We start from the raw sequence: 58785 nt of genomic DNA, 5'->3' as shown, positions 1-58785 counted from the left end.
ACTAATCTGAGTATTCTGTATTCTGAATACTTGGATTACTTCCACATTGAATTGCATTTTATGAGTGGAGCGTGCATACATGCAACTAAAACCATGTGGAAGCATTTCAACATATAAAAGCTTCCACAGTAGTGTTACTAACAAGTACCTGAACTCGCAGATACAATTTTGTGCTTGCAGTCCCGAACTGCATACTACAAAAAATCTAACCGCAGTTTAAGCGAACAGGAGCTCATTTTAGCTAACGTTAGCTAGCATGTCAAACTGGGCTAATCAGAGTCTTTTAACCTCCGGGGCTAGTAAATCAGCACATAGGAGAATGTAAAGTCGCTGATCAGGCTGATACAACTATAAAATATAAAGGTGACCAGTTAAACTACAGCAGATTTACTTTAAGATGCTTCTTTAGGTTGGAGGTGGAGTTTTTGGACGCTGAAAGGAGGTTGGTTGCTGGCAAGCAGAGGTTGCACTGCACAGTTATATTACGTCCTCCCTTCTCTTTCTTTAACGTGAAATAGAAAAGCATTCCTGCCCTGGCTGTTGTGCCGGCTCTGGCACCTGCTCCTCTTCCGACTCCATTGGCAGCTACTGATCATGACGCAAATAGCTAATTTTCATTCGTTTTCATGTTTGGCTTCTGGGAAATGCATGAAGTTGTCTTGACTCGTGAAACAGAGAAGTACCGTCATGTAATCCATTGATTTCAACAATGTAACTGTATTCTGAATACCATCTATTTAAATTGTAACTGTAACGGAATACAGTTACTCATAATTTGTATTCTAAATACGTAACGCTGGTACATGTATTCCGTTACTCCCCAACACTGCGTATGTGTAATGGCTAACTTCTTAATTTTCTTATTTTTATTTGTGGCCATATAAGAAAATGTTTTTCTCATCATTATTGCATTAACATATGAACAAACATTGAAAAGAAAGTTTTTTAACACTTGATTTATCTTCTGAAAGTACATTAAAGAACCACTGAAAGCCACATAAGCACTGGACTAAATGCCACTACATGCACTTTGTTATAATCTTACTATTTAAAGATTCAATGGAAACGTTCAGTACAAAGTAGGCCTATACTGGCCACTATTGCTTAGAGTAAGTGTACGGCAGTGCGGTGGCGGTGGGTGCAATTGGCAGAGGGTTTCTACGGGTAGACCGGGTGGAGAGATTACAGCAGCGTCCTATAGCGAAGATAGTCTGGATTAGGAGAAAAAGAAAAAGAACAGAGTGAGTGGGTAGAGTTTGGCTGTCCATATGCGTAGTTGAGGAGTAGTGGGGGTGAGGAGCAATGTTTCCACTTCCATCAGCAATTGGAACATGCTACAAGGGAGAGAGAACATTTTTGTTAGTAGACATTTATTTCAGAAACAGATAAGGAGATACCTTTGGGTAGTAGATTTACAGTAGGCAATATGGCCATTTTATCAGTATTATTATAAGCATTAGCAATGTGATATGAGAGGAGAGGGAGGGAGAGGGAGAGGGAGAGGGGCTGCCTGGCTAGGTGTAAGGGAATATTATTTAATATATTATTTAGGTTTAAGAATGGAGGCCAACTAACTAAGATAAAATTTAAGAATTAAGGGCAAACAGAGAATGAGAGCCTTGCAAACTCTGGATTGCCTCTCTCCTGTGCACATAAACCTGCTTCCTGATTGAACATCTTCTCCGTGACTGATCCTCCTGCTTGCACTTTGGGTATTCTCAATACCATCAACAACCAGCCAATTCATAGCATAAAAAAAAAATGAATGTTTTAGTATCTCTCTCTCATATGTATATATATATATATATAAAATATTGGAGTCATGGCCTGGAATGAATGCAACACATTCATTTTCTTGGCAAAGCAAATGCTACAAGATCGTGTGTATAACTACCTTAGTGAGACCCTTAGCCAAAATGTAAACAGAACAAATAAGGAGTCACGATTTCTGCCATCTGTGCTGATTTATGCTTTGAATGCTTTTCAAATCACACATCCATTTATTTTTTCATCTCAAGCATTTGTACACAATAACACATCAGCGAGTTCATATTTTCTCAAAACATACATCTTGTCATTGATTAGTACAGTGTGATACGCAGTGTAATCAGGTAATTTCTCTAAATCTATTAACTCTGTTGCCAGTGCAGCATTTGGCACAGCAATTTCATATGACAGCAAATCTCTGTTAAATTCCAATGTATCATAGGCTTGATACTCACAACAAAAAAGAGATGAATCAACAACAAAAATTGTATTTATCAGTCCAAAAACTGGCAGCCCATCATATGAGCTTGTGACTATGAAAGTCTTCTTACTTATGTATTTATTACCATAGAGTGAAATCCAATTTGTAGTGATGATATGGTTGAAATTGTCAATATTTAAGAAATCTCTTATCTTTGAACTAACATATTCTAAATGTGATACTTCTGATAGAGAACCCAATTCTTTCTCATGAGTAAACATATAATTTGTTTCATTTTGAGTACTTTCTATAACTTTACTGTGGTCTACAAGAGATTTACAAATATTCTTGTAGTTTAATTTTGAAGCCCATTTTTTGAAAAACCTGTGTTTAGACTCGAATCTCATACACATGTGCCTTGTTAGGGGGCCCAGAGCCGCAATTTGTGAAGAGAAATGGACCATATAATGTTGCTTTTGTTTTACATTGTTGTCAGGGAAAAGCTGCCTGAATTGTTTAAGGTGATTCTCTATCATTTCTTCAAGTTTGTTTAAAGTTTCCCTAAATAGAATAGGAGCAAAAAGGATATGAGATATCTCAATTAAATCCCTGATGAACTGAACATATACATTGTCCTTGATAGCATTGAGAATATAAGGAAATATCTTCATAAGTATCAGCATCTGTCCAGAAGACTGTTTAAAGTTTTTTGTCATTAGAAGCCAATGTATTGACACTGATTGGGCATGGTTTGTCTTGTATTTCAGCGGGTGAATATGGAAAACCTTGTATACCTGAATTTATACAATCCAGATTAATATCTCCTGACAAAATGATGTGCTTCAAAACATATTTCATTTCCAGGGGCACAACGCCCTCAAGCATGACATGCATTATGACTTGAGGGGTCTGTTGAATTAGGTCATATCCTGGAAAATCTATAAGTCCACTTCTCCTGTTGATGCCATAAGTGGTCATAAGGGCATTTTTAAGATAATCTGTGCTGGCCCTTTTCATTTCTTTACACTGTCTAATGTGCCTTTTTAACGACCTGATGGTAAAACGTTTCTCATTGAAATGAGTCTGCATGCTATCGAAATGACATTCGCAATGTCTACATTTGCTAAACGCAAAACCAACTCCAGATTTGAACCCAGCCAGGTCGTGTTGGGCAAGTGTATCTCCACATATGGAGATCACTGCACCATACAGCATACTAACATCACTTCCCATTTTAATTTCCACTCCCTCGTAAAGCTCCTTCAAATCTTTTTCAATATGTTTTAAAATCACATCAACCTTAAATTCTTATATATATATATATAAAAAGAACACGTCTCGATATCATCACCATCACTTTCGAGTTTATGAGTTCGTCTGCCAATGAAATGAAAGGAGCACAACTCTCCCGCTCTCAAAATAACATTATTAGCCAATCAGAAGTAGATTGGGGCGGGTCTTGGGAAAATGTGCTTCAAACACCGACTTTTCAATATCGCTCTGCCTAGCGTAGATGCCCGAGTAGAGAGACAGCACACCAAAGGAGAGTAGGATGGAAAGTAAGTTCATGAAAATAAATGGCGCTGGGCATGGATAGAAGAGATGGGAAGGGAAGGACAGTAAGCCTTTTGGTAGCTGGTGTAAGAAGTTAAGAGAAGCAGGTGCTTGCTTCTGCACTTTGTGCTCGAGAAAGCTAATCTATGCAACTAGCTCTCCAACACACAACGCCTTTACTGGGAGCAACATCCACAGCTGATGTACCGGCATCAATAACTGACCGTGTGTGTGACTTGTGTTTGACTAAACTGTCAATATCCAATCAGCATGCCGCTATTTTAACACACACGGCATAACACCAGAGTTTAAAAGACGTATTTCGGGAAAGCAAAAAAAAAAAAACGGCATGTTTTCCTTAAATGTCGACGAAGCCACCAACAAGTACATGGACAAAGTCCTTTTTTGTATTTATTTCCCAACATTAAAGTTACCGGTTCTTGTAACATTTGAATGTTTTGTTTGTTATTTATTTTATTGCTATATTTTCTATTAATTTCCTAGTATTCATTTCTAAATGTTTGTTTGTTTGTTTGTTTTTTTGACCCTGCGAATGTGTCCATGCCACGGGACGACACTCCCCCTCCCACACACAAAAAAAAGTTCAGGCTCAGGATTTTTTTTTGCTTTAACCCCTGGGATCAGGAAAGGTGTCAAATGATGCCATTGCCTCATTCCGGAGATGCTCAAAGTTACCTGAAGAGTCATGCCTGTCAAAGACGTCTCTTACTCTTTCCCTCAGTGTTTCGACAATAGTCTTTTGAAACTGTTGTACCTCTGCCACAATGTTGTTGACATTCCTCTGTAAAGGAAAGAGAGGGCCAATCATCAAATTAAAGCAATTACTCAAGACAACAAAACTGTAAAATAACTTGATGAAGAAGCCAAGGGAACTGCAGTCTCCTCAGAATTACTCTGACAAGAGTGTCTGCTAAATGCAATAAACCTACCCGAGAAAGACAGCATCTTTCACGAACATCCACAGTGAAGGCAGCAGCACGTCTGGAGAATTCCTGTTAGAGTTAAAAAAAAATTCAGCTGATTAATAACTGTGGTTGTATATAAAAATAGGTTATACATTTCTGATAACTACAGACATGATACAGATACTGCAGTTCATAAATATAAATTCTAGTTAATTCAGTTTCAATTAATCTCAGTTAGGCTACGGTCTCTCTTTCCATTGTTAGATGGTGGACAACTCACTCACACAATCTTAAAAAATCACAAGTAAATAGGCTGGGTATTTTTCTATACTTTGTGTGGGATATTTTTTATGTTAATGTGAATATGGAATGGACTGGTTCTCAGCGCAAGGTACAGTACAGGAATAGATAGGGACACTTGTGCCAGATAAGGACATGTTTACAGTAAGGAACTCTTAGAATAGCAAAAAGTGCCAAGTGTACAGTAGACAAGAAGTCTGGCTCTCTTCAGAGACAGTTGTCAGGTCAAAGGTGGCCTCAGAAAATAGACCCCCTGGGGGTAGTCGATACAAGACCAAAAACAGATGATTAGGGTAATTAATATGGGACAACGCCCCACAAGAACGAGGCTTAAATAGTACCAAGAAACCAGTACATGCGCTGAGATCGAGCTTGACCATGGACGTCTCCTTATTGTGACATTAACGATTACAATAAATACTATCAGATTTTCTTTACAATCAGTCTCAGAAAATACATTGATAACAAAAAGAAATGGAATGATCAGCCACGACATTTGTTAAACAGTATTTACCTTTTCTTTGATGAGTGATGGAGCATGGATGTGGCCTTGGTCTTGGTTGGACATTCCTGCATTCTCATTATGGCAATGGTCATCTTGCATTAAGGTCACCTCAGGCTCAAAGCAATTTGAATCTTGCATGATGGTGGCTTCACTGGAATCCTCGATGTCATGGCTGGTGGGTGTCATACCGTTTGAAAAAATCGGTATGTCGAACCTCTCACCTCCACAACAGCCTGACCTAAATGCCATGCTTTCCCTGGGCGGACGGCCATTGGCCAAGTACGTTGCGTGCCTCCGTTTGATGTGATAGTAGAACGAATTGTACACTCTATACAGGGACGTGCAGTCATATGAGGCAGGTGAGGCAGAGCCTGTCATCTTGAAAAGTAAAACAAATAAAAAATTATTTTATAAAAGAAATTATAAAATAAAATAAATATTCATATTTCTCTACTAATCTGTGGTATAGGTGTAATTTCTGCATGATTCCAATCATTTCGAGCATTTTTATAATCAAAATCGCTGAATTTGCGCATGTCCTATTCAAATAGACGGGAGAAAACAAGGGACGTGCGGTCAGGTTAGGCACCATGTATTGTCTATGGGAGCTAGTGAGGCAGTGCCTCACCTAGGATTGCGCAATCGCTCCAAACTGGGTTTTGCGCATGCGTAGAACCTTTGAGCTGAGCTCAAAACGCATTGAAAAATCATGTAGGTGAGGCACACAGTACCTCTGCCTCAATGAAGGGGGCGTGCGAGAGCGCACCTGTCGGGGTTATGCTGGGGAACGTTGCTCTTCTTCTACACTTCTGTGGAATGGAAGATTTTATTGCTAAGCTGAAGCAGTTCTCAAAACTGGACTTTCAGTCCAAACGTGAAATGATTACTAATGGAAGACCCATGCCGGAGCTAAAAGGTATGCTTCAAGCGACGGGAAAGAAGATAACTCGATCGACTTCTCACATTCAAAGCCAAATTCTTTTGAACATGTTTGGAACCTCAAGAATAAATTTGGTTTTGAACTTACAGCGGCAGCTCCGTTGATTTCCCATTATTTCTCTTGGGATTGTTTTATGTCTATGTGAAGCCATTTAACATCACACAAGTGGTTGTGATCACTTTGAACCCAAGACTGCTTTTTATTGGTGAGCTAATTTTGGAAATTAAACTTAAATTGTAGGTAAATTGTGTTTCCTGGTTGCAATGGTTATCCTGTTGCTACGTTAGCTAATTAGCTAGCTAAGGACACTTAATAACCTCACAAGTTAATCGGAAGAGTTCAATTTGCATGAAATGATAGCTGGTTATCTAGCTGATGTTATAGTCTCCTCGATTTAACTATTCAAATCATAATGGGAAAAGGTAGAAACCCTCAGGGTGCTTGTGCAACTTCGTAAGAAAGAGTTCATATTCATGAGTGCATAATATTTACACATGAGTTCATCACAAGCTAGCAGCTGCCTACAGTATGCACCTTACCTATGTGTGTGTAAAGAATGCTGATATGAAAAACAACCAGTAGTCAATGTGAAAGCTGCCAATTGAATGGTGATCTTAGATACTCTATTGGGTTTATGTATTAGTAAATTTGACTCTGAAAGAATCAGTGCCTCACCAGCCACGAACCTCACCGCACGTCATTGACTCTATACGAAAATTCACCTTACGTCCATGTGTCGTGTTAATATGGCTTAAGAGTACTTTCAGAGTATATGCAATAAATACAGAGCAAATAACACAGCGCCACCCAGCCATTTTTTCGCAATGTCAAATCTTTACTAATGGGTTGTGTGTGTGTGACGTTTCAGTAGGTGCTGTTTCGCGCGTTACAAATTGATTTCCCTGCAAGGTATTTAACTGAAACAAATACTTAACTACGGTCATTTAAGTTAATATTTATCATTATCCACTTAGGACACCCCAATATCCGCCCCCCCCCCCGTTAGTTGTAAGGCTTATTACAATTATTTGATGCACTCTCGATTCAGACCTACTTGGATTCCCCCACTGGCAACCTTATTGTTCGAAAAGCCTTGTTGGTTCTTTTGATGGTGAAGTGGCAGAGAAGAACATTGAAAGACCATATGGAGTAGAACAATATATTCAGGTAAGGTACAAAACATGTGACAAGACATTATTTCCTTAGTTCTTAAAGTTTTAGACGATTATTTCCATTGGTCTTAAAGGTTTAGAATGAACCACCGTTTTTGTTAGTCCAAGTATGTTTAAAGATGAACATGGCTTAGTCAGTTTTACCTTAGCCACTGTTAGTTTATGCTAACTGCTAGTGCCAGCTCGTGCAATATTTTCTTGGTAATACCCTTGCCCCCAGAAAGCATACAAGTAGATACAGTAAAATGCGTTTTAGGATTATATTACGAAGATTGCTTGTATAGAAAAATAGGTATATGGTGAAGGACATGCAAGTATACTTTCACACTCTTGCAAGCCTTTCATTCTAACTAGAAAACCTGTGTGCACACAAGATGTGCGTGTGACGGGTATTAGGGCAACATGTAAAGGAACACGTAACCGTTTCCCTATGTAGACAAGGTAACATGAGTAGTTACAAAAGTAAGTATGATGACTCAAAATAAACCGTGCCGATTTTCTAAGCAGATCAAAATGATAACTATAATGTATGGCGGAAGAACTGTTCACAGCACTTTTACCTCAACAGTAATACTGCTGGAACCAGAGAGCCCGTCTTACCAGAGGGGGAGGGGGAGTTTTCAGAAGTGATGGTATTACTTACTGCGCCGAGGTTCAAGTGCTGCAAAGTGTTCCTCCGCCATACATTAGTTACCATTTTGATCCACAAAGAAATCGCCATGCTTTATTGTGTCACCATACTTACTTGTGTAACTACTCATGTAACCACTCATGTAACCCTCTTCAAATAGGGAATCCTATTTCCGCTGTATCCTTAACACCTCTTTGTTTAGGTATAAGAGCATAGTTGCCACAGTTACTTTGAAAAAGTAATCTGATTACTGATTACTCCTTTAAAAAGTAACTTAGTTACTTTACAAATTACTTGATTTTAAAAGTAACTAAGTTAGATTACAAGTTACTTTATGAGTTACATTCAGCAGCTGCCGACAACACCCCCGCCGCCTCAACATAAAAATGAGTGACAACCGGTTTTGCCAACACTCACTTTATTAGAAGTGCATTTTTTTTACAGTAATGTACACAACAACAATGTACAATGTATCTCCTGACATTTTAAATTGAACTTAAAAACTATTTCCTGAAAAAAATACATGTTTATATAAAAATAAAATAAATAAATAAATACATTTTTATACTTTTTTTTTTTGGTTTTACAAAACAAAACAAGTGTATTACACCACATAAATTGAACTTAAAAACTATTTCCTGAAAAAAATACATGTTTATATAAAAATAAAATAAATACATTTTTATACTTTTTTTTTTTTTTTTGGTTTTACAAAACAAAACAAGTGTATTACACCACATACATTTAATTTATTTAATTTACATTTGTAACATCTTATTTTGTAATCGCATGTTATGACTTATGAGTGAAACAGTGGAGTGGGGCGAGTAAACCAGTGGTTGTACCTCATTAACAGAAGCTTCTCAAACCTCTTGTCAGAAAGTCTATTCCTTCTAGGAGTGAGCACCAAACCTCCCAGACTGAAAAGCCGCTCCACAGGAGCACTTGATGGGGTTGGAGTGTTATACTTCAAGAACATTTTCTTCATGTTCGAAAACTGATTCAGAATCTGAAGGTCATAGGCTGACCTCAGGTAGTCCATAACTTCATTTTCTGCAGAGTAGGTCTGGCTCTGCCTCAAAAGTGAAAAAGTCCATCTCACCTTGGCTGTCAGATGTGGTGGGCACACTGGCAGGGCTCTGTGCTGCAGGAGCAGTTGTGCGGCGGCACTCTGCTGTCAGAAGCTCTTTTACTCGCTCCCTCCTACCTGCATCTCTCAGCCATCGGAGTTTGAATTTTGGACAACTGGCAGCAGCGAGAAGAGCATCTTTGTCGTCCAGCACACCGGCAAAACGAGTCTGGATAGCCTGGAAAATATAATTCATAGTATGTTTATGCCTACAAGGCCTACAATTTATTATGTCATTGAATTACTTGCAAGCCACGGCTAATGTGGGATCAATATTATGGATTTTGTTTTAGGTTACTTACTGAGACATTTGTATTTGTTTTATTCTTCTTTTGCGATGATAATGAATATTATGTTCCATGTTCATATAAATAGTGTGATGCAAGAAATTTTAACTTGATTCAAAGATGGAGTGTACCTGCACTATGGCATCTGGAAGGCCTGCAGTCATCCTGGAGAGGGCATCTTTCATAGCCAGGGTCTTCTGCATCAGAACTTCAAGTGTGGGTAGTAAAGTCCCATAAGGACAGTCGCCTTGCAAAATGTCCAGTGCTGCAGTCAGAGGCTTCATGGCGGTGCAGTACTCATGCAGGAACTGGTACTCTTTGTCTATGAAGCACTTAACTCCCAGCTTGATGCACAGAGTATTCAGCTCACTCATGGGGATATCTGCAATTCTCTTTACAGCATCAAAAAAGGAATTCCACCTTGTGGATGTTGGTACCAAGAGCTTTCTTTTGCTGACTTCCTCCACTGTTTCTGATGCAAGGGTAGACCTACTTGATTTTGTCCAAAGAGCTGTGCATTTTGCTGTGCTGCTCCTATACACAGCCTTGCTCTCTGCATTAGAAGTTAAATATGTATCCACATCATTCGTAGAAATGAGGTTGATGGTGTGTGAAGCACACCTGTGGTGCGGGGGAAGAGAGACAGCTGGCCATCACTTTCATCCTCAGCTGAGAGGATTTCTGAGACATCTAAAAACGTGACATCATCATTATCTGTGGGGGTCTCTCCCTCCTCGTCATCGGACTCTGTGACAGGCTGATACACTTTAAACGCCTTTACAAAGTTAGATCCATTATCAGTCACTGTTGCAACTACTTTGTTGAGTAGTCCATATGACGCGTGAATGTTTTGGATTTCTGCACCAATCACATCGTAGGTGTGTCTACCGCGAATTCTCCTACATGCTAATGCAGCCTTCTGGCGCTCTAACGTGGATCTACTGATCCAGTGGAGCGTTACTCCCATATAACTTTTATTATTAGCAGTCCAAATATCCGCGGTTGTTGACACAAACTCGACCTCATTCAGTACGGCCTTTAGGTTTATCTCCATCTCTGCATACTCCATCTCTATGTAAGAGGAAAAGGCTGTTCTGTGAGGCAGCCCGCCATTGACAGTAGTAGGAATCTTATTGATAATGGCACGAAACGAGAGCGAGTCAACAGTGTTTAAGGGCAGCATTTCATCTACAACATACTGCCCGACCAACTTTTTCAACTCTCCCCCACTTACTGGTTTTGCACCGAAGTCCAGCTTTTGTTGTTTGGGTGGCGGGGGACCTCCTGCTCTCTGATTCTTACCACCTTGTGGGATTTGCTCTCTAAGTTTTATTGTGCAGTGCTGCGACTCCAGATGTTTCTTTAAATTGGACGTTGTGTTTTTGTAACTTGATAGCACTTTGTCGCCACCAGCACAGAGTGTACAACGAACCTTAATATTTCCATCTTTGATTGACAAATACTCAAAATACTGATTGTATTTCCAACTGGAAAATGCACATCTCTCTCTCTCCTCCTCCATTGTTGATTGTGTTGCTGAGTAGGTCTATCACTTGAACTTGTTGCTCATTCCACTTTATTCAGTGTCTGAATGAATGAATGAATGAATGAATGAACACAATCAGCTTAGTCAACTAAACAGTTTTAGTTAATGGTTTAATAGTTAACAGTTTTCAGCATAGTTCATGGACAGGCAAAAAAAAAAAAATCTGTGACCAATGTTGTTTCAAGTATCCTACATAGATAGTCAGCTAACGCTAAATTAAATGTGAAATGGGTTCGCGAGGACAAACGTATTCACTTTGAGCTGGTTGCTATGGTTGTTGTTTATAGCTGGGTGCTATGGTTACCTAGTTATCGTAACGACACATATTAACGCCCTTTACCTATCAACAGCCTCACGCGGGTAGGTGTTACTTAATATATTGATTTCTGTGTCAACCAGGATAACGGATTTTAAACATATGCTGGTAAAGGTAAACATGTTTCAGTTGAAATCCAAACAAGTTACCAGTCGTAATCTAGACACCCACCGCTACTGAAATATGTAAAATTGATTGATTAAAGATTTTTCTATCTATAAAGGTTTATAACTGTTTGTCACTTTTTTTATAGCTGGGGCGTTAATAGCTGTCGTTACGATATGCTAGCTAACTAGCTAGCTAAGGAAACTTGTAATAATCTTAAACGATTTAAATGGAATAGTTATATTTACATAAAATGATAGCTAGTTATCTAGCTGATGTTATAGTCTACTCGATTTAACTTAAATTATAATGGGAAAAGGTAGAAACCCTCAGGGTGCCTGCCTGTGCAACTTTGTATTAAAGAGTTCATATTCATGAGTTCATATTGACACATATTAACACGAAAAGTTCAACGCATGTATTACCTTTCCTATGTGTGTGTAAATAATGCTGATATGAAATATGAAAACAACCAGTAGAAACGTCTTTGTGTATAATGTTGTTCAAAAACTTACCCTGCATGTAAATGCTGCAGAATGCAGTCCAGAAGTAAAATTTGACACTAAACACAAAGAATTTAAACCAAGACGTTCACACGCGCAAGTCGCGGGAGATTGTTTACAAACTGTCAATTCATAGTTTTCAGTCGCGTGAAAACTATGAATTAGTTATACCTTGCAAAGTGGACGCTAGTAGGGAGACCGCGCTACTACAAAACAGCACCATATTCACGAGAGAATCAGTAGATATATCTGTCAGTGATTCTTTTTGGAGTAATATCTCCGCGATATCCTCTAAATCAAGGTAAAAGGGACTGCAAAATACATTGGAAGGATGTATCCAAAATATTAAGATCAACAACGAAGGGGACACAACAATAATCGAAGCAAAAGCATACAAGTCTCAATCAAAAAATGAAAAACCCCACGACCTCTTCATTAAATGCAACTAGCACAACATTGTCACTAGTCATGTTCTTTCACCACTGGTTGAGATCTGTATATAATAGTTGAGGCTAGCTAATAACCTACAAAGATTCTTTATTCCTATTTTTTATTCCGTCTCTGGCGAGAGACTGTGGAGAGGTATCTAGCTAGCTAGCTAGGAAGGTGACAATCTAGATAACAGTACAGTAACGTAGCAATGTGGAGCAAGATAGCTGCTATCCCAGTAACGTTATTGTTCAAGGGATGTGTGTACATGTTGCGGAAAGTATTTCACAGTCACTGTAGCGATAACTTGCTTGTAAAATGATGATCCTGATGTAATGCTATGGCTTTGTATCAAATCGCCAGGTTTTGTTCAACATTGATACAGTATGTTAAGCTCCTGGTAAATAGCTAGCGTTTGCTATCGCTAGCTAGCGTGCAATTTTACAGACGGTAACATTAACATGTTGACTGTAACATTAGCACATTTGTAATAATACTAGTTGTCATGAGCCATAACTGTTTGGGATGTTCTCTCAACTAGATAGTACCTAGTGGTAGCTTAGTTCGCTAGTTAGATAGCTATCAGGCTTGACTTCAGCAGTGACCTCTGCTATGTATATACGCATGACGTGATCCTCATGCCGAAAACGTGACTTGATTGTCGCATAGGCTACATGACTTCACTCCCAGAGACGCAAAAAGAAATCAAATATATATTTTACTATTAATGATGACAAAATAGTAACGCACAGTAACTTGGACATGTAACTTTAATCTGATTACCGGTTTGGAAATATTAACGCGTTAGATTACTCGTTACTGAAAAAAGTGGCCAGATAGAGTAACGCGTTACTAAGTAGCGCGTTACCGGCATCACTGTATAAGAGTATGAATGCTACATGATTCACCCTATGCCATGCATGTATGACCTACTTTACTTAAATATTTTGATTGATTTATCAATTGCAATTATACTTATGATTATTTATTTTTTAAATCAAATATTAATATATTCAACAGAACCATGAATGCCATTGAGAAGCTAGACGATGTGGCTGTCAGCATTTTAACAGGTAAGAGTGATGACCCTGAGATGACTGTTGGGCTCTTAGTGACCACTCTATTACCTTTTAATAGAGTTACTAGGGTATAGTCACCGTATAATTTTTTGGTTTATTTCTGGTCAAATCTGTTCACTCCGCATCGCACATAGCATCTGTGCCCAGCATCTATGCATTTTATCACTGATATCTGTCAGGTCTGTGCTGTTTTTGTCCGTGCTTTTACTTTGTTTCTCTTTCAGTCTTTTATGTTACTTCCTGTCTGCCATTGTTTCCTTCCTGTGTCTAGTCCTTGTGCTTCCTCAGTGAGTAGAGATTTGTGATTAGCGCTTTCCCTTTATTGTTTAAGTTACTTGTGTTTCTGACCTTGGACTGTACATCGACACCTGCCTATGCCCTGTTTGGATTTGTTTGCTTGCTTTTGGACTGCCTACCCGTGTACCGAACCCTGCTTAGTAAAACGTTCTACTGCTTGTTCTGAGTCGTGCATTTGAGTTCTGCACATCACCACCAAGTTGTAACAATATCTTGATCTCAATTCTGCTTAAATTGGTTCTTGCTTGTTCCTGTTTTTTTCCTAGCGGCAAATGTTAATGAAGAGGCTCTTAAGTCACTGTCAAAAGAAGATCTGCGGGACCTTTTCCCAGGGCCCGAACATTTTCTCAGGAGAAAATCTATTTGGGAGGTGGTCCACCCTGTGGTAAGACAAACTCTTACTGTGCGTGTGTGTGTTTGTGTGTGTGTATATATGAGGTTTTCCAGTAAGGTAATTTTCGTGGATGCAGGAGCAGGCCTCACCTGCTTCGTCTGGCCCATCCAGTTCCATGGAAGAGGAAACCGGTCCAGCCAAAACATTTACACTACCAAGCATCCAATACATAATTTACACAGACAGTGAATTGGAGCTTTGTAGAAAGCACTATTTCGAGTTGAAAAAAGTTGGGAGAGGAGGAGAGTGTGAGCTCTCCAAAGAGCTGTCCTGTAAACTTGTAAGAAATACCATCACAAACATGCTGTCGATAGTCAGAGCCTCAGACGTAGAAGACTTCATCAGATACCAAACCAAAGAAGACCTGCAGACCATGGCGCGTCGGCTTGTGTCGTACTATCCAATGTTAGCCGACAAGCTCGGCATTGCTCGTCCATGGGTATGCATTTTTACAGCAATATTAGGACAGAGTTGATGTTGCTGTGTGTATGCATGTCTTCTGAAATGGTTTTTCCTCTTTGGTTTGTGTTATTAATTCCTCTTTGATTCTTATGCTCATGGTCATCCCATTTCTGTTTTTAGTTTGAACTCTTCAAGCGATTACACAAAAGATTGCAGAACATCAGGACCCCAAAGAAACCCCAAGGGCCTAAACCAAAAGGGGGGAAAAAGAGACACCTTCATTTTGAAGAAAGCGATGAAGATGATTTTGCCTCCAGCTCATCCACCGTTATTATGTCGCCAAGTTCCAGCAGCCACATCAGCAGCTCCCCAGAAAGGGAAGGGGTTCACCAACCCATAAGCAGCACACCAATGAAGCAGGCGGATGTTGGTAAATATATTATGGTGTATATAAAATGTATTGATGGAATGTTGCTGTTCATGTATGATAATTATTAGCCCTCTTTAGTTATATTGCACAAAGCTACACTTATTATTTCTACCAAATGGCCAAATCCACTAGATACCAGGCAATTAAAGAAGTTTCTTGGTGACTATTGTCTTTTTAACTTCACCTGTCAGTTGAAGGCCAGCAGGATGGCAGGATACTTCAGGCACGACACTACAAGACTCTTCAACAGTTATGTCAAAAACCCAGACAGAATAAGGATGCCATGAAACAGATCCTTGACCTCGAGTTTGAGGGAAGAAGGGCATTTATTGATTCAGATACGCTGAAGGAATGTGACCGGCCGGCAAAAATGTCGACGTTTACCCATGCTTCAAAGAAATCGACCATGTAAGTGCCCTCACATTTCTACATAGTGTATGAAGTTGAACAGTGAGAGATGAAAGGAGGGATGCAACAACATTGACCCATACTGTGATATTGTATCAAACCAGTCACACAGTCATATTTGAAATATAAGTTACTACTTTAAGGTCTGTTCTTTGTGTTTGTGCGTGCGTGAATGTTTTCTTTTTTTTTTTTAAGGTCCTAGAGGAACTTAAACGAATTTTGGACAACAGCAACCCAAACTATGTGGCAGAGATGCGACAGCGGTTGCTTGAATTTAAAACTAAAGCAACTTTTTATGGGGTGTTCAGGAAAGTCATGAAACCGCCAATGAAACTTTCTGCCGGAAAGGCCTGCAGTTCAGAATATATATTCAATTCAATTTATTGTTTAAAGTGTAGTATCACCATGAACTTGGTCTCAGAATACTGATTCACAATTGAATAAATGAAATAAGATTATAGTTACATAGGCAAATCATTAATCATCACTAGGTGGCGGGCCAAAGTCTGGGTTACTGCATATTAAGACGCTGCAATAGGTGCACTCGCAACAACTAGGCCTACATGGAGAATGGATAGGTCTACTACAAATAACTAATGATAATAAACCATGTGAATGAGCCCATTGGTTGTCTGTTTGAATAATTTAATTATTTTAACGAACTCTGTCTTATGCCCTGTCAATATAGCCTTGCCTATTGTGAATAATAGCAATGACGACGTTTTTTCAACATTGAGCCTCCTAATTAGACCTAGGCTACTACTTAGAGGCCATCTTAGACTACTTTTATTTCGAAATAGTTGGTTGACGCACCTCTTTACAATGTTTATTGTTTGGGAAAATAGCGTGCAGAGAGAAATTAGCATACAATGTCTTTGTCAAAAAGTCTGAAGAGGAAAGTTGACAACGACAACAGAGCCTATTAAACTTTGCCTTTATCTTACCCGGCTTCACTAATGGAAAGCCCATGTGTCTCGTCTGCAACAAAGTTGTTGTGGTTTGCAAAGGGTACAATGTCAATGATCTAGCTATGTCTTCAATTTAAGGAGTGATGAGGCTGGTGCACTCAATAGCTCGCTATCGACTAACATTACCTCAGACAAGGTAGCTAGCTAGCAGGTTAGCTGGCAAAATAGTCTTACAAAACGAGATGACAATACAAATTTTAAAAGACGTTTTTCTGACTTCCACAAACAGAAAACACAGCCGATTACCCACGTTGTCATTATTGGTGCACAAAAACAGCTCTCACTGACTGACACTGGTGCTTGCTTTGAAGTAACAAAGTGACTTGTCATTTCTATGAGTGAGGTAACGTTAAAATTAGCTTTATTGAACGTCCTACAAAAGTCCCCCAATAAAGGTGTCATGAGTTTACGATCCATTTAAATTTCATTAATCTAGCGATGTCAATTCAGAGATGCTAGTTATAAACCAACCGACACTTCTCTGTGACAGCCATACGAAGACGTTACGAGAGGGTTGCCTTGCCAGAACAAACAGGAGGATGCTAGATAATATTACTATTTCTAATACGTTTTTGAAATTTGACATCAACATGGTCTGTCATCCAAACGTGGTGGCTCGTCATCGTTGGTGCACAAAAATACTGTTTCATCCAGTGTGAATAGACGCGGGCGTTTAGGATTACTAGCCATAACTGTAAAACACACTGTTTCTCCTCAGGCGATCTGTCAGTAGTAAGATGTAGCGATAAAAAACTTCAGAAAAGTCAATGACAGGAAACCCAGTTTCAGGTTTCAAAATAAAAGTAAAATGTTAATCTAACCATTAGCGGGGTATTATTTCATGAATTAATGTTGTAGTATAAAAACTGTCTCTTTAAAAAAAAAACTGCTACGATCGGAATAATTTGACGGGCTCAAAAAATTAACTGGCGGGCCACAATTTGCCCGCGGGCCGCCTGTTGCCGACCCATGCTGTATGTGATGGCTTACTACTACACCTTGCACATGAGGTATCCGAAATGCATCGCCTCGGTCCTGTCAATTCTTCAGACAGAAGTCCTTGGAGACTTGCTGCATGAGAAGGATGCAACCAGCCTTTAGACGGTCCAAAGCCGACTGGGATGCCTTTATTGGCTAGATAACATATAGATAACCTTGGCTAGATAACCATGTTTCAGGTCTTAGACCTTTTTTGTTTTTGAAGCTGCAAAGTTTGTTGCAATGTTTTTTTTATTTTAGTATACCGTAATTTCTGATTCGAGCAAATAAAATAAATATTTCCCTGTTGAAATCAAACTTTTGAGTTGTCATTACTAATTAGTAAGTTTTGCACTAAAACACAATCTCAGTACTAATACAGTGCACTGATCATGTTAAGCAAAGACAACTACAATGTTTAAGGTTTTGCAAGGGGAGGGGAGGGGCTCGGAATTCTGCCCTGCAAGTCAGTTGGTTTGTCAGTTGGTTGAGACTAGTGGAGAGACTTTTAGATTTAATGGCTGCTAGGAACAGGATAATTTCTCTTAACAAGTTTTCCTTATATATATATATATATATATATATATATATAAGAATTATCTACTTATTATGAGATTCTCAATGTACTTAAAACAAGAATCTTCATCTGGTTTTCATCCTCTCTCGACTTATTTTGAGCAAATTTGCCTTAACCTGGTTTGTATCCAAGTCCTTATTTACTGAAAAAAAAAAAAAAAAATCTTAAAATGAGTCCAAAAATCTTAACAAGAATGCTCAAAACAAGTAGTCCAGGCCTATATTGAGATTTTGAGCAGTCTTATTTTCTGGATTTCTTTTTCTTGTTTCAAGAAATCTTAAGAAGTGTGATTATCTTGCTGCACTGGCAGATAATTTTGCTTGTAAAAAGAACATTTTGCTCATTATTGGTCATTTTTTGCAGTGTGTATAGCCTATGTCTGTGGGCACATTTAGCCACTGCTGAAATGTCCTCTTTTTCACAAACTCAAATCTGGTCACCCTACGTATAATAAACCGTGATATATACCGTAACCGTGATATCAAATTACAAATACCGTGATAGAAGATTTTGGCCATATCGCCCACCCCTAGCTATGCTTACAGTCTGTGAGACTGTCAATGCTCGGCCTCGCCGTGTGGTGTTCGCAATATACGGCTCAAGAAGGTAAATAAATTATTCTTTGTCAGCAGAATCGATAGCACTCATCTAAGAAGTCATCATGATGTGATAACGGATCTTGGCGATCTCCCTATGAAACGCTAATCTAACTAATATCGCTCCTTGGTCAATGGGATCTCTCAGGAAGGGAGCTGCCATTTTTTTTTCAGGGGGAGTGGCAAGCTTATCCAGCTCACTTAAATCAGCCTGCGCTGGAGCAAGTTCAAGTTTATGGATGTGTTATGGTGATTTTGCCAAAGTTGCTTGGTGCAACCAAAAAGGTTAACTTATCCTGAAAATAATCTCGGTAACTCAGTTAGCGAGGTACGAGGAACGGGGCCCAGGCCCATGCCACCCTTACACAAACAATTTGGCCTAACCAAATTGTAAACAAAGAAAGAGAAAACTACCTGACATATTGGACTGAAACCACAAAAAGACAAAACAAATGTAAACTCTATGTGGCCCTAAATAGAGAATACACTGTAGCAAACTACCTATCCACAGTGTCTGATGCCAAACAAAATAAAAACCTGACAAGGTATAGATTGAGCAACCATAGCCTGGCTATCGAAAGGGGAAGACACCGGCAAACATGGCTGCCCAGAGAAGAGAGGCTCTGCATTCACTGCAGCCAGAGCATAGTAGAAACAGAGTACCACTTTTTAAATGAATGCTGCGTCTTCAAAAATATACGGGAAGAATTTTCCTAAACTCAAAATGATCCACCCAAACTTTGAAAAAAAAATAAAAAAAAATATTACTTGCCTAAGAAATGGATAGTGCCGGATCCACAGCAAGATACAGGGAAGCCTGCCATAGAGAAAATTAATCATTTCACCAGCTAAACACCTGAAGGGACAAGGACACACAGGCGCACACACACACGCACGTGTAGCCGGCACCGTCTGCACTTCGCCGACTACTGCGTTGTGTTCTGGTGCACTGAAGACAGTTAAGTCTCTCACAGGTGAGTATTCGTTTGTCCCCTTAGCCTCTGTACTCATCAGACTGGGTTCTCGTGGGTGTCAGTTGAACAGAGTCTCTGGACAGAGAGTGGGGCATCTCATCCTCCACCTCGCACTCATCAGCTCTCCCATAGACTCACACACAGCATCAGATGACGTGCTTACCAACGAGTAGGTGCGGTCCTCAGAAGTGTCTACTGCCAGGCCACTCAAGGCATCAACAGAGGGAGGCTGGAACTCACTGACCACATCTGAGGCATCTTCATCCAGCTCCTGTACAATTTCAAAGAGAGCAAAAGTTCAGGATTCTATCTTCAATCAGAATCAGCCTCTCTCAGCCAAGTAGAATGCAGACTGACTATCTAATGGTACTTAAAAATCAGTTGTTCAGTGCCATAGAACATCATACAGTGCAAGAAAACATTTAAATGAACACATTATATTCTAAACCTGGTATTAGGAGTACATACGTGTACAATTTCAAAGAGAGCAAAAGTTCAGGATTCTACCTTCAATTAGAATCAGCCTAACATAAGAAAAAGGACAACTGAAACATGTGGGCTATATTACAAGAAGATAGAATGGCGAGCGCTAGCATGCAGCGAAACAAAACACGAGGTTAGCTATGTTAGCAATCTCTTACGCTCTCAAAACCGCAAAGTTATCGACACATCTCGACTAAATGTATGTGCACTCATCATGAAATACATGTACAAGTTACCATGTGCACTAAAACTGAAGTTAAAACACATATATTTCAAGTTTACATTACACTGCTGTGGACACGTACCTCTCTCAACCAAGTAGAATGCAGCAGAAAGGAACGCGAAAATGCAGCATATAGCCACCATCATCCAATAGAAGGCGCACTTACACAACAAATAACTCTCCCAATACCTATAAACTACATGAAATGTCTGAACAAATACAGGATTTTGAAATAAACTGACAAGGTTGCACACATATCTCATTCTTTAACCTGTTACACATGCACGCACACATACACAAACCTGTTCTGTGTACTGTCTTTATGTAATATTGTACTTTTCTTTTTCTTTTAGATATGTATGCTTTGGCAATATGAATTTAATTTTTTGCCATTCTAATAAAGCTCTTTTTAAAATTTGAATTGAGAGAGAGAGTGCGTGTGTGTGTGTGTGTGTGTGTGTGTGTGTGTGTGTGTACTTATCACTCCCCCGCGAATCCAAAGACAAGATGGTGACTCCAACGACAGGTGTCCGCGCTCCCTCGTAGCTGGAGGAACCACTGGTTTCCCCTGGTCACCAGTGGCGCTATCCGGGTGGCGGGGCTCCCTTGACGTAGGGTGACCAGACGTCCCGGTTTGTCCGGGACAGTCCCGATTTTGAGTTGCGTGTCCCGAGTCCCGACAAAAACCTGTCGGGACGCTAAAATGTCCCGGTTTACACCAACCACTATGAAATTGTCCCGGTTGTCAGCGATTACATAACCGATGTGGTCTTATTACAGTCCGATCATTAACTAAACCCATGTAGAAAGACTAATAAAGCATCCAGCGTATGATTTGAACAATTTGTGTGTGTGTCAGTCAATCGTAGCGGTCTGTGTCTGCATTATCTGTGCAGTCAGCGTTACAATGTATATTTGTAAACATTGTTGCAAAAGCCTCTTCTTATCTGTCTCGTTTTAACGGTCAGGCTATATCAATAGCTAGTCCAGGGCGATGATTATGCAGCATTCTGAACACACTGCAAAACCTCATTTTCTGTAAGCCATGGTGGTAGCGCAGATGTGAAAGATCATGTGAAAACAGCCAAACATAAAAGTTGGGTAGAGGCAGGGGCTAGCAGCGTAGCCACCTAGCGCTGGAAGTGGTAAGCTCAAGCGGGCTTCTGTGGATGGGACGTTAGCCAATACAATGATACTTCAGCAAATTCACTTCTCAAACAAATATACGGAATGAATGTTTCCAATAGGGTGTGTGTGTGTTGTTGGAATAACACTGGTAACACTTTACGCTAAGGGTACAGGATACAAGTATCATGAATTCACGCATGAATTAATTGATGTAGTATATGTATTATTATGCATTATGTCATTAATGGAGAAATGGAGAAAGTTTTATGTCAGGCTTGGAGATCATGTGTCTAAGAAACATGACATCTGCTTTGGGGTTGCACAAGGGAGCTGCCTTGGTCCATTATTATTCTCACTGTACATGCTGCCACTTGGGGACATCATTAGAGAACACAATGTATGTTTCCATAGTTATGCTGATGACACGCAACTATACATCTCTGCTGAGCCAAATGATGCTGCAGCAATAAACTCCATTACTACCTGTCTTTTGGCGATAAATAAGTGGATGAGCAATAATTTCTTAAAGTTAAATGAGGACAAAACTGAGATCCTACTAGTCGGCCCTAAAACAAAAAGAGAAATGCTGTTTAATAATATGGGGAAATTAACTCCCTTGATTAAATCGGAGGTTACAAGTCTTGGTGTTATTTTAGATTCAGATTTAAGCTTCAAGTCTCACATTAACAAGGTGACGAAAACATCATTTTTCCACCTTAAAAACATAGCTAAAGTCCTGCCATTTATAAATCAAAAAGATGCTGAAAAACTGATTCATGCCTTTATTTCAAGCCGTCTTGATTATTGTAATGCAATCCTTACTGGCCTCCCAAAAAAAACAACTGAGAGACTTCAGCTCATTCAAAACTCTGCAGCTCGGCTATTAACCAGAACCAAGAGGAGAGAGCACATTAGTCCAGTTTTAGCTGCTCTGCACTGGCTTCCAGTAACTTTTAGAATTGACTTTAAGGTCCTTCTCCTAATATACAAAGCCCTTAATGGGCTAGGACCAAGTTACATTGCAAACTCCCTAGTCAAATACTTGCCCTCAAGAACACTGCGATCATCGAATGCTGGTTTATTGGAGGTTCCCAGCAAAAGCCGTAAGAAAATCGGGGACGCAGCATTTGTCAATTACGCCCCATTGCTATGGAACATACTGCCTATAGACATCAGGGAAGCCAGCTCGCTTAACATCTTTAAAAGAAAACTAAAAACGTACCTCTTCACATTAGCCTTTAACTAGCTACCACTTCGCACTATATATATATATAAATACTTTTAATTTAACTTAAATCTCTACTGGTGATATTAAGGGGTTGGATTAAATATATCTCTATAATTATAATTATAATTTTTTTTTTTTTTTGCACTATATCTTTGTTATGTTTCTTTGATGTCTATTTTTATGTGCATGTCATTTCTTTGTGCATATTATGTATTTGCTGTAAAGCACTTTGAGCTGCATTCTTTTGCATGAAAGGTGCTATATAAATAAAGTTTTATTCTTATTATTATTCTTATTATTAATGATTTATATATTACTGCATTCCTTAATATCCCATGAATCATCAGGAATTGACGTGTTCATATGTCATTCGTGACCTCATAAATGAACAACACAACTAAAGCATTAGGTACGGCACATCATTATGAATTGTGATTTAATAAGTATGATCATAATTATTTATTTTTATGCAAAACAATGTGGTCATCACTGCGCAAATTCTGATTTGAACACAACTTGTGCCTAATAATGTACCCACCTAATGCTTTAGTTGATGTGTTGTTCATGCATGAGGTCATGAATGAGAGGCTATGAACTCATGTCAATTCCTGATGATTCATAAGATATAAAGGAATGAAGTAAAGCACAATAATAATTCATATTTCATGTACCCTTACTGTAAAGTGTCACCATAACTTTAGTTCAAGCCTGTGGCAGCAGTTCAAAATAGTTCGTTTATTGCCATGCAATGAAAAATACCTTTTCACAAAAAATGTTCACAAGTTCAGTGGGTGCATTTTCCAAAAGAATGCTTACATTCTGAAAAATAAAGTTGCTCCTACACAAAACTCACTCAATGTCTTTTAATATTTTTTCTTAGATATGTAGGCTACATAGAAAATGCATGAATAATAACTGAGATACCCCATTGTGTTGTGAACAGTAGGCCTACGTGTGCTGTTGGCAAAATCTATGTCTATGTCTGACCTGGGCTGGCATATGTTCAGGATAAAAAGTGTGTGCGTGCACGAGCATTACGGTCACGCGCAAAGTGTCCCGGTTTTAGGTCCGGGAAATCTGGTCACCCTACCTTGACGGCTACTCAGTGGAACCACAAGTGTGTCCGGATACCTGTGGCACTAACTGAGCAGCAGCAGCTAAACTAACTTGCCTATCTCGCAACGAAAGTGTTACCACTCGCAGTTATCTGTAGAATGCCTGCGGGAAGCTAACACTGTGCTAGCATATAGCCAGGGACCTAGCAGTAGGCTAGATTAATATATCCGTTGGGAGAGCTGATAGGAATTATTTCTATATCCCAAATGTATCGGAGACTCAGTCAGATTGTGATGAAAAACCAAATCCAGGTTTATTCTTTCAGTGGCGCGCACCAAAGGAGGAAAGAGAGTTAGATTTCACTGTGTGTTCCACCTAAATCTCCTTCACTGAGTGTCTTTTGGGAAAGCACAGAATTTAAGCTGTGTGCATGCCAGGGGGGGTGGATCCCTAAATGCTAATTATTATATGTCTCTAGTCAGGGGGGGAAGCTGTGAGGGCTTCTCACACCTCATGTAGGCCAGGAACAGAATACACATGAGAAGTTTTTACAACTCATGAAATCCAAAGAACATTAAAATGACCACTAGGTCAGATATATTGAATTATTGACTATGGAATATATTTATTAAACTAACTATCAAATGTCGGTCCCTTCAGAGCTCAATTTAGAAGACTGGCTAACAACAAAAACTGCAAATACCCATACTCTGATACTCCAGCGTCAACTCAACGTTATTGGAGCTCACTCAAGGTGGTTTCTCGGTATACCTCCTTACTACTGAGCGCAGGTGTTTGTCTTTAGGTCTCTCGTTTGCCCTCCTTTCTCCCCCCCCAACCAATACAAATCGCTAATACCTGAATTTTCTCATTTCTTAACCAATAAGCCTAAAGGTTGCTGGCCAACCATGGACATGCACCAAATAAAGTCTGCTCGTATGAAGATTATATTATTTCCACACCATACAGTTTCCAGTTATTTTTACAGTTGAAGTTATGCACATCATAACACCATAAGACTTTTGAATGAGTGGGGAATATTTGTAACATAGCACTTTTCATATGGCAATATTTGAAAAATACTACTAGTAAATAACTATACTAAATTCTTATACTAAATAATATAGATTAAGGGCTAAACTTGGGTAGCACCCGGGTTACATAAAGTTTGGGCTTTCCTTGAAAACACGGAGATTGAGGTTGAGCCTGATGGAAACGCATATTGATTGATGGAACCGAAAATATTGCTATTCTACTGTTGTAAGAGTCATGAACAAAGTGTAGCATTGTTTTGTATCTGTAACTCATACCATTGGATGTGTACTCTGTCTGTCTCACTGAGACCTGAACAATTACCCCTTGGCCCCCAGATAGCCTCTTTCCTGCTACCACCCTTTGCCCTCTGTAATCCCTCTACCCCACTGTCTCCCCTTCCTACCATCACCTATGGGGTGTGCTCTTCCCTCCCCTCTTGTATTCTACCTGACTGAATGGTATAAATGCCAACATACAGTGCCCTCCACAATTATTGGCACCCTTAGTGAATATGAGCAAAACAGGCTATGAAAAAATATGTCTGCTGTTTATCCTCTTGGTCTTTCACTCAAAATATTCACAAAAATCTTACCTTTTCATTAAAGTAAAATTATTGAAAGAAAAAAAAACTGTTGAGATTAAATAAATATTTTCCCCCAAAACATGTGTGCCACAATTATTGGCACCCCTTAATTTAATGTTTTGTGCAGCCTCCCTTTGCCAAGATAACAGCTCTGAGTCTTCTCCTATAATGCGTGATGAGGTTGGTGAACACATGGCACGGGAGCTGAGACCATTCCTACATGCAGTATCGCTCTAGATCCTTCAGATTCTGAGGTCAACGTTTGTAGACTCGGCTTCAGCTCATCCCACAGATTTTCTATGGGGTTTAGGTCGGGGGACTGTGATGGCCATGGCAAAACCTTTATTCTGCGGTCGGTGAACCATTTTTGTGTTGATTTTGAGATGTGCTTCGGATCATTGTCCTGCTGGAAGGTCCAACGTCGGCCCATTTTAAGCTTACTGGAGGGGGCTGTTAGGTTTTCATTTAATATCTGCTGGTATTTGATGGAGTCCATGATACCATGTATCCTAACAAGATGTCCAGGGCCTTTGGAAGAAAAACAGCCCCACAACATCAAAGATCCGCCACCATACTTCACATTGGGTATGAGGTGCTTTTCTGTATGGCTATCTTTCTGTCTACGCCAAACCCACCTTTGATGTTTGTTGCCAAAAAGCTTTATTTTCTTCTCATCTGACCATATAACTCGGTTCCATTGAAAGTCTGACTTACATTTGGCAAACTGTAGGCACTTTAGTTTGTTGTTGATTGACAGCAGAGGCTTTTTTCTGGCAACCCTCCAAAACAACTTGTGGTGATGTAGGTGGTGTCTGATGGTAGTTTTGGAGACTTTCTGACCCCAAGACTCAACTAACCTCTACAATTCTGCTGTGATCCTTGAAGATTCTTTTGCCAGTCGAACCATCCACCTCACGGTGCGTGGGGTCAATGTACACACACGTCCTCTTCCAGGCTGATTCTTAACATCTCCTGTCGCTTTAAACGTAATTATTTCCATGATAGTGGAAATGGGTATTTTCAACGGCTTAGAGATTTTCGTGTCCATTTCTTGATTTGTGCAGCTCAACAACTTTTCGTCGCACATCGTCACTGTGTTCTTGGGTCTTTCCCATAGTGATGAATGACTAATGGACTAGTGTCACCTCATATTTGTACGCCAGAGGAACAGGAAGTCATGGTTGACCACAGGAAGTCAAGAGTTCCTTATCAAACAGGTGAACTTAAAAATGTAAACATGACTGGAAATATACTTCAGTTAGATTTTAATTATAAGATTTTTCCAGGGGTGCCAATAATTGTGGCACACATGTTTTGGGGGAAAATATTTATTTAATCTCAACAGTTTTTTTTTTTTTTCTTTCAATAATTTTACTTTAATGAAAAGGTAAGGTTTTTTTGAATATTTTGAGTGAAAGACCAAGAGGATAAACAGCAAAGAAATTTTTTTATAGCCTGTTTTGCTCATATTCACTAGGGGTGCCAATAATTGTGGAGGGCACTGTAGTCTACAATCAGGTAGGCCATTCTCTGAGCACCAGCTGAGAGGGGGTCTCCACGCTGAAATAAACTCCAGGAATCCTGACGACATCGTCCTCCAATCCGTTCTTCAACTTTGGCGTGCTCATTTAGATTCTATCAGGCCTCAATTAAATGTCCAGTGGCCGTCATCGTCAAATATGAAAGACAGCAACATCTGCACTAGGGCATGAAATGGAACGGAGAAAAAACTATTTACCCTTTGAGCAGCATGTGGGCACTTTTGGCATTCTACTTGCAAACCAACTTCCTGTGTACGGCCTACATGTGACCAACAAGCAAGCAAAACGGATGGCTTAAGTGGTAACAGACATACTCTGAAAGGTGCTTGTAACGGCTTTTGATTTACTTCTGAGGCCTGTAAAATATCCTGCATTGAGTTTACAGAACATTTGACACAAACTATATTCTACTTTTATACTACTATTCTATATATAACCTTAATGTGAATCCTTTTGAATCGCCTGAATCACAAGTAGGTAATAACATTGCAGTGTATTACATTTTAACAATAAAATCAGTGTACTGAATCAGCTTGTTATTTTGTACTATTTATTGTATTTTCTGAACATAACGATTCAGATGGAATTATAACTAAGAAAATAATAAAATAATATTGATTCCTTAGTTCCAGAATAATAGTTGAAGCTATATTCAATAATTACTTTTCAATACAGAGTTTTCAATACAATTCTTATGGAGAGTCATTTATTTATAGAATAATAATAAAATATTTTCTGAACAACAGATAACAGAAGAACAGAACAACAAACTCTCCACTGCTTGTGCATGTTTAAACAAACAAAAAGAGTAAACATCTTAAACAACGACAAAAAAAATCTGGCATGCTCAATTTTAGAATCAATACATCCTGATCACTACTATAAATCATATGAATTTCCTAAACAATCTTTTGGTTAGGCAGGGACTGATGCAATGGTGAACACGTGGGCAGAAAACAAAGTACTTCTGGATTATTTTTTTAAGCCTTTTCCCTGAGATGAAAAAAAAAAACTGTTTTAAGGAAAAGTTATACATATGTATAACACAAACACACACACAAATGTATAAAACACTGACACACTCACACTCATTGCTGACACGTTATACATATGTATAACACACACACACACACACACACATAAATGTATAAAACACCGACACATACACACTCACACTCATTGCTGACATCTCCCCATGTGCCTTCTGAGGGTCATCAATCCTCCCAAAGCACCTGCCATAGTTGCTGCATTCAAAGAACGAGTCCCGGTATGGGACTGCATGTGCTTCTCCAGCCCTTTGCGGAGCCGGAAAGCCTTGCCACACTGTGGGCACTCGTACGGCTTCTCGCCCGTGTGCCGACGCAGGTGGCGCCGCAGGCTCTTGCGCATGATGAACCTACTAGGGCACCGCGGGCAGTGGAATGGCTTCTCGCCAGAGTGAAATCGTCTGTGTTTGCACAGAGTCTTGCTCCGACCGAAGACCTTGCCACATTCAGGGCAGATGTGCATGGTTTTTCGCTTCTGGATCAAGCGGGGGGGAAGGCGGTCCAGCTCCACAGAGCAGGAAGGCAGTGGCAGGCTAGCGCGCTGTGGAAACAAGCTAGCGTGCTCTGGAGACAGGCTAGCGCGCTGTGGGGACGGGCTGGCACGCTGTGGGGACAGGCTAGCACGCTGTGGGGAGAGGCTAGCACGCTGTGGGGACAGACAGTCGGATGGAAGGGGTAAGCTTCCTCCATCTCCCCCTGTTCTCCCTACCACTGATTCAGTGTCCACCTCCACCTCTTCATCTCTTGGGGCAGATAATCTTCGTCTGGTGTTTGGCTTGGGCCCTGATAACCAGGACTGGACTGAATGCTTCCCGACCTCCTCCGGCCCCTCGATAATTGCTGATGCTGGGTCGAATGATTGTCCAGAATCAGTAGGCGAGGCGAGATGACCATCTGGGATGGTGGGTTGAGGTGGAGTGGAATCCACAGTGTCAGCTACGTAGGCTCCCCTGCTATAATTCAGCCGTCGGATGCTGGGTGAGGTCGCTACCTCCATCTTGAGAGGAAAGGTACCAAGAGAGCTCACACTCACCTCAGTGGGTGGTGTGCTGTCAGCTAGCCTTGACTGTCCCACACAGCCTGACAGCAACACTAGTTCCTTTGATATTGACAGAGGTGTCGGTTTCTCTTCCTGTTTTATCTCTGCTTTATACTCTGTTCGAGTATGCAGTGTTGGAGAGACCTGTGTTTCCTGTTCTAGCAGGCCACGTTGCACCGCCTGTTTATCCTCACCAGAGGTCAGCTCAAGAAACAAGTCACCGGCTTCACTAGCAATCATTTCAAATACAACAGGTGAGTCGACCATTATCTCTGAGTCGGCCACCTCAACATCCTGAGCTGTACTGCAAGAAGGAAGGACATAATTGCTGGCTCGTCTGCTGATGCTAGGTGTTGGTGTCCTCATTGCTGTGGAAAGCTGATCATCACATCCTACATGGGAGAGAGATATAATTAAATGATCTGAATTTTTGAGGACATCTTCAGGTAGGATATTTTCCTTAATCCCTCAATCATTTTAGAGGCTATGGCTGTTTTAGAGGCACATCCCACCTCAAAGGCAAATAAAACAATGATGAGCAGGGCTAACATGAAGGACAATGCCTATGCTACAGTGAGTAGGGCTAACATGAAGGACAATGCCTGTGCTACAGTGAGTAGGGCTAACATGAAGGACAAGGCCTATGCTACGATGAGCAGGGTTAAAATAAAGTACAAGGCCTATGCTACGATGAGCAGTGCTAACATGAAGGTCTATACTACGGTAAACAGGGCTAACATTAAGGACAAGGCCTATGCTACGATGAGCAGGGCTAACATGAAGGCCTATGCTACGGTAAACAGGGCTAACATGAAGGACAAGGCTGATGCTACGATGAGCAGGGTTAACATCAAGGACAAGGCCTATGCTACCATGAGCAGGGCTAACATGAAGGACAAGGCCTATGCTACCATGAGCAGGGCTAACATAAAGGCCTATGGTATGGTGAACAGGGAACGTGACTTGAGTTGGTGTCCATTTATGAAGCGAAAGGAGCAATTTCAAAATTAGAGGAGAGAAGGCAAAATATCTTTTGAAATTTTCACAGTTGGTAGGTTATTATGACAGCCTCTGTAGCACATAATTAGGGCAGCGGCCTTGTGTGGTTTACTAACATTACTGTCTAGCCTGATGAAGACCTAAGGGTCACTTTGCATTAAATCTCTGGACTGAAAAAGAAGAAAAAATAAAACACTGTTCCATAAACACAAGCACTTACCACAATTCACAATTAATATTGGTGATACAGCTTAACTGTCATGTTTTACAGCTTTCACTGTGCTTTATTCGGCACATTGCCTCTTCTAGCAGTTAATCCACAGATGAAAACTGATGAAGTTAAAGTGTCATTTCACTCGTGTGCATATTTTTGGGAGACGCTACTGAAGTTAACGGTCAGTTTGACTCATGTACAGTATATTTCGGTGTGCTCTAATTTGGCACATGTAACAGGTACTCTTCCATAATGCAGTTGAGAGTAATTTGTTACCATAACAATTTATGTTAACCTATATAGTTTCCTGGAGACTACAAAAGAAACACCACATTAACCAGAACTTTTACGACCCGTCCAGTTTAATCCACAAATTAATGAATTCAGTTCAATGTCATATCAGCTATTTCAATATGCTCTATTCTACAATGTTAGAAACGTAACGGTAGTTGATAACACAAGAGTTAGGCTTGACTACGTTATCAAACAGCTAATAATGTCTTGCTAATGTTAGATAAACTTTGGTCCCAATCACCAGCTCCGACTTAGCTAGGCTGAAATGATTCAGATGTGCTGTTAGGAGAAACATTTTGAGCACCATAGAAAGTCTCTGAAGAGAGCCATGTAGTTCATCATAAGTAATATCACACTATATGTTTTTGAATACTGACTTACTCCTCCCTCCTGACAGGCAAGTTTACAGGATTGGTTCCTTAGGTGTGAGACATATGAAACCCAGGGTGTCTGATTTGGGTTTTTTTGTTGATACACAAGTTCCAAGGTCAAAATTCTCGGCCCTGACCGGTTATTTCACTCATGATATCTTGTGCATCACATAAATAAACAACACCATATGGACATGTTAACAAGGTTATAAACTTGATTTTCACCAGAGGGGGCTTTAAATTGTCATTTCAAAGTCTACACGCACGGATATTGTTGGGAGACGCCACTGCAATGTTGGCGATTTGGCTACTTCCAGTACTTTGCTGGTTATCATGAAAAAAAAAAAATCGTAATTTTAAAATTGACATATTTTGAAGATGTAATCAAAATGTAATCCAGTAATCCTTAACAAAGCAATTTTATAATCTAACTGCACATTTTTTTTTCAATTGTAATCTGGTCTGACTATAATAGGCCTAATGTATTTTTTGTAATCTAATTATGTGATCCGATTAAATGTAATCCGTTCCTACCCAACACTGTTAATAGTATATAAATAATTAAGTATACTTTCAAAGGTCTTGGTGCAAGGATGTCGAGCAACCCACAAAGCAAGTCCAACATACAAACACCCCTAACAGCCTTGTAGGACTACCCTTAAATCTTAGATTTCAAATGTAGTCGCCTGTCCTATATATGACAGATCATTAAAACAGCGATTGACATTAGTTGCTCAATTTATTGAAACATATTCTCGTTGTTAACCGTTACAGCTGACTGACCTCAGGGAGGTAGACTAGCCTATTTTGTATTGTCGCGGCAAAATCCAGCCACTCTATCTCAATTCCACAATCAAGAGTCAAAAGGCCACATGTGTAGATCTGAAGATTATTGTAGTCCCTAAACCGCAATAAGTAGATGGTCCATGGATTAGCTCGATCTCACTGTATGAATGACTGGTCAGCATTTTTAAAGGAATTTAGCTCCTCCCCCTCTCTTGTGTTTGGCTGTTCTCCAAGGCCAATTAAAAATAACCTTACAACCTTACTCTTAGTTTACAAATGGCCGCCACCAACAGATTTGGGTAAGTTTTCTGTGATGTTTTTTTTTATCAACTATTTCTTAATATGGAACCCCAATGAAAGAATATTAAACTAACAGGGACGTGCGGTCAGGGGAGGCAGGGGAGGCAGAGCCTCACCTGTTATCGTGAAAAGTAAAACAAAGTAATTATAAAATAAAAATTTATATTTCTCTACTGAGATCAAACCGCATTGAAAAAGCATGGAGGTGAGGCACACAGTACCTCTGCCTCAATGAAGGGGGCGTGCGAGAGCCCGCCGGTCGGGTTTATGCTGGTTCTGCCGTTGCTCTGCTTCTACACTTATATTTGACCCTGACTGCGAAAATGGAAGATTCTATTGCTTAGCTAAAACATTTCTCAAAACTGGACTTTCAATCAAAACGTGAAGTGATCAGTAATGGGAGACCAATGCCGTTGCTAAAAGGTATGCTTCAAACGACGGGACAGAAGATAACTCGATCGACTTCTCACATTCAAAGCCAAATTGCTTTGAAAATGTTTGGAACCTCAAGAATAAATTTGGTTTTGGACGTACAGCGGCAGCTCCGTTGATTTCCCATTATTTCTCTTGGGATTGTTTTATGTCTATGTGAAGCCATTTAACATCACACAAGTGGCTGTGATCACTTTGAACCCAAGACTGCTTTTTATTGGTGAGCTGATTTTGAGAAATTAAACTTAAATTGCAGCTAAAGTTGCTATGGTTATCCAGTTGCTACGCTAGCTAATTAGCTAGCTAAGAAAACTTAATAACCTTAATCGATTTAATTGGAAGAGTTCAATTTGCATGAAATGATAGCTGGTTATCTGGCTGATGTTATAGTCTCCTCGATTTAACTCTTAAAATCATAATTTGAAAAGGTAGAAACCCTCAGGTTGCTTGTGCAACTTCGTATGAAAGAGTTCATATTCATGAGTGCATATTCACACATATTAACCACGAGTTCATCACAAACTAGCAGCTGCCAACTGTATGTACCTTACCTATACCTGTGTAAAGAATGCTGATATGAAAAACAACCAGTAGTCAATGTGCAAGCTGCCAATTGAATGGTGATTTAAGATAGTCTATTGGGTTTATGTATTTGTAAATCTGACTCTGAAAGAGTCAGTGCCTCACCAGCCACGAACCTCACCGCACGTCACTGTAAACTAATGATCAAGAATAAAACTTTTTTGACTCGAGCGATATATTTTTCTAACACAAATACGAATGGTAAATGCAAAATTTCCATCGATTCAAGTTATGTTTCTGTCAAAAGATTGAGCTAAATGAAAAGACTCAGTAAGGCAAAAGACTGAAGTTGGAACAGACCGCATCTGTTGTCATCCCCATGGTAACAAACTGACACGAGCACCGCTGCTGCCACTGTTCTAGAGGATGGATACCCGACCCGAGCCCGTCGGGTTCGGACAAATATTTAGAAATTATAATCGGGAATTTGTTTATGTCCTAGCTGTGACAACGCGATTACAGGTGGCAAAATGGCATCACGGTCATCTGGAGAGTTTAAAACGATACTAAACGAAGGGAAATCTACTGTATGGAGATATTTCAGCTTAGTAGTCGATGCGGATTCTAATTAGGCTGTTGGATATGTCCAATGTAAGAAGTGTGAAGTTTTAATGAAATATGATTGATGCAATTCTCTTTCTCCACAACAACATGGATTAAACCTCGATGTCTGGACTATGTAGATAGTTTTATAACGAACGTTGGAGTGCAAGAAAAAAAAGATCTTCAATGGTAAGACTTGTCTGTTGTGCCTCCTTTGGTTTATAACGTGAGTTTTATTCAGGCATAGCGTGTGTAATGTGTAGGCTATTTCATTCTGTTTGTTAACCTTTCCTGCTGTCTGTCTCTGACCGTAGGCTAGTTGGAGATTGCAGGGGAGACTCAATGCTCAATTCAATGCTCCAGTTCTAACAATTCCCGTTCCTTTCTGTCTGCTGCTGGTTAGTAAATAAATGCCCACTGTATTCTTTCTGAGGATTTATTCTTCACACACTGGTTAACATTGTTACAGCACATCCGTTTTTAGCTTCTGTCGCTAGCTACATCCAAACTATTTCATAAGCGTCACCATTCTCTCTCTCTAGCTCTACCACACCAACCCTGTACGTGCTGCTCTTAAAGGAGCCGCACCATTTTACAACACGTTCTTGCAATGTGAATCTTTTAATTTAAATATGCTTATTGGCTTTCTTGTGCACGCTTGTGCGTTTGACAGCGCTTGTTTGTGTGAGCGAGCATTTATCTGTTGATGCCCGAGTTTAATAAAGTCAGGCTATTCATAAAAAACGTACGTAAATGTGGCATTAGTATGAACAGTTGAGACATTGATTCCGTCGGGCTCGGGTCGGGTTCGGACGAAATATTTGAATGGCTGTCGGACTTGGGCCGGGCTCGGGCACTACTATGTCGGTCGCGGGTCGGGCTCGGACAGAAAAATCCGGCCCGATCCATGCTCTACACTGTTCTAGGCGTCGTCGAGCAGTACTTTCCACGTGACGGTATTCCTTCTAATTGAGCTCTCTTCTTACTTCGCTCAATTTAAAATTATTTTGGATTGTAAAATAATATTATCTTGCCAAGTTCTTTGTGCTGGAAGTTCATATGATTAGATTGTATCGCTGAATGAGATTTATGTTAAATAGCAACTAATGCATATTGATATGATTTTATCTAATGTATCCCAGTGTTACTCCTGCATTAGTACCTACATAATAAAACTTGAGTTATACAGGCTGTGTTAATTTATTACTAGATGACAAACCTCAAGACAACATTTGCTATATGGGGCATACAGAAATTATACAGCTGTATTGCTTAGTATAACTATTTGAAAATGTCTTTCCTAGAATACGTCTTCTTCTTTTGTTCAGCCATGGTTGTATTTTATAAGGGTTACATTTTGTATACAGAAACTTATAAAATATAAGAAATACTTCCACCACAATATGAAAACATTGCCGAAATACACTATGACACAGCCGAATTTACGTGATTAAGAAAAGAGACCCTCTCAAAAAGTGATCTTACAGACTACAGATAAGTCTCTTGTAGACTGAATGCTACAATATTGTTTCTTTTACAAGTAAAATGTTGCCTGTGGCGTCCACTAAAGCAGTACAGATTTCACTTAAGGAAAAATACTAATTTACTGGGGAAAATACTAATTTTGAACCATTGAGTAGGCTACAGATTGGCACACCACAATGTTGGCAATACTGCTTTTCATACTAATGAGTTAATCCATGTTCATCAAGTACAAAATATTCCCACAGTATTATGCTATGTGCTTACCTGGCGATGGACCGGAGTTTCGTATAGGTTTAAGACTTCTCCTTAGCCTGTCGTGGATGTCTGCGGGGTCTGTAAAAGCTTGCCCATTACCCGCATGGGAAGCACCACGCTGCTCCAATAACAGGCATGTACGAAACATATCTGTCATTTCCTCAACTAACACATTAACAACAACATCTAAAATACACCTGACATGTGTCTGCAGCAAGTTGTCAACTGTGTAAGTTGCAGAAGCCATGTTTCACGAGCAGGGTGTGTAGAGTTAGCACCAGTGCCCTCGCAGAGCAGAGTGCTTTGCTAGTTCGCGGGCGTTGTGTTGACGCATTGGACGTTACGTGCTTTGCGTGATGACATATAGCTACTTAAAGTGACAGTGGATCATTCACACAGGTGCAATACTTCGAAATCATAACAGATATGTGACAGCCACCTGCTAGCATCCGATGCGTGAGCCAAAAGTGAAGCCAACACGTTTGTCCTCTGGGAATAACTCACGGTGAGTGATGTTTAGACCGAGCTGGCAGATTAACACCTAATAATAGAATTGCTAGGATACAGGAGTTGCATAATTGTACGTCCCAGTCTTCATCTAATTTTATATAGGCTAGCGTTATGTAGCAGCGCTATTTCCTGAAGTTGAAACCGTGCTACCGATAAACAGGGAACACCTCAGCTGACTAAGACAGATGATGATGGCAATTTGTCTCGCTTTGTTAGTTGTTTTGATAGGTGTGCGTAAATCTTGTTGAATGCGTCGGTGAGTTTAGAATTAAGATGAACATGGCTGCTCTTAGCTAGCTACCTGTTGCTAACTGAATCATATGTTATGGGGTGTTGAATGTGTAACTGAAGCGGCTGACATGTCATGTTATACTGTGTCCCTTTTCAGATAGTATCCTGTTACTATCGTGTTTTCCACCGTTGTCCACCTCATTAATTTCTATTTAGGACTAACGCTGGACAGTTATTGTGGTCTGGAAAATGGTACAACAAATCAGTAACTTTATTTCGTTTCACTTTCACACCGTCACAGTGCAAAGGTCGTTATAGCTTCATGTTGTAGCTTCAACGATAGTTTTTCAAAACTAACGGCATTTCTAGAAATGGCACTGTATAGCTACGTGCTAGTACATTTGTCCTAACTGTTATAACAGTGCAGTGCAGTGTGTATGTGTAGGCTAGATGTGATCTAGTGTTTAGTATGTGAGTAAAGCGTCAGAGAGCGTAAGAGAAAATCAGTTTTTGTTAGGACTATTCTGTTTCTCTCTTTGTGCCAATGGCAGAACAACAAGGATGTTTCTGGACTACTCTAAACAACAGCAGAGTCCATAACAGATAAATGCAGTCATTCTACCTCTCAGAAATTGGTTAAAATGAAATAGGATGTGGGTGGTTTTCTCTGCGCATACACAAATAAACACCTTTCATTTACACATTACTTTTGCTACTTGTCCAGCACCTAGTTCTCTCTCACACACACACATACACCTACACACACACACACACACACAAACAAACAGGCACACTAACAGTACTTTTACTTTTCATCCAGCAACTGTCAAACACCTGCATCTTCATCTGCCTTCCCCTCCACTAGATGGCGCTGTGGCAGGAAGACACTCCCAGAATGCTGGAGGATGAGCTGACATGTCCCGTGTGTTTGGACCTGTTCCGTGACCCTCACCAACTGCCTTGCGGCCACAACTTCTGCATGCCATGCCTGCAGCGCCTCCGTGGGGGCAGTGGTGGAAGTAGCCTCAGAGGCTCCATAGCCTCCTCTTCCTCCTCAACCTCCTCCTCCGGCTCGTTTTTGCGGGGCCGTTTCCGCTGCCCAGAATGCCGTAAGACCCACCGCAGCTCTGCTTGCGTCCAGCGCAACTTCAAGCTGGCCAACATCGCTGACGGCTACCGGCGGAGGAAGGAGCAGAGTGGGGGAGCTTCCCAGCAGGGGGCATCCACAGGGGGCGGCGACAGTGGGGGGATTTTTGGTGCTGTCGGCAAAAGTGCCAGGGCAGGGCGCACCTGTACCCCCATGCACTGCGACTTCTGCCCTCAGCCCTCGGACGCCGGCGCCGGTGACCCACAGGATGTGGGCTCACCAGATGGCCTGGGCAGCAGCAGCTGCAGCGTGTTCGTATCTTCCTCCTCCCCACCCTCATCTTCCTCGGCAGCTGGGCTGGCGGTGAAGATGTGCCTGAAGTGTGAGGTCTCCATGTGCAAGGAGCACCTCAAGCCACACATGGAGCTGCCAGCGTTCCGCGGGCACCCCCTGGTGGAGCCCCATGCCGACCTACGCGTGCGCCGATGCCCGCAGCACGAGGAGGCCTTCCGCTACTACTGTGTAGAGGAGCAGGTGTGCCTGTGCAGCTCCTGCATCATCGTTGGCGAGCACAGCGGTCACACCATCAAAACGCTGAAGGACACCATGAAGGACATGAAGGTAAGGCCCGGATATGGCCTCAGGATGAGGAATTTAACTATACGGTCTCACTTGGGCATTAATTTAATTTGAATTTCAATCAGTTTTTTTGCCATAATCGAGCAGCCCAAGGTCTTGCTATGTTGGCTCCTTCAGCAAGGGTTAGTCATTCATTCCCCTTATCTGAATAACTTAAAGCAATAGTGTGCAAGAATTTACCACTTTTCAAGGTTTGTTTTTATAGAAAACTAGTTTTGTTATCATCTAGCTTGCTAGTTATATAACAAAACCCCTGACTGCTGCTTTGATATTCAGTGTGTCTACTTTACATATTAATCACACTTTCACTGAAACAACGGCTCTTAAGACCAATTATGTAATACATTCCTTGTGTATGTATCACATACAGCTGTAGTGTAAACTTTTAGTGATTCTCTGATACTGGCCATTAACATGGCAAGTGATATGTGAGAACACAAGGCAGTGTTCACATACACACAGAAACACACGCAAGACTATTATATTTTCACTAGCCTGTAGTCTAGAATTTTGGTGAAGAGCATCATAGTTTCCTCATTGTTGACACTAGTCACCTGATCATACGAAAACAATTGAAAACATTGGGAACTGCCATTGTAATTGCTCTCTCTCTCTCTCTCTTTCTTTCTTTCTTTCTTTCTTTCTTTCTTTCTTTTTCTCTCTCTCTCTCTCTATCTCTCTCTCTCTCTCTCTCTCTCTCTCTCTCTCCCCATATAGTTCTCTTTACAAAAGCAACTCCAGAGGGTGAACAGAAAGATCAGTAAAGTTGAAAAGACGCTGCAGGATCACAATGATCAGGAACGGAAAACCAAGGTGACGCACACACACACACCACACACACACACAAAAGAATACCACAAAGCTCAAACGGCAGATTAAGCCTTACCACAAAGATATTGAGGTAGGTTAACGTCTTGGTGGTAACGTTAGGTTTCTGTTGTGTTTTCTTTTTAGCTATTTTACAAAAGTCATCTCCTGTCGCTCTCATTCATCAGTGTCTGTTTGAGAGAATAGTCATCTCCAGTCACCAGCCTGTTTGAGGCATATTAGGTTGTGCCTCTGTAACTCTGCCTGACGTGGGCCACCCGCGTCAGGCAGAGTTACAGAGGCACAACCTAATATCCCTATAAAATTGATAATGGAGGCTAAAACACAAAGGTTTGTCAGCCCAGGAGCTTTAGATGCTGTATGCTATTTATATACCCAGGTCAATAGGCTTGTGTTCAGATGGTGGTGTACAACTGTGCTCAGAGCTGGATTTCAGTGACCTGGAGTAAAACATCCTTAAAGAAATAACTTCACTCTATTCTGGGGGAAAATGCCTACTCATGTTGTCAACACCTTTCATACATCTGCAGATGATCTTTGAAAAAAAAGTTGGAAGATGGGAGATGTTTTCACATCCCATAATTATGACTGTAAATGCAGTACTAAGCTTCAGGTACATAGTCTGCAATAGTACATTCTGCATAGGAAGTTTCAGATTTGAGGTAAATCTATTATGTGCAGCCTAGTTGCACAAATCCCAAGGTGTTGCCATTTGATTTTCATGTTCCAATTTTGAGGTAGAGGTCCGTAGTTCCACCCATATGAATCCAATTTCAATACAATCCCACACTGTGATCAGAGATCTGTACAGCTGCATTTGTGTTTAACGTTGTCTCCTGCAGGCATTCTTGGATGATGCAGACCAGCGCGTGGCGGTGCTTGGTGACATGTTGAACGGACAGGTGGCAGGGCTCCTGTCCGCCCTGCGTGAGTGCACTTGGTCCCACTGCGGCGGCGCCGGCGCCAGTGGTGCCAGTGGCGGTGCCCAGTCAGAACCACTGCAGACCCGTGGGCGGATTGTCCGCGACCAGGAGTGCCTGCTGGATGTCCAGCGTAACATTCGGGGCCTGATGGACGAGAATGACCCTTTCACTTTCCTCAAGGTGTGTGTGTGTGTGCGTGTGTGTGCGTGCGTACGTGTGAGTGATCACAGAAGACATTGAGCCACCTAACCCTGAACACACAGGTCTGTGTGTGTGTGTGTGTGTGTGTGTTTAGTGTATTGAACACTGGTATGGAGTTTTGTTGATAAGTGATGATGATGAAGATAATAATAGTGATGATGGTTATAATAGTGATAGTTGTTGTTATTGTTATTATCTGAACTTCTTTTAAATTAGCTTTTTTTCCCTAGGAGTATCACACAACAGGGAAGAGGTAAGATTGTCACCTTACTACTTTCCTCTCAGTGCGTTGCTGAGGCTAAAAAAAAGCAGAGATGGAGAGAGAGAGGGAGGAAGAGAGAGAGATGGAGAGAGAGAGATGCATACATGAACTGCGTGTGTGTGTGTGTGTGTTTACCTGTCTTTCGCTGTGTCCACTTCAGGATGCGGCGGCTCTTGAGGAGGCCGCAGTACACCCCAGAATTTGGCGGAGTTGACACAGAAGCGCTCGCCACCAGCATGGAGAACAAGATGGAGGACTTTGTGGTGGCCCTTCGGCAGCACGGCAACACCCTCATCGACGCCGTCTGTGAGTATACTAACCTGTTGTTGGTGTTTTGGTGGTGGTTGTTGAAACAATATGGCATGAGTTTATAAACTTGGGTGCAAACCTCCCTTACCCTTCCCCTCACTACTGCAAAATGGCAATAGTTTACAAACTTTGGTGCAAAATCAAGCAAACATTTTTGAGGACTATACACCAACTTCACCCCACCCCATACTACTTGGATTGTTTCTGACTCTTGATTCTATGGCTTTTCATGTAGTTGTGATTGATGGGAGCACTTTTGATCATTTAGGGGGTGGTGGGGTGGGGGGACTAAACAAAAAATAATTTTCATTGGTCAAGAAACTGGAACTATGTCATAGATTGTCAAGTATAGGAAATCAGTTTGTATTCTCAAGATTGCACTACAATTTTTTGTTTCAGAACGGCTAACTGTACTTCTAACTGTAGTTGCTAACTGTACGTTAAATATTATGTTCTTTTAATATTTTCTGGAAGAGAGAGTGTTTAATATGACTTGATTTAGATTCACATGAGCAACATGTTGAGAATATACATACACACACAGGCACATATGCACACAGAGGCTTTGTGTTTACGTTTTGTGAGTTTACCCCACCCCACCACTTACTACAGGTTCGTTTCTGCGCCATGGCTTTCCCTAGGTGCAATGCAGGAAGATGAACAGGAAGATGTCCACAGTGATAACGACGACAGTGAAGACGATGACGAAGAGGTTGAAGATGAATCTGAAGATAACATCAGTGATGAGGAAGAGGAGTCCAGCGAGGAGGAGGAAGAGGAAGATGAGGACCACAGTGGATCAGCTGATGAGTTGTACAGCCCAGTGGAAGAGGAGGAGGAAGAGGAGGAAGGTGACGAGGAGGACGATTCGTCATCTGAAGAGGATTAACATGACTATAAGCATCAACCAGTGTTCATGTCTGTTTTAAACACAGATCATGTTGCTACGATCACAGATAAGTGATGGTCATGTTCTTTGTATTGAAGGGAAGAATGGTATTGAACTAGGCTCCTAAATTTACTATGAAATCAGCTTAAAATGTTGGTATACATGGGTTAATTGTATGTACCAGTAGTTGGATATCCATAAAGAATGTATTAGTAAATGTACATGTTAAAAGCGACTAATGAAATTGCTGACTATTGGCCATGTTATTTTATATGCATAACTATAATAATATAATTATATATATCATTTAATAATAATTTCATTTATTTGTCTGTAGACTGAAAGAGGTGAATATTGACACTTTTTTGGCAAAGAATGCAATATGATATTTTTGAATATCTGTGGAACATTTTTTTTAATATATATTAATCTTTGAATTCATTTTTTTTTTTTTTTTAGAAATTATCTATTGTTACTCTACCCTTATATATATTGTAATATAATGGCACTTTTGCTAAAACATAATAATAAAGAATATAGCATTGTTTGTTATTGTTTCGAGTGTGTGTGCAGAACAGTCTAGGTGGCGTGTGTTTGCAGAGGGTGGCCTCTAGGTGGCGTGTGTTTGCACAGGGTGACCTCTTCTCCATCACTGGTGCTACAAAATCCCTCACATTTTAGCTCAGACTTACTTTCTGTACCTTCTGGTTTGAAGAAATACACTTCTGGCACTAACAATCAGAGACAACTCTCAACACAATGTAGCATGTTTTATTCAGAGTTAAAATAAGAACTCTCATTATTTATGTTAAACTAGCTTATGATGTCTATCCTATGCACTGAGGACATTTGTCAATTACCATTTACAATCCTGGCTTAGCCTTTATTTCCACATCATACTCGCAGATATTTACATGTAGACAAAAGCCAACATTTAGAGTCTAATAGCTCTAGCTCCAAAACGCACAAAAGCCCAGGAGCAAAGCCTGATGGCTCTGGCCTGGTGCTATTCAAACTAAGAATGTGGACCTATTTGAGATGTGGTCTGGTATGTGGAGTTGTGGTCTGATATATGAAATACACCTAAATCTAGCAAACAACTTTGCTCAGTGCCCGTCAATGAAATTAGGACTCCTCTCAATTTTGTCTAGAAAAAGCAGGGGTACCACCCTGTGTTCTTACAATAGTTGACTTCTTACAACTTCTTAGTGTCAGCACCTTTATCTGCATCTCTCTTGGTGGATAGCATCCAACTGCAGTTAAAGCAAAATTATTGAACAATTTGCCATTTTTTTTATGTATATTTCTGTGCAACTAGTTTTGGTATCATCCTCCAAATAATTTTGTATACGGTCATGTAAAGGACAGATAAACACACTAGCCCCCTAGCCATCCAGGATATGCACTATGTAGTTCTGTGTTAGAGCCGCAACACCCCATAAAAATGTAAGAAAAGCTTTCACAGCATGACATTGCCAGCTATATCGCCAGTAGACACTAGTTAGCATGTTAGCAAGCTTTTGTCAGTGCCAGCTGAGCGTTTGGTTTTTGTATGCCTTTTAGGTAGTTGGCTCACTTGTGTTAGACCAAAACTCCTTACTACTGCTTTAACTGTGCCAATCTGTGCCAATCACAGTTAAAGCAGTTAAAGCTAGGGCAAAGGACCCCCTCAGACCACAGATCTGGTACACCCACCTGCCCCAAACACCCCATCCAGTTCAATTAGATCAATCAAACTGTATTTAAATAGCACCAATACTTTCCAAATCAGATTGCAATTCAAAGTGCTTTACAAGCAATTGACAAAAAGTGCATTTAGAGCAATATAGAACAGGTAAAACAGTATCATGGTAAAACAGTAAAATGTTCATATAACACAGATGCAGTCGTAGCCTACTCGCAATTGGCATCCTTGTCCTTTGAGAAGGTTTCCTGTGTTGCTATTAACCCTGGTAAAGAAGACGAGTCTCTCGTTTTAGAAAGGGAAGGTCATATTAAATATCGCTTTTTGTAGATACATGTAGCACTTCATTTTCCTCTTTCTTGTCAGATGCTGTCTTGACTTTTAACATTTTTTTTCAAGATCTTCCACCAAAAAACAGTCTTCTGTTTTGAGGACCTGGCAGAATATTTCCTGAGCCCGAGACCCCTTCTTGTCCAGAATGTTGAGGAGGCACTCATTCCGTTTGTGGTCAGGTTTTTTACTCTGAATAACGTCCCTCTCGATGGTATTCAGAACCTCCCTCTGCACCAGCTGGTTGAGAATGGATTCCAGGACTTTTGGTAGTCGTGTTTCCAGAGCCCCCTTGTGTTTCTGGAAAAAGTGTTTGCTGACAGCTGAGGAACAAACAGTATACCACGATCACATCCATATACCATGCACACTGACAAGCGATATTACACAACTTTTGGCCATTTTTAAAGCATGTTTTTATAAATTGCTGCTTAACTCTACTTAATTAACGCCAAATTCAAGTATATGGTCATATGAAGGAGCAATAAAAACAAGCTGACAGGCTATTCACTGTGTAACCTCAAGAAAATGTAAAAGCTTTTACAGCATGAATTTGCTGAGTACATCTCAAACTTTTCAGTTACTTACTGAACCTAGTTATCTACAGATGCCTTCATCGGTGGCAGCTGTGGTACTGTTGTTTGTTAGTTAGCTAGTTTTAGACAGAAACTTTTGTGTGTTTGATTTTAAACATGTTCTTCACAAAAATGGATCAAAGGTCCATTCAGGTTGAACATACGTAATTAATTGATCAATTTACTCTTAGCAACCATTGAAAATGGGACTCAAACACAACAGAGGGGTCAAATAGCTAAGTGATTAAAACTCACATGGTTCTAAGACGTGTTGTCTCCCATCGGGGGTGTCTTTCTCTGTAGAGAGAATTTTTGTGATTTTTATTTATTACATAATGATTCATATGGACAGATTTATATTTATTTTGCAGAAACATATTTCCAGATATTCTATTGTGGTGTAAATATGCTTATTATTATGATGGGATGTCAACATAATTGATAGATATACTGTATATATTATATATATCAATTGCTAACATCAACACATGTTGATATTCCATTCATAATAATATGCATATACATACATACATACATATATATTATTCTGCATAGTGTGGATTGATTTGAACCCTGACCTTCAATGATGACCAGGCTGCTCCACAGTTCCCTTGTTTTATCCTTCAGGATTAGCTTCAGCTCTTTCTTTCTCCTGCAATGTACTGTGAATGCTGGAGGGAAGTTTTGACTGCACTCAACATACTTAGCCGTCTGTTACAAAGACATATATAACTTATAAATGATCATATATAACAAGACATATAGAACAAATATTAATAAATGCAGATTTGGAGAACTCTGTGAGATAGGAAAGAATAGGAAAATATGAAAGAAAGAGCTCTTGTACTCTTTTTAACATCGCATCTTGAAATCTAACTGTTCAGAATTAGTTACACCTCTCAAAATAGTGGCGGGTATGGAACCAACATCAGTTGACTACCTATAAACACTTTTATCAAGAAACAGCTATTTCAGTGGACAAATTGTAGTAGTTTGATTCAATGCATTCTCGGTTGACTCACGTTAGGAATCACGTCTAGTCCAGGTGGGTCTGTGAAAAGGCTGTAATCTTTGCGTGTGTTGATTTCACAGTAAGGATTTGTCTCAATGTAGATCTCTTGACAAGGATGGATCATTTGTCCTCTCTTTTTCTTAACCTGGTGAAGATTATGCAAGAGCAGGTAAAACTATGTGAACAGAGATACAAATAATACTGTTATGACTACAAAGTGACAGTCAATGTACTTTAAATTCCATAAGTGTGACAAACCTTCATTATGTCAGCATTACTTGACAACAGCAAGACTTGAACTTTTACTGGCTCAGAACTTCTTTGAAGAAAATTCAACACCTGTGCCCGGATGTTTCTGCCCAATAAGTAGTCAGTAAAAAAAGTAAGAAGTCCAAACAATGATAAGCCAGTGACGTCGATGACCACATGAGACTCTGTTATATCTTTGGGAGTAATGATCTTCAGACCATCACCAGTAATATGAGCAACACGCAGATGCCCCAGCTTCCCATCTGTGTAAGATAATGAGAAAGGAATCCACAAAAGATACTCTTACCACTGAAATCAATTGAACTGTTTTGTTGTCAGCAAGATGTGCAGGATATGTTGTGTCATTCACCTGAAATAACCTCACAGTGTGGTAAATGTATCTGAACAGGAGTCCCAGGGAAGCAGCTGATGTTGTAAAGGGGTCCTGCTGGTTCACGGTCATGATTTTCCAGCTTGTCTGCCCATGGTACTGAGTGATACTCCACCTCACCTGCCGTCTCCATCTTAAACATTAGACTGGTGAACTTGCACCTGAAAAGACCAGCAGTGGGGCATCTCAGCCTGTAATGTAAAAGCATTGATGGTGAGGATATTCGAGAATGTTTGGTTAAAAAATATATTTAACCAATTTTGGCCACGATACTGTTGTGACACAATTCCAGAAATCTAATGGTTGGACCTTCCAGCAGGACAATGATCCGAAAGCACATCTCAAAATCAACACAAAAATGGTTCACCGACCGCAGAATAAAGGTTTTGCCATGGCCTTCACAGTCCCCCGACCTAAACCCCATAGAAAATCTGTGGGATGAGCTGAAGCCGAGTCTACAAACGTTGACATCAGAATCTGAAGGATCTGGAGAGATACTGTAAGTAGGAATGGTCTCAGATCCCGTGCCATGAGTTCACCAACCTCATCACGCATTAATAATCTATCTGTCTGTCCTGCTTGAAGGTCCAACCACGGCCCATTTTAAGCTTACTGGAGGGGGCTGTTAGGTTTTCAGTGAATATCAAAGATCCGCCACCATACTTCACAGTGGGTATGAGGTGCTTTTCTGTATGGCTATCTGTCTGTCTACGCCAAACCCACCTTTGATGTTTGTTGTCAAAAAGCTTTATTTTGGTCTCATCTTACCATATAACTCGGTCCCATTAAAAGTCTGACTTACATTTGGCAAACTGTAGGCGCTTTAGTTTGTTGTTGATTATTGTGAATATTTTGAATGAAAGACCAAGAGGATAAACAGCAAAGACATATTTTTCATAGCCTGTTTTGCTCAAATTCACTAGGGGTGCCAATAATTGTGGAGGGCACTGTATATATTAATAAAACCTACTGCGTAGTAGAGCAATCACAAGAAAACTGGGAAAACTATTAATCATTTCTTCAGGATATGTCATGAGTTTGGACATTATAATTGTGTTGATCGATTTTAGTTATGTGCAAATAGCACTTGTAAATAAAGAATATATGAGGTCTTCTTACGTGTATTTCAAATCTCCATTTTCTTCCTCCCGTAATTGTGGCTCAAGACATTCACAAGATGGGAAGTGCTGAATTGCATTAAACCACACATTTATTACTTACTTTATGACAAATAGCTATGAACTGCACATCTGATGATGATCCTAACAACAGAATATGGGTTTATGTCAAATGTTTATTTGAACATTCAGTTCTGGTGTATTTTTTATTCCTTTAAGTTTAGTTCAAATTGTTCAAATGTATTCATTTTAAAGAAAGAATACTCAAACTTACTCCCACATCTGCATGGGTTGTAAAACATGTGCTGGGTCCTGGAATCAGATTTAAAAGGGAAACTGTGATCAATAAAAAACAGTCCTCAGGTACAGTAGATAATCAATGTATTTGATCAGATCCGCTCACCTTCATGGAGACCAGGTTTCGTCAATGATGTAGAAAGTCGCAGCTCTTTCTTTTTTGCTAAAGAAAAATCCAGAATAGAATAGAATCAGCATAACATCAGCTATTAGTCTCCCTGCCATATGTTTGCTTCGTTACAGTTTACAGTACACATGTAAATATTATTAATATGTGATGTTTGAACTCACATATGCCTGACAACAACTCCTCCAGGCCAGATGCATCTATGGGAAGAACACAGGCAACTAAATGTAACTTAAGTAAATATTGCTGTTACAATTAGCCTCATAGTGGAAAATCACTCAAGACCAACTTGGTTCCACCTTATTTTGAATTAAGGCAGTTTTGCTAAAAAGTGAGTCATTAATAAATTGATTCTTGGTTAGGGTTAATGTATTTTAACAGTTTGCATTTACATAAACTACAATATACCCAAGGCCATACAACAAAGTGTGACCACAATGTGTCTTCAGACTATTTGGCTAAATTAATATAAAGATATTGAAGTCTTGATTCCACTCACGCCTCTTCAGTCCTCTCCTCTCTTTGGATGACAGCGCCACTGGGTGCACAGTGCGTACACCAATATCTGTGTGACAAAGCATGGCAGCCAGTTCTCATCAGACCACCGATTGTTGTATATTTTGTTACATCATTTTGTAAAGCGTCTCGTAGAGAAAAAGGAAAAACCCTGCTGGCTCAACAATTTAGATGTTTTTTTTCATAAGCAAAGCTGTTATATGCCATTACAGAAACACTGGCCTATGATAAGACACAATAAACATGAATAAATGAATGAAAGATTATTACCTAAAGATTGCACCGGATCAGCTTTATTCTTCAATAGTATATCCCTGATGAGATGTAACCCCGATTGCAAGGGTGTGAGAAGATTTTTGATATCAACACCATCCTCTAGCAGATGCTGTATTTCACCTGCTGCTTTCGAGAGACGCGCAAACACTTCTCCTGTTTCCTGATCACTGAGCAGAAAAATGAATCAGAGAGGTTTAATAATGTCTTATTGTTTTATTCATTCATCCATTCTCCACAACAGGGTGAGATTTATTTATTATTTATTGTTACTTATTAAGACTTTTGTTATGAGAGATTTAGAAATATAGAAATATAACAAATAACTGTCTAAACTAATTTGACTGTATTCTACCTGAAATGTACAGTGTGACTGTTCTGCACAGTAGTGACTGTGCAGTTCGCCGTCAGTCTGACAATAAGGATTATGTCACGTCATTCTACTTTGTAGAAACTGCAGATGATGTGGCACTTCTTTAAGAACACAAAGTCTCCAAATTATAATAAAAACAAACATGTTTTTACATGATCAGCTACTTGCTGAAATGCAGAAGTTACAGATAAAGTTTTGTGACCTTATGTTGTGTTGGGAGGTCCCGATGAGCTGTGAGACTTCATTGAGGCTCTGTTTGTATTCCTCTAGAACGCTGTTTGGGATTTCTTCACTACAGGTCTCTTCATTCATGTCTGCGACTGCTTCAATAAAAAATTAGGAGAAAATATCTTGTGTAGGGGACAGCAGGACATGTTGTCATACATCCGGTTTTCTTTTTTTCACAATGACTGCAAATGAAAACAAATGGGACACCTGGGTCAAAGACAATGGCCATTACGTAATGACCCTGGAATGTCTTTGTACCCACTACCCCCACAGGTTTGACGTCATGACCCAACAGCGATCACTTAATTACAATCCCCTTATCATATGAATAGCCGTAATTTGCTAATGGGCAGGTCATTAGGAGCTGAAACCTCACTCAGAGACTGAAATGTGCAAGCTTTAAGTTCTATTCTCCTTACAAAGTGTATGCATAAAAAAAAAAAAGATTCAAGGTTTCCGGGGGTGTTATTTTTATGTCTCTAGAACAAAAACTTGTGGAGCTTTAAAGGCATATTGAATACAAGAACAAAATATCCCTCCACAAGGATATAGACCTGGAAGGGTTAATCAATTGGGCACAAGTGCCGAAGATGGCGTACTTACAGCCTCAAGCACATGGGCCTATGTAAAGCTGAAGAACCCTGTTAGACGGGCATTTGGTCATGGTTGCAGTGAGGAGCTCTCTCAGTAATGCTATAGCAATGCAATAATCATTATAAGATGTATGTGTGTTATACTGTTCATTACCCAACCATCGGTGTGGCTTTGATCCAGCGTCTGCAGAGCTGTCAATAAACTACAACTTATTATACCTTTTGCTGCGATGTGATGGTACGTCAGGAAAACTCTCAGAGTCGTAAGTTCACCATAACAGCATCCTACAAGTTTCATCTCCAGTCTAGGAGGGAATACGTGCCAGGGCTTTGAATAGTCAAATCGACACATGTGACAACTTGCCCCAGTCTCACTAATGAACTAATTAGGGATCAATTCCAAGGCTAGTTCAACCTAAGACTGTAGTAAAAACATCCAATCACACACTACTACACCTCTAAGCATAGAGTGAAAAATGCAAATACCCAAAGTCAAAAAAGTTTTCTCACATGACATGCGGTGTGCCATAGGACTTTGGAAGAGGACAAGTGGGAAAACTGTGCTAAGCTCAGTTTCAGGTGACCTTGACTGAAGGTAAACAAGATATTGACTCAGCTGCTGGAGTCACACTATGCCGCTACTTCAGTTTTCAGCTTGTGCCCTTAGTGTCGGAGAAATCACCAGTGTGACAACTGACCTCGCTCTCTCTCTCCTGCTTGTTACAAGATTTCACATCTCTTCTGAGTGTATTAAGTATAGAGTATCAATTAAAGTGGATGGCTTTGGATAAGGAGTAAGCGAAGAATGGCTAATGCCAGGTCACTTCCTGACTAGATGAATAAGCACACTATAATGTACGTATATGTGATCTCTTCTGTGGCTGTGAATGCAAATTTCCGTGTACACATGCACACACATGCATACACACACACACACACACACACACACACACACACACACACACACACACATACACATACACATACACACATGCACAGACACACACCCTCACACACGCACAGACACACACCCTCACACACGCACATACACACACGCACATACACAAGCACATACACACGCACACACACTCTTAGACGCACACTCATACACAAGCACACACATTCTCAGACACACACACACACAAGCACACACACTCTCAGACGCACACACTCAAAATATGGGTTCAAGGTTAACCACTGTTCACTGAGTTAACCACTGTTATGCCACACGCTAAGGTGTCCTTCTGATAATAAGTTGTATAAGGTTAAAGCTTCCTGCTACGGTGCATGACACTCTTAGACCTTGGACTGCCAGTGCCCTGGCTTTGACTTTGACTGTGTTGACCTACTGTAGCAAATATTCTCAGAGAGGTAATTGTGCAGTTTTGGTTCAAAATGATAATAAAATGAAAGAACTCCCGAATTGATCCCGTCTACTTACAGTGTTCTTGAAGAGTATCTGTCGCTGTTTTATCTCTGTAACCCCTTTTTACAATCTACTGAAAAGGATCCTCTTTAGACTGCTAGATACATTACTTTTGCAAATGAGTTTCATGTCTACTTACAGTCGAAGCTGTTCTTGTACTATTTTCTTGATCTATGACCTTGACCTTCTTTTAACATTTTTAAATGAACACATGAAAATCACTAAAAGGTGCTTTTGAAGACAGAAATCTCCCCTCTGAATAATTAATAAAACCAAGTCCTACTTGATTTAATCCTGTGTGGATTCAGTCCAGACCGATGTGGCAAAGAGCAGAAGAAGAGCCTGAACAGAAAGTCTGTGACGTTTTCATTGCAGACAGGTTCAACTTGAATGGCAACCTGAGGCAAATATGGGATTGACCAATGACATCATTCTTTGTCATTTGACATGACTCTCAGGTCACCAGCGAGTAAAGAGAGTTTATCTGGACTTTCACCCAGTTCAAAGACAGCAGGTAAAGAAAGTGGACTCGCAGTGTAAGATGGGTCTAAAATGCTTCAGCCACACTAACCAAGCTATCCCAAGCCAATAAAATCCCCTATAGGTGTCCTGAAATGCATGCTGTAAAACATGCCAGACAAAACACAAACTACCCCAAGCTGTATAGAAATGAAATGAGACAGAAACACTATTTAAACAACTTGTACCGAAAGTAGATTGTAAAAGAAATAACTAACCTCAGTTGCTGCAAAACAAAATTGCTGTCATAATTAGTCAATGTTGGTAATGCTATAGGCCTAGTATTTGTTGATTCGTGTGATTGATTGTTTACCTCTGTTTCAGATACCTTGGGTCTCACATGTGTGTGTGTGTGTGTGTGTGATTACCAGATGCTTTTAAGAACGGGCCACACCCCTCTCACAGACTCTGGAGCTGCCTACCTGACAGCAGGACATGCAGCTTACACTCCACGTACCCCCCCCCCCCCTGTATATTTAAAAATGGTGTTCTAAATTAAGTTTTGGGGGTTTTATGTTCTCATAATGTTACTTCCCTACGAGCCAGGGTTGTAACAGTGACTCCTGCAGGTAGCCCAGCAGATAATCACATATCAGCTTGTATCCTCTGGGTTGCTGGTGAAGTGACGGAGCTCTTTGATTCCGTCCGTGGGTTTCTGCGGAAGATCAGTCAGTGTTTCAGCACTCTGCCCCTTTTTGACACCTGACAAGTAGAAGAGAGATCCTCTCAGTGTTTCATGGCAGGACATACAGTATCTGTACACAGACATGACATATCTCTACATAGACAGGACATATCTGTACATAGACATGACATATCTCTACATAGACAGGACATATCTGTAGATAGACATGACATATCTGTACATAGACATGACATATCTCTACATAGACATGACATATCTCTACATAGACAGGACATATCTGTACATAGACATGACATATCTGTACATAGACAGGACATATCTGTACATAGACATGACATATCTGTACATAGACAGGACTAAAGCCAGCGTGCCTAGGTACAGTAGCCTAGTGCACTACGGGTAAGTGACGTGTACGTGTGGAAAAATGAATCTTGTTTAGTTATTCTAGTCCACGAGACCATTACAAGAAGTACTACGCCATTCTGCCCTGTTTACATTTGCTTTTAATTTGATTACAGATCAAATAAGAAATGGAAAATTAAATATGTGGCCCTGAAGAAACCGGCCTCCTCTGTGTGCGCAGCATGTGGAAAACAAAGGAAGACATCACTCAGTTCAATAGGTTAGCAAATATATTTTAATATATAATATTTATATTCATTTTAGCACAATGACAAATGGCATCATTTCAGTTTAGTCTCTTTTTTATTCATGATATAAGCCACATCTGTAGGTATATTTAATATACATATATTTAATACCGTGATTCTCTTGTTTTGCTGTCATTGTAAAATAAATTCTTTTATTTTTCATCTGTCTTGAAAAAAAGCCTAATAAAATCTAACAGCCTTTAGCCCGTAGCGGGATGTCATTTTGGGTAGTGTTAATTGTACGGTATGACTCAGAAAGATTACAGACATTGAAACAGTGTTTTCTATGCTTTCATGCAGTCTCCTGTCATGTAGGATGGAGGAGGCTTTTTGATTGGTTAACAAAAACGTCAAGCGGTTGAGTGAAATGGAAGTTGACCAGTGAAAAGCAGGACGTAAAGATTTAAAACAAAAATATTTTTTTTTTAGTATGTTTTAATGGGACCTACACTAAATGGCCATGGTTCAGTCCGGAACACTCACTGATTGACCACATCAAGCAAAACAGCCTCCTTCTTCCAGTCGCATCTGAACAGAGTGACAATGATGAAAATCCACTTCAATAGCAGTGGAAACCATAGCAGAAATTAAATCAAATAAAAAAAAAAACAACAACAGCACAGTCCAGTCTGGTTTGCTGGGTTCACTTTTTGAGGAATTATGCCAGTCTGAAATGATTTCGATGTACGAAACAGAACAAATAAAGGATCATTGAAAGAAGAAAACACGAAAGAAAAGGAAAAGGAATCTGCTCCAACTACTGCCCTACTCGTGGTCTTCGTCGTGTTAGCTCAAAACTGTTAGATGGCAAAACCTACTCTAGCCTAACGTTTTGGAATTCACGCGGACAAACTGCCGCCCCGTATGCACACCAAGCCAGTCCATTGCTAGATTTCAGTAGCAACGCCGGTCAGACACGGTTTCCTGTATTCTGACTCTGCATGGGGATTAAAACAGGAACGTCCTCACTGTACTACACGTTCAACTCCACTTCACGGTAAACAAACCACAGCACCCCAAGGAAAAAGAAAAATGAAAAAACAAAGCAACTATTCCCAGCACCTCAGGAAAAGATATAGCACAATCACTATGCCTCTACGGGGCCTACTGCCAATTAACTACACACCAATAACAACGTTACAGCCGCCTCTATTCTTCTACTTCGCTCAAGGAAAAGCTGATTGTTCATCATATAGCCTATAATGGCATGTATGCTTTCTGTCCGTCTGCATCACATCTATATGATTCGGATTTCAAGTCCTGTCTTTCTCAGTAAATCGGCAAACAAAATTAGGATTGGCACTTTGAAATGACAGCTTCCATTTAGTGCATAATGTAAACATTAAACTTCTTACAGAATAAATACTCTCCTTTTTTCTTATTTACTTTTTTTTTTAATCTATAGAATAGCAAGTAGCCAGTAGAATGCGTAATGCGCTGTCACCTTTCTCTTCTATTTAGTTATGCCACTTGCTGTAAAACTCTCTTGTGCCCAACGGCTGTAAAACTCTCTCTTTCTCTCTCTCTCTACCTCTGTCTTTCACTCTCTTTCTCTACTACTTCATATCTTTCTCACCATCTAAATGATTACAAATGACTCGCACATGTTAAAATCTCAGTCGGTCTCCCACATTCACGGCTTCTCAGAGACATGTCTGGACACATTCAGGACCCAGCTGGTATTTCCCTCTGTGCTGTTGTCACAGTGACATTTGCCCCCCAACTACACCCCCCCCCCCCCCTCCGCCCCACACAGCAACATTTGTCCCCAACACCCCCACCCTCTCTCGCTATCCCGCTCTTATCACCAACAGCTCAGTTCTTCACACACACACACACACACACACAAAGGGCATACCTCACCAAAGCCTGCAGCATCTGGATGTTTCAGTACTCATTAAGAAGAGGGGAAAAAATAATGTGGAAATAACACAGCCAACGATTGGTACTGGACTGGTACTTCGGTTCCATTTTCTGAACCAATCACAGGATGTAATGTTGGCCCTTTACTGACATCCTCATTCTGTCATATATTAGTATGATTTAATTTGGCCCAAAAGTAAACACTTACGTTGTGTGTCCCACATTATCATCCTTACATCCTCACCCTGGGGGTCAAAGGCCTTGACCCCCGACCTTGCTTTTCACAACACTGTACTCAAGCGTCCACGGATAAGGCAGCAGCAAGCCACGTGCGTCACGCTATCATGATCTCAGGATCTCATTTAAGCCAAGCTAGAATACACCTCATAATACCTGTAATATGTGTCAAGACAGATACAGATTTTTTTAAACTGAGAGTGTGTGGTGTCTGCCAGTATTCTGCCCGGGGAGCTCTCCCGTAAAAAGGTCAGTCACTTAACGGTTATCACCTCTAATTGCGCTAAAATAAAATACGGTGAATGGTAAAACATATAACGTGACATCTGGTGTAAATTATCATATTTAGTACGTATTTTTTTTTTTAAAGGTTTTTTGCTTTTATACTCAGTGGCTTCGTAAGATCACATTTTTCACGACTTAACAAAAGCATTCTATCAAAAAAACAGTCAATAGGATCATAGGCAAAGAACTAAACACAAAACCAGCAAGCCGGGAGAGAGGACTTCTCAAGCGACACAAGGGTTACTGTACTCAAAACGACTTCAACTGAAACTAGGTATGAACAAAAATGAAATATGATGATAATGGATCTTAACTCATAAAGACATATACATTTCCCCTGTGTCATCAATGGAATAGAATATTGTACCCCAAAACAAGAAACTCATCTGACAAAAAAAACAGATTTGTCGAAATCATACCAAAAACTTAGGACTGTTTTTTTTTCTCACATTAGTAAATAAACATTTTTTTTTGTCCCACTAGTTGTATTCAGTTAGTAGACACATTTGAAAACACACAAAAACTAAATATATGTGCATTAAATAAATTAATCAATAATAATAAAACATATTGATATAAATTTACAATATATATTTACAACTCAATTTAAAGGAGACACATACGTTAAAACCCAGAAAAAATAGCAACCTGACCTGGGATCAGAGCAAGCCCAGATCTGCTATAAATCTGGTCCAGACCTTCCACATCCCAGAGTCTAGCTGCTATCGGAGTTTTATCTTCTGTGTATAAATGACTTATCTAATAATGTCTTCACATGACTTGTATTGTATGAATTTTGGTTCAGCGTCAGGCATATTACTGTTTCACTGTGTATGTAAAACATGTTATTAGACGAAAAAAAAGAAAATTACAGCCTCCTTGGTTACACCTCGAGAAGAGATTACGATTTTTTAGCATTTCATTTTTGCAGCATTATCTATGTTGATATGTACTTGATACACTGACATCTCAATTTGATCATTGTTTGATGACGCATGTGCGCTAGACGTTTCACAAAATATTGCGCTTATTTTTAATAATCAATTATTTTATTTGCCAGATGTACACATTCGATTCAATGTTTTTTTTTATGGTGCTTTCTGTTGAGTTTTGATAAGATCAATGACCAATCAAATGCATACCGCCTGATGGACTGTTATACATGCCGGTGTCCACAGTGTAGATTCCCTATCTCATTGGTGCATAGAACCTGCGTGGGACATCCACGAGTAACCATGGGAGATGCAGATGTAGAAACATGCAAGTAGGTGGAAGGATCTGTTGGATTAGATCGGGGGGGGCAACACCAAACAAAACACCTTCCATACATCCGCACGCTGTTATCCATTCCCAACCAACGTTAAATTTGACTGGAACGGAGGAAGCGAGAGTCCCAGATCTGCCTCTTATCGGGCCATCCGTGTCATATCTGGGCCGGGATTGCTCCGAGGTCAGATGTCATTTGGGCTCTCTTGATGAGATCCCCCTGTCTCTTCTACAGAGTCCTTCTGACTAACACGGCTGAGGTCTAGACCTCCTCTTAAAAGGTTCCCGAATTGACAGCATGGATCTGATGCCGCCCCACCCCATGCCTACTGGCTGTTTAAGATCACAATCTTGATGTGGATTGAGCCCTTTTTGAGTCTGGCTTTGTAAGCAATGTCATAAAAACGGTGCACAGTGCTAGCAAGAGACGGCCCTTGTGAGAAAGAAACCAACCGTTTGGAGGCTGCGGCACGTCTATCAAAAAGTTACATACAACAAACAAATACTGCAGTAAGACATTTCACCAGCGGGAACCCTGCTATCTAGGTGCAACCAAGCATAGACATATATTACGTCTATGCAACCAAGGACCTCATTTGGAATAGCATGGAAGGCTGTGCATTTTGTAAAGGTCGTAGCTGACCAAGCAGAGTCTACGCTATGCAGGTCATGGCAGCCATAGGAAGAGCATTGCGGAAACACAAAACAATCGTCAAAACCAATCACAACCCAGTCGTAAAACCTTAATGGTGTTGGTTCCAAAAAACAAAATTAATTCTTGTAAAGTAGAAATGTTGTTCTTGCCTGTGATATATAACAGCGTGTGTGTGTGTGAATATTTTGAGTTTGTGACTGAGGTTCTCTCTAATTAATGACAACTTATCACTAAAACAACAGTCAACCTCCTAATAGGTTATTATCAGGCAGGCAAATATAGCAGACAGTTGGTCACAAACATCATACTTTACAGGTCAGTATTTAAATACACTTGGGGGACAAATGGAACAAAAGACCGACTAAAACCCTCAGAGCCACCCTAACCCTAGGAAAGGATCCACCTCATCAAACTCTAACTGGCAAGCAGTCTTTCCATTTTGGGGCCAACCCCCTGAAGAACAAACATTAAAAACCACCCTGGTCCTTGTAATCCACAACACATATGTTGCCTGACATATAAAAAAACACCAAGCCCCATACGTTTGAAACCACTAGGCTGGCACTGGCCCCATAGGTCATAGCAGTTCAACCCAAAGCACTCTCTTTCACCTCTTCACTAGCATAGAAGCCTGCTAGACGCAAACAAACCTGAGAGCTGTTAAAAATCTGAGAAAGCTGTTTTGTTTTTCAGTACAAGTTCTGCCGTTTCTGCCTGTTTCTGCCGTCTGCAAACTCACTAGACTGCCTGACTTCCCTTTACTCAAGTGTCGAGGGAAAGGTTACCGTGGAAACTGCATCACTTCAACAGGGCCACACCAAGTCTACGTTCATCTTTGACCTTTTAACGTTTTTTTTTTAGATCAGAGACTTGTATTTATTTTTTATTTAAATCGTCACGCAACATATTCTAACCAATGACTATAAAAGAGTGCTCAATCTGAGTCTATGAAAACATGAGAAGGATGAGGAACCAAAATGCATAGGATACAGGCCCACGTGACGCTAACACAGCAAGCACTAAACTAACAAACTAATCACAGGACATCTGACCTAAAGACCTAAAGTCGACTCGGTCATTAGCACTGGAATATGAGGAAGCGGGGGGGGGGGGGGGGGGGCGGCGTAGAACAGACAGAAAGACAAAGAGAGACCAAAATAGTAGTGAGACAAAGCGGGTGGGGGGGGTCAGAATATTATTTTGCCTTATTGAGAATGAGAAGTTGTGATAGAGTTTTTTTCATGTTATTTTCTATTGCGGTGCAGGAGTGAGGAGCTGAATGGGATCCTAAAGTGGTTGCGCCCTAACAGCCTGCCCTCTCTTCACTGTGGCCCTGTCACATGGAGCAAAGCAGAAGAGTGCAAGCAGATCTTTCCTCCTGTTAGACTCCACAGCAACTGCTTTCTCTTTCTCTCTCACACACACACAAACACACACACACACCACACACACACACACACACACACACACACACACACACACACACACACGCACGTGCAGATCAGAACAGCAAAAGCAACAGTCTTTTTAGGCTGGGATATGAAACACAGTGAGAATTTCGTCTTTTATCAACAGTCTTACTGTGGCTTTATATGAACAGACGGAGGCCTGATTTATTGAGTATACTTGTAGGCCTGTAATTCGTCTATTTCGTCATGTAGTCCCTGGGCATACCTGATACTATCCACGATTTATCTCTGCAGAATATATTTTAAATGACTTCACTTTTTCGTTATAGTAATATAACGTTACATGTTTATATAATGTATCTGTCATGTTGACATTCATCTAAGTAGTATAAAGAATAATGTATTTACTTTTTATGTTTACTGTCAGACCTTTAAATGAATACGTCTCTTTATCATTTGCATTCTCCTGAGGCCTTCTGCTGTTAGGTAGGAATTAATGGGTGTCTTACTACATCATCTCTGAATCACCAAACAGACACAAAAAAAAAAAGGAAGTGGTCCTTCAGCGAAACAAGGGAATTAACTAAGCCACTGAGAATTGAACAACAGCTAAGGTCGATGTTTGGTCCCATTTTATTATTTTTTGTTTGTTGAGGAAACTACTTGTTATTTCCACTGAGATCAGAGAGCAGAGGCATCTGCAGTGTGGGAGGGGGATTATGGGAGATGTAGTTTATGGGAGTAGAATGGTTTGTTTAGGGTGGGATTGTGGTGGTTTCCCTTTACTTTCTATTATGGCAACTGGTCCTCCTAATTTTGGAACAAAAGGGGCATATCACAAGCGAATATTAATTATTACCAATAACATCATGAAATTACAATTCTCTGGATATCATAGTATATGAAAAAGGAAAATAATACAGTTTA

At 40.2% G+C, this 58785-nt stretch overlaps 3 protein-coding genes and 1 long non-coding RNA gene across 7 annotated transcripts; 2 read left to right on the top strand and 2 right to left on the bottom strand.

The window, feature by feature from the left end:
- The first annotated feature begins 13718 nt into the window (after positions 1-13718).
- Positions 13719-16278, top strand: LOC122133731. The gene is made up of 4 exons (XR_006152946.1): positions 13719-14292; positions 14884-15133; positions 15325-15541; positions 15737-16278. It is a non-coding gene; the product is annotated as an uncharacterized LOC122133731 (long non-coding RNA).
- An 11379-nt stretch (positions 16279-27657) lies between these two features.
- On the bottom strand, positions 27658-35585 carry LOC105908830 (zinc finger protein 777-like). Its single transcript, XM_012837393.3, has 2 exons — positions 35267-35585; positions 27658-29388 (listed from the first exon to the last, which is right to left on the bottom strand). Exons 1-2 carry the CDS (start codon positions 35502-35504, stop codon positions 28088-28090), a joined length of 1539 nt encoding a protein of 512 aa, XP_012692847.2. The 5' UTR covers positions 35505-35585; the 3' UTR covers positions 27658-28087.
- Positions 35586-35643: 58 nt separating this feature from the next.
- Positions 35644-41683, top strand: zgc:92594 (uncharacterized protein LOC436996 homolog). Of its 2 annotated transcripts, none has more exons than XM_012837391.3 (7): positions 35644-35762; positions 36819-37706; positions 38442-38537; positions 39395-39655; positions 39907-39929; positions 40099-40244; positions 40889-41683. In XM_012837391.3, exons 2-7 carry the CDS (start codon positions 36864-36866, stop codon positions 41134-41136), a joined length of 1617 nt encoding a protein of 538 aa, XP_012692845.2. In that variant the 5' UTR covers positions 35644-35762; positions 36819-36863; the 3' UTR covers positions 41137-41683. The 2 variants fall into 2 exon arrangements, with proteins under 2 accessions (XP_012692845.2, XP_012692844.2); XM_012837390.3 differs by having other exon boundaries at positions 35645-35762; positions 36864-37706.
- Positions 41684-41887: 204 nt separating this feature from the next.
- LOC105891702 lies at positions 41888-51235 on the bottom strand. 3 transcript variants are annotated; one of them, XM_031584884.2, is made up of 14 exons: positions 50612-51235; positions 48284-48404; positions 47706-47878; positions 47419-47484; positions 47084-47119; positions 46899-46955; positions 46770-46807; positions 46497-46564; positions 45357-45568; positions 44996-45249; positions 44748-44882; positions 44304-44436; positions 43981-44022; positions 41888-43473 (listed from the first exon to the last, which is right to left on the bottom strand). In XM_031584884.2, exons 2-14 carry the CDS (start codon positions 48391-48393, stop codon positions 43202-43204), a joined length of 1596 nt encoding a protein of 531 aa, XP_031440744.1. In that variant the 5' UTR covers positions 48394-48404; positions 50612-51235; the 3' UTR covers positions 41888-43201. The 3 variants fall into 3 exon arrangements, with proteins under 3 accessions (XP_031440744.1, XP_031440743.1, XP_042566346.1); XM_031584883.2 differs by having other exon boundaries at positions 48284-48491; positions 50612-51234; XM_042710412.1 differs by lacking the exon at positions 50612-51235 and having other exon boundaries at positions 48284-49825.
- Positions 51236-58785: the final 7550 nt, after the last annotated feature.

The sequence above is a fragment of the Clupea harengus genome, chromosome 18, assembly GCF_900700415.2.
Source record: "Clupea harengus chromosome 18, Ch_v2.0.2, whole genome shotgun sequence".
Lineage (NCBI taxonomy): Eukaryota > Metazoa > Chordata > Actinopteri > Clupeiformes > Clupeidae > Clupea > Clupea harengus.
Note: the sequence above shows the minus strand (reverse complement) of the source record. Positions and strands in the feature narration are given on the sequence as shown.

Coding starts and splice junctions, on each gene's coding strand:
- LOC105908830 (XM_012837393.3), bottom strand. CDS start 35,504: ATGGCTTCTGCAACTTACACAGTTGACAACTTGCTGCAGACACATGTC. Junction 29,389..35,266: donor AAACTCCGGTCCATCGCCAG/GTAAGCACATAG, acceptor TCTCCCATGTAG/GATGTGATGATCAGCTTTCC.
- LOC105891702 (XM_031584884.2), bottom strand. CDS start 48,393: ATGAATGAAGAGACCTGTAGTGAAGAAATCCCAAACAGCGTTCTAGAG. Junction 45,569..46,496: donor AATGGAGATTTGAAATACAC/GTAAGAAGACCT, acceptor TTTACATTACAG/GCTGAGATGCCCCACTGCTG. Junction 44,023..44,303: donor CAGCCTGGTCATCATTGAAG/GTCAGGGTTCAA, acceptor TTCTCTCTACAG/AGAAAGACACCCCCGATGGG.
- zgc:92594 (XM_012837391.3), top strand. CDS start 36,864: ATGGCGCTGTGGCAGGAAGACACTCCCAGAATGCTGGAGGATGAGCTG. Junction 37,707..38,441: donor ACACCATGAAGGACATGAAG/GTAAGGCCCGGA, acceptor CTCCCCATATAG/TTCTCTTTACAAAAGCAACT. Junction 39,930..40,098: donor TATCACACAACAGGGAAGAG/GTAAGATTGTCA, acceptor TGTCCACTTCAG/GATGCGGCGGCTCTTGAGGA.